The sequence below is a fragment of the Ochotona princeps genome, chromosome 27, assembly GCF_030435755.1.
Source record: "Ochotona princeps isolate mOchPri1 chromosome 27, mOchPri1.hap1, whole genome shotgun sequence".
Classification (NCBI taxonomy): Eukaryota; Metazoa; Chordata; class Mammalia; order Lagomorpha; family Ochotonidae; genus Ochotona; species Ochotona princeps.
Genome location: NC_080858.1, coordinates 25,996,090 through 26,057,037, shown reverse-complemented (window position 1 = coordinate 26,057,037; position 60,948 = coordinate 25,996,090). Strand labels below are relative to the sequence as shown.

Sequence of the window (60,948 nt, the reverse complement as noted above, 5' to 3'; positions counted from 1 at the left end):
AGGTGTCCCTCCATCACTGGCACCTTGCTGACCATCTGTCCGCAGACTAGCCCTGGGCAGCTGGGCCTGCACACGTGAATCTGTCCAGAGAATCGCTTCTGTGTGCCTGTCTCTTGCTGCCTTTGCCAGCTTAGAAGATGAGGTCTCCGGCTCAGGTGAGGGTGGACCGCTCCAGTTTGGATGGGATTTCAGTCTCCTGCTTTGTGATGTTGTACAAAGCAGACTTGTCACAGCCACAGTTCTTCCTCATCCTCTTAGCTGAATGGGATGACTGAACCTGCCGGGTGTTCTCATGTGATCCCTTAGGGTGGGGGTGAGCAGACCCCAGCATGGCCGGGTAACCGTAGTGCTTGGAGCAGTGCATGCATTGGGCACCTCACATTGTGATGGCTGTACCAGTGCTGCTCCGTGGTAGCAGTTACCATCCCACCCAGAAGCCCACCACTGAGAGGTGCTAGGAAGGAGAGGATGATGTCACATCTTAGAATCAGGTTAATACACACCGTTGTCTACTGATATTATTGTTCTGTGTTTTCCCATGGCGGCCTTGTTTCCTGATGGCTTTATTCTAGTTAATGTTTAGCCCTTCCTCCTTCGATATTCTCATCTCACTGCCGTCTTGTGCTCTGTGATTCCTTCTCAGTGCTTCTGTTCTCAGAATGTTTCTTACGTTTCTGTCTTGACACAATTGGGGTAACAAGTTCCCTCTTTGTGTCCCCTGTCTGTGCTCTGTTGACATCTGTTGACAGACGCCAGCCATGGCCATGGGGTCTGTCTTCCAACGTGTACCTTCAGAGGTTGACCAGTGAGGGGCACACTCAGTGGCATGCCTTTCCTGCTGCTGTTTGCATCTGACCCTGCTCGTCTTTCCTTTCTCATGTGAATGCTTCGTGTGTTCATACTGCCAGCTGCTTTTTGCATGCCCTACGTTTCTCCCATTGGAGTCTCACCTCCTAGATGCCTGTTGTGTGGCCTCTGATCTCACAAGGACCAAGGGTTGAGATCCTGTTTCTTACCCAAGGTCAGCTGAAATGCCAGTTTTATAATTGTTACCCATCAGTTTGTACCATTTCACCAGCTCTGTATCCTCCTGCAGGCCTGTGAGGCCTCACAATATTCCTGCCTTTACATACAAAGGGTTTTTGAACAGCTCAGGAAAGATCTGTTTTACCAAAAAAAAAAAAAAAAACAAAAAAACCCCAAAAAAACTATGCAAGAGTTCCAAATTTTTTTGGAACCAAAAAATAAATATCCCATTTTTGCATGAATGTTTTCAGGTTCCACCTTGTACCCTTGATCTATAGGGATCAACACTCTAGCTGGACAACTTTGGTATTTCTTCAACTCAGAGTCCTGTAAGCACCTTAGCAATGTAAGGATTTTGTGCCTCTTAAAAAAAAAATTCTTAAAAAGAAAAGATGTTTGAAAGGCAGAGTTACAGAGAAAGAGGAAGAAACACAGATCTTGCACTCAGTGGTTTGTTTGCTACTGGCTGAAATGGCCAGAGTTGTCCAGGCCCGAACCAGGAGCCTGGAATTCCAGCTTGTCTTCTGCACGTGTGGTAGATGAGGACGCCCTAAGGTCTCCTTCCGCTGCTCTCCTGGGCATGTCATCAGGGAGCTGGAATAGAAGTCGAGAATCTGAAACTCGGTTGAACTGCTATAGTAGGACTCAAATGGTACTCATTAGGTAGGTTCTGTTTGGGAAAATGTATTGCTTGGGGAATGGGCGAGGCTCACCGCTGTGATCCAGACTGTGCCAGTTCAATCCTGAGTCAAAAAAATCCAACCTCACTCTGAAAAAAGCACCAGTTGGCTTGTGTTGGCATTCATGGCAGTTGGTGAGATGTCTGCCCTCCTTGGGCTTCTGTCACCATGTTGGGAGAGGAGATGGCTGTTGCTCTGACAGATCAGCAAGAGGAAAGCTTCTGCATTTGTTGGCTTTGTGTGTCACAGGAGCCTTCAGAAGGCAGTACAGGCCTAAGATCGTGGGCGGCCTGTGTGCTTTTGGTGAGGTTTGCTGAAGAGGTGGGCCGTTGTGGAGAAGCAGGCCAGGCCGAGGGGCAGGATGCAACGGTGGTAAGCCTGGCGTATTAGCCGGCCTCCGGCTTGCATTCCTCTACGCATTGTCTCCAAGAACGAGCCTGTGCTGCTCTTGGACCACGTCCTGGACACCTCCTAGCCGATGTGGGGGACTCTTCAGAGAAGGGTCAAGGAGCTGTTGGATGAGCTGCTTTGGGGAGGTACAGGCAAGGGGGTGGGGAAAGAGAGCCCACCTTACTTCTCTTCACTCAGACACCAGGATACATGCATCCCAGCTGTTGGTAGAGGTATTTGTGGCAACCCGGTTCATTACATCTTGCACCAGGAATGCGGTTCTGTATTCTGTCCACCTGTGTCTACAAGGAAGTAACTTACTACCTTATTTCTACTGTTTATGTTGGGGTGCCTCCCAGGTGCTGAAAACAATGGCTGCAATAAATGTCTCAAAACTGGAGCGGGAAATAAATGGCATCATAAGTACTTGCATGTTTTTAGTTCACACCAACTCAGTGAATGCCTACATTGGAGGAGATAGGCGGGTTTAGCAAACACCTGTATGGGATGTGTGGTGATTGGAAATATCAGAGGAGGACCAGTTATTTCCCTTAAGGTGCTTTCTCTATCCTGCAGTGTTGGTATTTCACTGTGATAGTTTAGTTTCTGAACATGAACTGTTCATCATGCTCATGTTGTATGTAAATGATGGAGTATTATGGCAAAGTCTCAACCCAAACACATCCTGAATATGGTTGTTTTCCTTAGTGTGTTGGAGTGTTTGTAGTGCAGTTCATGGGTGGAAATAGTCCGGGTTAAGGACCCCTTCCTCTTGCGCCGGGACGGCCCCCTTGTCAAAGCACCAGGATTACCCAATTAGAGAGGAGATTGATGCCAGGGCCCGGAGCACTGCTTCTTCCTTCAGCACACCAGATGGTACTAAAAATGCAAAATATTTCCTGCAACAGCTGGATCTTTGACAGCAAAATGAATACCAGCTGAAGCAGCACTGCTGTGTGAAGGGCACGCCAGCAAGGCCCTGCAGCCTGAGCCTGGGAGCAGGGCTGGAGCGTGGACACGCGTGCACCATGTGAGCCTGGTGCCAGGTCCAGCATTGGAACTCCTCTGGGCAGAGGCCCCTGCACCCTGCGTGGTGCCCGGTTGCTCCTCTGTGCACTGCCCACCCTCCCCCATCCCAGAGTGGCCATGACGAGTAACACGTCCCCACCACTCGGTTTCCCAAAGAGCGTCCCATTCTTGTTTTCACCTCTGTTCTTATTCGCTTGAGGAAATTAATCTCTTAAGGAGGATTTGAGTAGAAATTAATCTTGAAAGTTCTTAAAGATGAAATGCTATCTTTCTGCCTTAGAGGATTTATTTTGTGGAAAAGTTGAAGGTTTCTTCAGATGGAATTTGAAATATGCATCTTGAATGTGGTGGTTTGGTGCAGCCTGTGCCTTTCAAAGTCCGAGTCAGAAAGCAGAGACGGCCGAGAGCGTCTTCTGCACTGATGACTAAGGGAAAGTGCAGGAAGGTGGAGTGACAGTAACAAGGATTGCCAAGGTGAGCATGGAAAGGGTAGCGACTTTACACGCTTCAGAAGCAGGAATCCCAGTGGCTGCCGTTAAGCTTTTCAAGAGATGTTTTGTTTCAATAAAGGCCAATTGTTCAGTCACTTTAAATAGGAATTTGCCCTGGAGTTTGAACATAGATGCCTCCTCTCAGGTTCAGGCATATTTCTGCAGTGGAAAAGATTTGTTTAAACAAATCCATGTCCAACAAAACTGACAGATTTGCTGAGAGATTGATGGAAAGCCTGTATTAGGAAAATACACTCTGGATAGGAATCAGAGAAATCAGACATATTGTGATAATGAGTTGGATGAATAAAACCTGCATGCAAGAGTGGTAGTAGCTGAATAACAGAAACTGCGTAGTCCAGGAAGAAATGCAAAGACAGAAAAGGACGTTGAAACTGGCTGTCAAGAATGGAGACGGGCTTGTGGTCAAGTGCTGCGGGTGCCGTGAGTGAGGGCATGCCAGAGCGCACCAGTGAGCTTCCTCAGGGCTCTGTGTGCCAGCTCCAGGGCAGGTGCACAGGTCTGGGGGTAGCTCAAGATGAGAAGAACACAGCACGTGGCTGCTGGAGCGGATGACGGCACCTGCATATGCTGTGGAGTTCTGGGCCTGGGCTGCCAGCTTGTAGGTCGCCTGGACCAGCTCCGGTGCACAGGCTGCTGGGCGCGCTTTCCCATTGTGTACTGGTTACCGTGCACTGCAGCCCTGACACAACGAACACCATCTCTCTCTCTGGACATCAGAAGTCCAAAACATGTCTCGCAAGGTTAGGTCAGGTGTGGACCTTTCTGGAAGGTGCCGGGAAGTTCTGACAAAAGGACTCACTTCCAGCCCTTTCCGGCCTCTAGAGGATGCTCCCTCAGGACGTCTTCCAAGCCAGTCACAAGTTTGGTCATCCTTGTCACTTCATGTCCTCTTTGCATGTAAGGGCCGTGCTATTTGTGTTGGTCTTGTTTGTAGGTACTGCTGGGTGATGATCTATGTGCAGGTGTGTTGGCCCTTTGAGGTAAGCTAACCTGTGCAGAGCTTCATGAGTTAGGGTGCACATATTCCTGGGATTCATCATTCTTCCTGCCACAAGTGTTGAAATCGACATTGTGAAGCCAGAGTCCTTCCAGATCAGGTTAAGCAGAACCAAACCTGGGCCAGCGTAAGACAGGTGCACAGTAGCCACGCTGTGTGCCTGAGTCGATGCAGACATACTTCCTGAAACACCAGAGGAGCTCAGGTCATGGGAGGTTTTAGAGTGGAGTCTAATGAACACGACTACACGGTCCACCAGGCCCAGGGCAACTCTAAGTCAAGGCTGTGGTTACTCCCTGCACTTCTGAATGGGTGTTTGGGGGACAGATACTCTCAGCACTGTCCCCTTGCTTCTGTGTGCAGTAAGAACTTTTATAAAAGCAAGAGCCAAGCCGAGGTCCTCTGAGCACCCTGCCTCGCACAGAGGGGAATCCAAGCTAATACGGAGACTGTGACGGAGTTAGGCAGCTTCCAGCTGCGTCCAGAAGCCAGGGCGACGTGAGGATGTCACTCTGCGTTCACCTCTGCACTGAGATGCCACAAGATTAACCAGGCCATTGTTCTGCAGCAAATGTGTGTCCTTTTGGCAGATGGCACCGTGTTACGATGGTCTAACCTGAGGCTGCAGCAGGTCTTCCTGAGTGCTCGCGCTCGCGTGGCTCTTACTGAGTCCCTCTTCAGGATCCTGGTCTGTTCTGCCATGATGTCCTGTCACTGTGAGCTGCTGGTGCTGCCAGGATTTCATGAGGAGTGTAAATGCCTCAGCAAGATTACACACACACGCGTGTTCCACGGAGTGGGAGAAAACATTCTCCTCAGTTTCTTTGGGTTTTAGGTCAAGAGCAGATCGTGAATATTTCAGGGTCTGAGGGTGAACAGTGAAATGAGAGACGATGTGGACTGCTCTGGCCCCAGTGAGAGCCTCAGGCAGCGCTCGTTGGCTGTTCAAGACAAGAGCCAGGCTGGACCTGACAGCAGGCTAGAGTTCATCAACTCGCGTCTCTGTGGCCACAGCATAGAAAGATGTCTGTGGAAATTGGGAAGCTGCAGCTGTGCCTTGCACGACTTGTCAGTGAATCATAGCAATTGGTCAGTGAATTTCTTTGCATTTAGGAATTCTGGCTTATTATCCTGAGGGAGCCATAGTGCTTCGGCCTGTGACCTCGAAGGCTTTCAGTGTGATGCAGTCTAGAAAGCGTGAATATTCTGGTAGGTTCTTGTAGAAATAAGTGTGAATTCTGCTGCTCAAGTAGTTATTTCAGTGATTCTTAGGGGTTTCTGGTTTTGTTTGTTTGTTTAGTAGACTGAGCAGCTGGAACATGTGGTATGAAGGAGGGAAGGGTGACAATGAGGGGCCCTAAGCTTTCAGAACATAGCTTTAAATCCTTTGGCAATGGTGTGCTTTTGAAAATCTTTGACGTTAGATTTAAGTGACCCAGGGCACTATGCAGGGGCCAGGGTGAGTGAGGTGCTGTGGCGTCTCCAGGCACAAGTCAGACCCTCCCAGCAGTTTTGGAGGGGTGGCAGGTAGAGAGAGGAATGGCTTCTATAGAAACAAGAGAGCTGGCTGAAGTGTTTGCGTCTGCCTCCTGCTTTCCCGTCTCTGCCGCGGTGCCAGCCTTTCCTGAGTACCATCTATGGTGTCCTGGGTACATGTCACATGTGAGTTGATGGATGAAATGCAGAGAGGAAAGTTTTACAGATTGATTCCATCCTAGTGTGATGGCAGCTGGAAAGTGCCACCCTGGTAGGCAGTAAGGAGGAAGCGCCAGGGGGCTAGCTCCTCCTCCTTGACACTTCACTGGCTGTTTAAACCAGGGATCCATAAAAACCTTCTCTGAGTAGTGAATTTTTTTGGGGGGGGCACAGACCAGACTCCTGGAAGGGTCTTAGGATTGCATGAGAATGCCCACAGAGAAGTCCCATACCCATTCCAGCAAGTTCAGTGAATGTCCTTGGGCCATTATTTCCCGGTCATTGCCGGACACAAGCAGAGGTGTCCGTGGCAGAGGGAGAGCCGGGTGGCAGCTGCAGCCAGGCTCCAGATGGAAGACGTGGTGTTCTCTGCACCGCTGTGGGACAGGAGTCCTCTCCATGTCACCAAGCGTCTCCCCTTCACGGTCCCTGGGGCAGAGGGCTCCGATGCAAGGATCCCAGCCTTAAGGATACATTTACAGGAATTCCACCAAGAGCCTTGTCCTTTCCCTTTAGGCTCCATTGTCATTGCCAAATTCCTGATCTTAAGTACCAACCACATGGGTTACCTGGCAGCTGGTCAACCCCCTGGAATGCTTGCTTCACACCGCAATGTGAAATTCTAAGATCCAAAATGCTTTAAAATCACAAAAGTTTTGAGTGCTGCCATGACGCCATTTACAGGAAATTCAAGAAATTGCACATATACATATAGCTATCAGGGAAAACAATTCCTGAAATCCAAAACACTCTGATCCCAAGGCCTTGTAATAAGGGACAGCTAGGCCATGTATTCCAGAATGTTCTTACTGAAATGCACGTGTTCTGGATCTGTTTGCCACTCCTGGCTCTTTTGCTTTTTGCAACATCTCTTCAAGTAGGTTCCCTAATGCCTGATATGCTGTCATATGCCACATGCTGTCATATGCCACAGCATGTCTTTCCATTTTGCGTTTAGGCACACCAGGCCTGTAGCCACTGCCTGTTACTTCACAATTCCATAGACTCCATTTCCCATGAGCAGCTGGTCTTTAGGAATGTTGGATGCTTTATAAAAAGATTCACATCTCCCTACCCAGTCTGGGAACAAGGCCTTGTGGGCTTTGGTTGCTGTCCTCCAGGAACTGGTAAATAGGACACTCCCTCTTCTGTAGACCTGTAAGAGTTGGACAAGAAAGGTAGAATGCACTGACAGCGTGAACTCATGTGCTAATCCCAATGGGCTTGGTTCTGTTGCTTTGTATTTCACATACAGCAGTTAGGTTGGGTTGCAGGTGAAAGCTGCCAGCCTCACGGACTGGGGTGTTTTTGCACCGCTGAGTGAGCAGAACTGGATTTTTCTTGGGGTCACTCCCACTCCTGTGGAGAGAAGTTGATTGCTGCTGTTGGGCTGGGTGGGAGGGCTCTCAGAAGAACCCAGGTGGTTTGAGGGGGATAAGTACTCTTTGTGCTGTGTCTGCTGCTCAAAGTTTAATACTACCAGGTATTATACTACCAGTTAGGGCCCCACTAACTGAGGTGTCAAAGTTAAGGGAACCTGGAGCACAAGGTCCAAGAACACTATATATAACATGAGCAGCAAATTGTGAAAATGGTGACTGCTGTCCTGTGTGTGGGAACACATGGATATATACACACACAGTTGGATCTGTGTGTTTATGCACTTACGTGTGTGGGGATACATGGATATACATACACAGTTGGATCTGTGTGTTTGCACTTACGTGTGTGGGGACACACGGATATACACACAGTTGGATCTGTGTTTATGCACTTACATGTGTGTGCACATAGGTTTAAAGACAGTGTTTCAGTGGGTATGTATGTTGGGTGTCAGTGCACAGTGCATGTGTAACTCTGCTGGCTCTTACCTATGCTGTAATGTGTGGTACATCTGAGGGTGAGTATTCACTTGTAAGCCATTAAATTCAACATCTTGATTGAACTAGTACTAGATGTCACTCTTAGTTCTATGTATGTCCACAATGAGAGATTGAGATGCTCTGTTGGGGTGTGACTTTTGGGGCATGTATGAGCAATGCTATCATTTTGTTGCAAGGAAGTGATTTTAAAATATAAAGAAAGGTTTGTCACAATTCTGTGTTAGAATGGACAGAAGTGGATATTTCTTCACTTTTATTTAATAGAGAAAAATTTATCATCCTTCCTATAGGATGATAAAAACTTATGGGCTAAAAAAAATTATGACTCTGTAAGGTATAGCACAGGGCCAGTGGAGAATCTCCTTGATGGCCATGGTGGCAAAGGCTGTGATGGTCTAGAGGTGAGAGGTGAGGGGTTTCTGGAGCCACCAGGGGTTGTTCAGGGCCAGCAGCAGTGCCACCCAAGGGCTAAAGTTGCTGCGGTGTGCAGCCCCACAGTCCTGTCCCGTTCGTCTGCTCTGTGCGGAGAGGTGACTGCACCTCTAAGTACTCACTTCACTTGGGTTTTTCTGTGGTTCTCTGACCTGCTGTAGGATTCTGGTCTGTTCCAGAATCTTACTAATGCATTAATTTTTTTTTCCCTGCTAAAACAAGTCTCAGTTTCTGACAGCTGTCCTAGGATCTGTGGGCTATAACCATTCTTGATTTAAAAGGTGACTACCTAGTATTCCTGTCCTAGGAATAAGATCACAAGAAAGTATTTGGGTTGTCCAGTTTTCTAGTATACATTTTATTTGCTGCTGTATTGATGCTCAGTGTGACTTTTCATTTGGTTTCCATTTTGCCCCACACCACAAAGTTCTTCAAGGAAGGGGGTTTATAGAGTTCAAATTAGCCTCTCTGTGATGCAAACATAAAATGCACAACTTGAATCAAATAATCTAGTGTATCAGAAAAAAACCCCAAAATCCATTTGAAGTCATAGTAGTTACTGAACTACATTTGCAAATATTTATCTTTAATCATTCTGGGAATCTTGGCTTCTAAAGAGATTAAAAATGATCAAAAATAAATTCTATGGGTTAGCAATTTTTCAAAAACACTTTACTTCAGTCAGCAGTCTGAGATTAAGCAAAACAAGCCACTCCGTTGTGAGGATGTCAGGGTTTTCCTTTGGCGAGTAGTTAGTGATAACCCAGAGGTCCCCCTGGTGCCTGCTGTGATGCTGCTGGTTCTGGGCCACGTTGCCATGGTGGCCAAGGCCATGCTTAATTTGTCATCTCTGCAGATATGTCCACAGAACCAACCCTTGCCCTTGATGATGGTCACCTTGGTGGGGACCTTGGGGTTGACCACGATGCACTCTGGGTCATTGCCATGGCTCTGGGCTCTCTCAAGCTTTATGGGTTTGTAGCAGTGGCCGTGGTGGGGACCTTGGGACTGACCGTGCTGCGCCCTTGGTCATTGCCATGGCTCTGGGCTCTCTCAAGCTTTATGGGTTTGTAGCAGTGGCCGTGGTGGGGACCTTGGGACTGACCATGATGCACCCTTGGTCATTGCCATGGCTCTGGGCTCTCTCAAGCTTTATGGGTTTGTGGCCGTGGTGGGGACCTTGGGACTGACCGTGATGCACCCTTGGTCATTGCCATGGCTCTGGGCTCTCTCAAGCTTTATGGGTTTGTGGCCGTGGCACAGGAAAGGCTGAGCACTTTGAAGATGTGGATCAGCTGCCCCCAGAGAACAGCACTTGGGCAGCTGCTCGGCACCCTTCCAGACCACAGTCCTCTTTACGGGAACCCCAAAGGCCAAGGTGGGGATGAAGACGTTCCTGTTTGCCATGCTGCATAGGGTGTGCCTGGGAGGTTTGGGAGCAAGTGAAACCAGACTGTATGCGCACTCACACTTACACACACCCTTCTGTCTCGAAACAGCCCAGTGGTGAAAGAATGCGCTCTCTTCCTGTCATTTGCAGCCGCACTGATTTAGAAGATGTGTTTCTCAAGCAGCCTCGGCAGGCAGAGCTCTGTGGGTTCCATGGCAGTGTGGTTGCTGGGTGAGCAGACGGGGTCCATGTGTGGCTCCAGCGGGAGAACTTCGCTCTGCTGCAGCAGCGGAGCTGCCAGGGGACTTCTAGCCAACCATCTTGCTTGCTTGCAGTCCTGATTGTACTCTGCTCTCTTTGCTGTTTTAACCAAGTGGCTAGTCGGTTGTCTTGACCTGTTCAGTTTTTCAATGGAGCAAGTGAAGAGTCACACAGAAAGGAGAGCACTGAGCCTCACAACAAACTCCTCATGTCAATGCGTAACTCCTTACTCACTGTTCCGTAACTGTGTGCAGACAGCTCTGTTGTGAAATAGACTTGGTGTGTATGTGCCTCAGATCAACTAGAGACTGAAAATAGTGTGCAGATTTGGTATGTTAATGAATACCGAGAAGAAATTACGTCATCGGCTAAGGAAGGGGTGAAGGCTGTACCAGTACTATGGATATATATATCCGTAATATATATAATACATGTAATCTGTATTTGAGGAAACAAAAAAGTCTCATTTTCATTTGAGGATGGTAAAGTTATGTATGATATATGTTGAATGAGGATATATATATACACACACATACATATATATGTAGTAATATTTGGCTCATTTTTTAAGGAAAATCGTGTTGAAGAGCTGAGGCTATAGTTTAGTTCTATAAACTCACCTGTATGTGAGTATACACGTGAGTAGAGGGCCCGGAAGGGAAGCATGAGAGATAATCAGGACACTGCACTTAGATGGACGTTTGCATTTAAGGTCTCACAGCCGGCATGTGTTTTATTTTCAAGAGAAGGGGAAGGATGGCAAGGGCCTGGAGGCTACAGCACTGTGGAACCCCACGGCGGCCTTTGATTCAAGTGCACGTTTTCCTGCAGCTCTCCCCTCGATCAGCCTTGGTTCTCTTTTCTGTGACCTGAGGGAAGTCAGTGCGACAGGGATGCAGTGTTTGGGGCTGTGTGCCTGGAGAGTGATGGGGGAAGACGCCTGAGTCTGATGCTTTCTGAGGTCCCTCTGAGCTTAACAGGGTAACCTAGGAAACCTTGGCCTACCTAGTTCTGTGGTGTAGGAGACGAAAGATTGGTTGTTTTAAATTAACATCTTATTCTTTAAAAGTTTGGGAAATTCATTGTTTTATTTCATTTTTTTTCTTATTTTAAAGATGTAGTTTCACTTGAAAGACAGTAATAGAAAGAGATCTTCCATCCACTGTTCACTTCCCAAATGGCCACAATGAGCAGAGCTGAGCTGTGGAGCCTGGAGCTTCTTTCAGGTCTCCGCCATGGGTGCAGAAGCCCAAGGCTCTGGGCTGTCCTCCACTGCTCGCCCAGGCCGTAGGCACAGCTGGTGCATTCCAAATGGAGCGGCCAGGGTTCTGGCTGGAGACCTGCCCATAAAGCTGCGGCCCACAAGGACGGTGTGTTCAGGATCGGGGAGCACACCAGCTTTCCGGAACATAGTGTGAGGACAGCCCCATTGTAGACTTGATTGCTGTCCACAGCGGAATAGAAATTCCCCGTTAAATTCGTAGCCAGAAGGCAGCCTTCAGACAAGTTTTCGAACCTGAGTTAATACTTTCTGTGTGGTCTGACTGCTCTGAACCAGATGAACTTGGCACTCACATCGGTCTGATTTGAAGCCAGTATGAAAGAGCAAAGCTGAATGCTACTTGGAAGAGTACAGTGTGCAGAGTTCAAGAAAGTTAGAAAATAACAAATAATTACACTCCCAAACCACTTAGCACTGCAAGGAGAGTAGCACTGAGAGAAAAAGATGATCAAAAAAGCAAAGCTTATTTAATTTTAAAATAGGAAATGCTGAAATTATGAGGTGCATATTCACTTGCAATGCCAAAAGATGAGATGTTTGCAAGCATGAGAAAGAATAAAAACATGAGAACAACAAAACACTAGAAATTTAGAAAAAAACATAGTAAAATAAAATTAAATGTGCATGTCTGAATAGTTAAATCTAGGAAAGTAAAAGCTGCTATTTTTGAAGGAGCTTTTTGTAAGACAAAGTAACAGTGGTGATTCTGAAATGGTGAGGGTTACGGGGGGGAGATGCTACGACATCAAGCCCTAGCATCGTCAGCTGAGTCCCCGGAGATGGGCGAAGACCGTGGCCGCCTTCTCCATTTCCTTACTGCTCCTCGTATGGGGTGAAGGATTTTCCTCTGCCTTTACACAGAGAGGGTCACTGAAGCTTAGATGATAAAAATGGAAGTAATTTTACACCTGGAGAAACTGTAGTCCAACTGAAGCAAAGAAAAAAGTTATTAAAATTGATTATACTGAGACTGCTTTTTAATGGCGATTTCAGAAGCCAGAAGTTTCCCGCGAGGCCAGCTCTATAGGAGGCACCTCAAGCCTCAGAAAAGGGACTCAAACAGAATTTTGGAGTGAAAGGGAAAAGGGTTCTGTAGCTACTGGTAATGGTGTTTAATTTCCGGGGAGTACAGCAGGGTAGAAAGAATATGCAAAAGTAGTGGCAGAGCCAGACATGCATGAACTGTATGAAAATCAATCCTATATCCCGCTCTTAAGATTGCTTTGCCAAAGCTTGACTGCTGTGCTGGAGCTTAAGGATCAATATCACATGGATCTCATTTTCTCCCTTTAGCGCAGTTTAGAAATCAATAATCATGGAAACAAAAAGAACATTCTGTACATGTGGGGAATTTTGAAAGATTATGTATGAGAATTAAAAACCAAGAGAAAATAAGAATTTTATGTATCAAGACTTAGTAAAACTATTGACAAGGTAAGTTTGCCACTTTAAACGCTAAGCCAGTGAATGGAAAAAGACATAAGGATACATGTCTTGTGTCCATTTCTACAGACTGCAAAAGCTGGGAAGAACACCCATCTATGGTGTCTACTCACGGGACTGCTGAGAGCTGTAGGGTGATTCTCTGTGCTGAGGAGGGAAACTGCAGGAGGGGCATGCATGAACTTTCCATTCCTAACGGTTCCGTTTCTGAAACCAAGCCATCGTATCATTATCGTTTAAACTGCACACATGTTTCTATGGTTTATGCATTTTACAACAGATTTTATTGACAGAACTCCACAGCAGAAAATCATGATTGAAAACAAGTTCTAAAAATGACATATACATGCTTCTCTCCCTCTCTCCTTTGCTTTCTATCATTCTGTCTGTGTCTGTCTCATGCACACACACACACACACACACACACACACACACCTATCCCAAACACATCAGAGTGAACTGAGAATCAGGGACAAAGCAAAGCAAACAAAATGGAGTCAAGCTGGGAGAGATGAAGAGACCACTGGCTGTGTCCCCAAGAGGAAGGTGTGCATCATGCAGCCCTCCGTCTCATGGTTCAGGAAGCCAGAAGCATGCAGAAAGTTAAAAAGCAAATAGTGGCCGTGAGGATTTCAAGTTCTCTTTCTGCCTGGCCCCACTTCCTGGTTTGGGTTTGCTGTCAACACTGCCTGGCACTCTTCCTTCTTGTGGGAGAGTGTGTGTGTGAGAGAGAGTATGTGAGAGTGTGAGTGTGTGTGTGTGTGTGTGTGTGTGTGTGCCATCCTCCTGGTAGGACAGGAATTGCTGTTGCTTGTCATTGAGTTCCTTGAGGAGCATCTGCCCTGTAGCAGACTTGGTTGGTTCGTATTGAGTGAAAAGAAAATACCTTAAGTATTCGATTCTGGGGCCATTGGGTTGGTTGCCGCCTGTAGCACTGGCATCCCCTTTAGGCACTGCTTAGAGTCCTGGATTCTCCACTTGCACACCTGTTCCCTGGGGATGCGCTTGGGAAAGCAGCAGAGGAGGATGGGTAACTGCACCCTCATGAGAGAGCAAGATGAACTTCCTGGCTTCAAGCTGACAGTGTTGGCTCTTGCTGTCATTTGGGGAGTGAACCATCTGATGAAAGATCTCTGTCCCCCTTTCCTGTCTCTCCTGCTTGGTAACTCTACCTTTCAAATAAATAATTGCCTCTTTTTAAAAATTTGGGTTAGTAAGCTCCTGGAGTGGCCACTCTAGAGGGAGAGGTGGAGGACGTTGAACCCAACCGCAGGGTGAGGCCATGAGGCTGGCAGGTGGAGGGAGCTGGCCGTGGGGGTGCAGATGCTCAGGGCTCCCAGCTGATGCGGGAGCAGGAAGCAAAGTTTCAGGAAGAGCCAGTTGTGTCTTGAAGACGGTGGTGGTGGATTGCAAATGCGATCGTTGTGGCCCTTCCGTGACGTCTGTAAACTGAGTGGGAATCAGTGCAGCATAGCTCCGTCCTGCAGCCGGCAAAGGACAGGGCTGTCTCCTGGGACCGGGAGCCTGGAGCCGCCTGGGCTACCCTCCTCTAGGGCAGCTCAGGGTGCTGTGTGTCCAGTCCCCAGCCAGGAGCAGGACAGTCACGGGAATGCTGGAAGAGCTATTGTTGTCTTGGGTGTCACATTTGAATGAGTTTGAAATGTAATACTTTATCATTGTGGTCATTTTATATGCTTTATATAAAGCATATATATGTATTTAAAGGCTAATTCAGGAGAGAAGGATTTCATTCCGATAAGCGTAGCACAGAGCAGTTACGAAAGTGACCCCGGAGATGAGAGGGAGGTGCCAGCCTGGCCTGGACAGCGGGCAGCACTGGTAGAAGGAAGCGTGCTGGCAGTGCAGGTGGCACAGTGGCCAAGAAGAAGAGTACAAGGCCCTCCCAGAGTGTCGCGTGCTGCTTGTGCCATGGAGTTCCTGCTGAGCTCAGCCGCGCTGGGAACCCTGGGTGTTCAGCACTGCTGCATGCTCTCACGGAGCGCAGTGCGTCAGGAATCACTGCAGGCGAGAAAGATCTCTCTGGGGAAAAACTTGAAATACATTTGAGACGGGTACAGCGGTCATAAGTTTTATTAGGTCCTTTTTGCAGTGTTATTTTCTTTTTTCAAAGATTTATTTTTTTTTATTGGAAAGTCAGGTTTACAGAGACAGAAAGATCTTCCCTCCATGGGTTCACTTGCCAAGCGGCTGCACTGGCCGGAGCTGATCCGAAGCCAGGAGCCAGGAACTTCTTCCGGGTCTCCCATGTGGATGCAGGGTCCCAAGGCTTTAGGCCATCTTCCACGGCTATCCCAGGCCATAAGCAGGGAGCTGGATGGGAAGTGGAGCAGCTGGGATAAGAACTGGCACCCATATGGGATCCCGACACAGGCAAGGCAAGGTTTAGCCACTAGGCTACCGTGCTGGGCCCTACAGTGTTTATTTCAAAAGCTTTTCCCTCACCCATTTATCTGTTCATTGGAAAGGCAGAGCTTTAGAGAGGGAGGGAGGAAAGGAAGAAGGGAGGAAAGACGGAGATATTGCATCTGCAAATGGCCACACAGCAGCTAGAACAAGCTGAATGAAGCCTCGAGCCGGGATCTGTGTCCAGTCTGCCACAGGAGTGACAGGGCCTGCTGGCCTGGGCAACAGGCCTGGTGCCTCTCTGGGGACATAGGAAGCTGAGTTGGAAACAGAGTAGCCAAGACACCTAGACTCCAGGATGGGATGCTGGCATTGTAACAGGCAGCGCGGTCTCGGCTGTACCACAACAGTAGGCCCAAAATGAAATATTCATGTTCTAGACTTTCTCTCCCTCACTGGTACAGAGTACCATGGACTATCACACATGCTGTCTTGCTGACACAGGACTGATTGCATTTGGACGATTTTCTTGAATCTTGCTGATTGTTTGAATTGTGTGTTATCAGTGAAGTTGTGTATTAAAATGAAATTTAGTTGCGCCATCCTCATGTACCTCCATTTTGGTTTGATTTTCATGAAATTTGCTTTGTGGTCTTGAGAAGGCATGGAGGTGTGAGATTGAGTGAAAAAAAAAAAAGCAGACACAGTTAATCCAGATGCAGTCAGAGTTCTGAGTGCAGCCTGTGGCATGCAGCCCAGGAAAGCAGCATTCAGGCACAGTCCCCAGCCCACTGTCGGTGGTAACTGGTAGACCGCGTAGCTCCTGAATAGCTACCGCTCTGAGAACCAGAACACAGGACCAGACTAATAACTGATAAATATGCTTTTCGCATTTTCCCTTCATCCTCAACCTAGAACCAGCTGGAGAAAGCCTGAGCAGGTGTGCATAACTCCTGGTGTCTGATGAATCCACCTGCAACTTCCCCAAGCCAACACCCTGCAGGAAGGCTTTACCCTCTCATCCACCAAGAAGGATCGGCTTTCTTCTTCCTGCCCTTGACCCAGCCACAAGTGACAGTGGCCAACTCCTTTACTGCAGCCTTTGTCTCTTCTCCTTGGTCGGTCTTTTAGATGCAAGCATGTTTTGCCGTAATCTCCTTTCCAACCAGTCCATTTCAGCACCGACTTCATCTCTGAAGGGCTATAGGTATTCCAGTTTCTCCTGTGGACTTTTCTCCCTTCCATTCTAGTTGAGCACTTCCTGATCTTGGGATCTTAGTTCCAGCTAAGTCCTATCAACCCAGAGAGGCCACATTCTCCTAGCCTGAAGAACCCCTGTTTAAAGATATTTAAATAGCTTGAATCAAATTATTGTTCATCCCTTCCTTGGCAGTTGCCAGGAGCCTCCCCCTTTCTGCACAGCCCAGCATCTCAGTGGAAATCTCTGACTGCCTTGGGCGCGAGGAGTGTCCCGTCTCTTCCTGTGAGTCAGCTTCTGGCTGCAGGGGTAACAGGTGCGTCCTGGAGGCTGAGCAGGTCCTCTGGGACCATGGGCTTGTCTACACTTCTGCAGATTTTGCATCTTCTTCCATTCTGGATCCTGAGTCTCTCAAAAGCTTATGTACTGGGCCCAGTGCAGTAGCCTAGCAGCTAAAGTCCTCGCCTTGAATGTGCTGAGGTCCCATATGGGCGCCGGTTCTAATCCCGGCAGCCCCACTTCCCACCCAGCTCCCTGCTTGTGGCCTGGGAAAGCAGTTGAGGATGGCCTAAAGCCTTGGGACCCTGTACCCACGTGGAAGACCTGGAGGAAGTTCCTGGCTCCTGGCTTTGGATCGGCTTAGCTCTGGCCATCGAGGCTCTTGGGGAGTGAATTAGCAGATGGAAGATCTTCCTCTCTGTCTCTCCTCTCTGTATATCTGACTTTGCAATAAAAATGAATAGATCTTTTTAAAAAGCTTATGTATTTATGTGTAGGGGGCTAAGACAGCAGTGTTGTTGCACCTGCTCCCCGCGACAAGCCTGTGCGCACTGAGCAGGGTCTTCCCCTGCTAGGTGAGAAAGGTGAGCCTGAGACCAGTGAGGGGCCTTGCAGTCATGTTTCCCATGAGCAGCAGAGGCCGACTTTAGATTCAGACATGGCATACTTGAAGCCCTACACCTAAAACTCCATGCTGTTTTAAGCACTCTAGGGCTGGGTGTTGGGATGAGAGCGTGACACTTGTGTGCCTGTGGTCAGTCCCTGGCCCTGGCTTGGCTGCTTGCTGGGCAGCCTGTGGCGGCAGTGCAGCTGGCCAGGTCACCGAGTGCCCGCTCGCCCTGTGGGCAGATCCGGGTGAAGCCACAGGGCCTCCGTGACTGGCACTTGGGGGTGCCCAGTAGAAAGGAGCGCTTGCTCGCTTGTTATCCATTTCTTTCCCTGCCCTTCCCAATAAATTATTTTCAAAGGTGAAATAAACAGATGTTTATCTTAATTCTGTTAACTGAAGCCTTGGTGTTTCCTAGTTTTCTCTTTGCTCTGTGAACTTGTGCTGCCATGGTCAGCTGGCATCTTACGGAAGAACTGCATGTAATGTCATGAACTAAAATTCTCAGTCCTGTGTCGTTCGTCATACATAAATCAAGAATTCTGGTTAAATAGAATTATTTTAAAAGTTGTACTCCTTGTTGAAACAAAATAGCATCCCTTAAAAGTTTTATTCTTAAAAGTTGTTTAAAATGTATGTACTTCAAATGCAGTTAAATGCTTTTTATATGTTTTGGATTTTTTTAGTTTAGAAAGGAACAGCTGCTGGTCAATTGGTCATTCTCAGATTTATTGGCACAACTTCTGTGTAGGAACGAGTTTCTAGATGGTCCTAAGTTGAAGCCAAGAGGTGGTTTCACATCACGGAATCTCAAAGCCCATTGTTGACATTAATATGATTAAATAAAGATCAGAAATGCTCGAACTGTCTTCAGTATGCTATTTGCAAAATATAAAATACCTGTTAAATGGAACCTAGAGTTTATAAATTGATTTATGTCAACACATGAACCTAACACTACCATTTACTGCTGTGTGTTTTTTATTAAACACGTTATGAAATTGAAATGACAGTTAAAACAGTTTATTCTTTCATGCTGAGTGGAAATATGGAGCTGTCGCTGGTATTTAAGAAGGTAATATAAGCATTTTGCATTTGCTTTCTAAGCATAATACAGCAGCCAGAACTCAGCCAGGATTTCCTGCTGAAAACAGCCCCTAGCGTGGAAGCACATTGAAAGTCATGGAGGTCTTGCATTTTCCCTTGAGCCTGGCGTATCCGACGCACTTTGCCTCTGTCTCCTCATCACTGCCTTTCTTAGCAGGAAGAAGTTTGTATTTTGTTTCATCTGTGCAGTTTCTTGACATCTAGTGGGGCAGTGAGGACAGTGTGTGCGATGCTTCAAGGAAAACAGACTGAAGACAGACAGTAACTGTGCTTGCCACCCCGAGATGAGAACCTTGGCCGTGTGTGTGTACCTAGGCCTGGCTCCCTGCTTCCTGTGTGTGTGTGTGTGTGTGTGTGTGTGTGTGTGTGTGGATGGGTGTGTGGATGGGTGGATGTGTGTGTGGATATGTGTGTGGGTGTGTGTGTGGATGTGTGTGGGTGTGTGTGGGTGTGTGTGGGTGGGTGGATGGGTGGATTGCTGTACATTGTATGTATAAAGAACTTATAAGATATTGTTCTCAGATCTTAGGAAAATAATCTCCCTTCCTATATCTTACAGACAATACAGAAAAGGTTTTAAATGGTGCGATTGTGCTTTCTAAGCTTACACTGTCTGTGTCCCTGTTTGCTGATTCAGCTGATATGTCTGTTACATATGGTTGATGATGTGTTTGCAAAATAAATTTCTCTGCAATTGCTTGACATCAGCATCTAGGTGATAACATAAGTTGTTGCTTCTGAAGTCAGTAATTTAGCAGCCATCTGGAAAGCCTTGGTGGGAGGGTTTGGGGAGGGGTGGGGAGAACCCAAGTATCTATGTAATTGTGTCACATAATACAATGTAATTACTGAAGTTAAACAATAAATAATTTAAAAAAAAAAAGACAGCAATTCTAGTTTAATTTTTACTGACATGGGACAGATATTAACATTTTTAAAATCCTCCAAATGGATTTGATTGGTGCACTCAGAGTTGCAATACCCTGACCTATTAATTTATTTTATTTATTTCTACAAAGATACATGTAATTGAAAGGCAGAATGGGAGAGACAGGCTAGGGAAGGGAAGAAGGAAAAGAGAGGAGAGGAGGGAGACAGAGTCCAGTCTGTGTCGACATGCCTGCAACAAGGACTGGGGCAGGCTGAGGCTGGGAGCCAGGAGCTCTGTCTGCGTCTCCCACCCGAGGGGCTGGAGCCCACGCACCTGGAATGGCCTTAGTTGCCTCCTGGGTGCCTTAGCGGGAGGCTGGCCTCAGAGCATGGAGTAGCCGTGTAGTCTGCAATGGAACAACACCTGCCATTAATTGATTGGCTTCTCGAGCTGTGTTTCTAGTCATGCCACAAAAGGAAAACGATATAATAAAGAAAATGGGTAACGACAAAACTGAAGGACTCTGATATTTAGGGCAGAAACAGAGATGATGGTAATCCTGAGAAAGGCTGGAAACCAAACTCCCGAGGACGAACAGCCGCATGCGTGTCCTGGCACTGCAGGAGTGACTGGTGTTAGCGCTACCCCCCCAAACCCAAAGGTCAGTGAGTCACTCAAGGAGGTCTTTATGTCCGTGGGGGAGGTAGCCATGGGGCAAGGAGAAAGCAGAAGCAGAAAGAGACATAGACAAAGAGCAGAGGAGAGAGGGCAAAGGGAAGAGACCTCTTTCTAGCCTCCAGGTGGGTATTGGCAGGTGCGGTTGTAGGTGGACCCCAGGGATAAATGCCTCGGGGTTGGTGGAGCTGCTCGCTTTAAGCCTGAAGGTCACTAAGCTTACTTAGGCAGTGGGCCTTCAGGGGGCCGAGAGCTAGGGGATTTAAGGCAGCACTGGGTAAGCAGGCATTGGGGGGCACTGAGTCCAGGCTGGGGGGTCAGTCCTGGGGTCTCTGCTGGAGTCACTGCTTAAAGATTGGTGCTGTCAGTTAGCTGTGGTAGGAAGATATTTGATAACTGATAACTGATTGGTCTGACAGAAGAGTGCTGCTGTAGTGAGAATAGCTTCTATTTTATCACTGTTGTTTATTTGAAAGGAAATGGTCGGAAAGGGGAGACTGAGAGGTCTTCATCTGTTGGCTCACTCCCCAAATGGCCGTGGTGGCCAGGGCTGGGCCAGGCACAAGGCATTGCTGTCCCAGGGTGTCGCTGGCTGCTGTCAACATGTCAGCTTCATTTCAGAGCACAATCAGGTCAAATGGCCAGGCATACTTAGCATTGATTTTAATCTGTGGTTGTGAAGGAGTGAGCTCGGATCTTTGGGTATAGGTGGTGGTTGGCCTTGGAGAATGAGAAGGCCTCCTTCCTTTGCGCTGTGTCGGATGGGGCTGCATTGCAAATGTGTGCTGCACGCTAGCGTGTGAAGACATCGTGTCCATGTAGTTCCTTATGGAGGCTCTGCACTGCTAGCCAGCTCTGACTGTGTGATCAAAAATGAAAGTACAAAGTTTAGACTATAACATTCAGGTGTGAAGCCATTCAGAAGGGGTGCTGGGAAAGCATTTGGTGCAGCAGTTAACACGCTGCCTGAGGCGCCTGCGTGCCGTGTCTGAGAGCCTGTGTTCAGGTCCGAGCTCTGCAGCTCCCTCCGGCTTCCGGCTAACGCACCCTGAGAGCAGCGGTCATGGCCGAGGTACTGGCATCCCTGCCGTTCATGTGGAAGTGCTTGATTGAGTTCCAGGATTCTTGCTGAAGCCTAACCCAGTTTTGGTCATCGAGCGTGTTTAGGGATGGAATCAGTAGATGGAAGGCCTGTCTCTCTCTCTCTCCTTCTGTCTGCCTTTCAAATACAATGAAAACAAAAAGATTTAAGAAATTAAAATTTTTAGAAAAAGCAAAACCCTCTGAAGAGTGCCCGTTACAATTCCTACAGAAATTGATACCTTTTTCTCTCAAACCCGAGTTGTTCCTCAATCATCTCCTGGATTACTGACACTACAAAGAAGATATAGCCAAAAGTGAGGGATTTTTGAAATTTACTTATTTGAGAGGAAAAGAGAGAGAATGAGCAAGAGTAGACAAAAAGCTTTCACTGCTGACCCACTGCCCAGTGCCTGTAGGGCCAGGTTGGACCGGGGCCAGTGCCAGAAGCCAGAAGCTTGATCCAGGTGGAAGGTTCTCCCTGTTACTTCCAGGGTCCGCCTTTTCAGGAAACTGGAGTTGGGAGCGAGAGCCAAGAATTTAACTCAGACTCTGACATGGTGTACACCTGTCTCAGTCACCGGGATAAATGCCTTGTCCTAAAGCAACAAATAGTAACTCACATTTTGGGGCTCTTACAGAGTTAATGACTTTTGGTTCTAGCCTGTGCAGTATGGTAAACATGAACTGTTACGTCTTACCACTGGTATTTTTCCTTATGGTGTTACATCTGTGTTGAGTCCAAGCTTTCCAGATGGCATTGAGAAATCAGTTGTTCACTGTGCCAAGGCAATGACACAGGCATTGCACAAAATGACACACTCATGACTTCAACACAACCTGCGGAGAAACCCTTTTGTCAGGTGTTCAGGTAATGAGTTAAAAATCTCTGGGCGTACCGGTTGGGGTTCCTCTCTGAGGATTTTTAATTGTGCCACCATGAGGGCAGCTCCAGAGTCTTGGCCACCGGCCTCCAAGCTTGGGAGTGCCTGATGTCAAAGTGGCCTCTGCTGTCACCAGCCCCCACACTGCTCATCTTCCGTCACGTGACAGATCGTCGCTCGATCGTTTCTTGCTGGTTGAATGATCTGTGGAGCACCTACCAGGAAGTCGTGCACACCGCAATTTTAAACTTGATTCTTCATTCACAAATGACCCCATCTTTGAACAGTGGCAGTGTTATTATCGAAGCTGATTTTCACGCTAGCTGGGCAATGCTCAAGTATCAAGGCATTGATTAATAATTTAGTCTGGTGAAATGGAAAAGATTCTGACATGAAAGGCATTGTGACTCATGAGCATTAGAGAACCTGAAACAGGAATATTGACTAAACCTTGATTTTTTTCCTTTGGTTATTCCAAAGTAATTAAACCATTTTTTACATAATGAGAATGCATTTTTTGTATTTCATGTTGAAGATATAAATTTTGTTATTACTATTACAGCATTCATCATCAATTATATACTCTGCAATAACAACTTTATATTCGTATCAGTACATCAGCAAGTGGTATATCAAATAACACCTTTTTTGGCTGTACATTTATATTTACTTAAAGAGTTTAAGGAATTCTTCTGAGATTTCTGGTACAGTAGTGCTATAAATTTATGCTTCACAATCCACTTTCCAACCCTAACATGTTACAGCGAAAAGTAAAATGCTAAAGCCCAAACCAGACAGATCCAGTTGTACTTTAAGTGTTCTGGGAATAGAAAACAAGACAGCAACCTGGAACTGAAGCCAGGAGTTGCAGAATCCCATGAAACTAGGTTCTGGCAGGGTCATGTGAGTCAAAAAATGGCTGATTCAGATTATGCATTCAAAAGCTGCTGGAGTTTTTCCTTTCCGTCTCTTTCCGGCGTCCAAGATGTCGAAGCGAGGACGTGGCGGGTCCTCCGGCGCCAAGTTCCGCATTTCCCTGGGTCTCCCCGTGGGTGCCGTCATCAACTGTGCGGACAATACAGGAGCCAAAAACCTCTACATCATCTCCGTGAAGGGGATCAAGGGACGGCTGAACAGACTCCCTGCCGCTGGCGTCGGGGACATGGTGATGGCCACAGTCAAGAAGGGCAAGCCAGAGCTGCGGAAGAAGGTACATCCAGCAGTGGTAATTCGACAACGAAAGTCATATAGGAGAAAAGATGGTGTGTTTCTTTATTTTGAAGATAATGCAGGAGTCATAGTAAACAATAAAGGCGAGATGAAAGGTTCTGCCATCACTGGACCAGTTGCAAAGGAGTGTGCAGACTTGTGGCCCAGGATTGCATCCAACGCAGGCAGCATTGCCTAGTTATTCGATGTATTTGTATAAAAAAGATAACCAATTAAAAATTGTTTGCACCCAGAAAAAAAAAAAAAAAAAAAAAAGGCTGCTGGAAACAGCAGGAGTAGCTATTGCAGAGGGACTAGGCCAAGCTACCTGCTGATCTAGTAATCAACTCTGTAATGACCCCTGGTTACCTGTGGCATAGAGAGCCCTCAGGGGCAGGCAGACACAGGCTGCAGGGGCTGGCAGCTGACTGCCACCCATTAGACGGTTCAAGGTTAGACATAGCAGCACCTGCAGAAACACCAGGGAAAGGAATCCACAAAAGTAGTAAGACAGAACCAAGTTACTCCACAAAACGTGAACATATGGCAGCTTCAGATGACTTGAAATATGTTTCCAATTCTTACTCAGGTCCAGAGAAATAATTAATAGGTACAGGCAAGTGGTCACCAGTTAAGGTCAAATGGATATAGAAAAAAATGACCAGTTAAGCATCCTTTGAAATCACAGTCATTGAAATGAAGATCTAAAAAACAGGATAATTTTAGACTGGGCCTGATTGCAGGACCTTGTGAGCAGGGTGGGATGAATGAAACCCACACCCTGCTGTGTCGTAATGGAGTTACGGAGCGGTACACACAGAAGTCTGCTAAAAGCTGTCAGGATAGGCAAGTGGGCCTAGACTAATGCAGATTTCTCATCAGCCAAAATAGATAGCAAAAGGTAGCTTGAAATCAAGGTCTTAATCTCAAGAGGCTGCAACGCAAGTGCTGGGTACATGTACAAACCGAGTGAATCGGGCACCAGCAGTGCTGAAAGCAGAGCTGGAGAGCCAGGAAGCGACCCTCTGGTCAGATCTGGCTCCACGCTGTCATTTTCAACATGGCTGACCAAAGGAATTCCAGAAACCTGCTCCAGAGCGGCACTTCCAAAACCCACTTTTGTGAATCCCAGGAGTCAGTTCAAAATGTAGAAAGTAGCATGTGATAACCTGGTAGACCCCCTTCTCCATCTTGTGACTGTTAGGTTAAGAGGCAGTTGAGAGAAAGCCTTTCAGTTCAGGTGAAGGGTGTCATTAGTGGAGAATGCTGTGCCTCTCCCTGGCGGGAGATGGCCCAGGACCAATTCCACCTGACAGGGTGACCACACGAGGGAGATGGCCGCCCGCCACACCCAGCACTGGGCTTTATCCATCTTGGGCGTGAGGGACGGGAGGGGCAGCAGCTCCTCGGCTTGTGCACGCGTGTGACGTGTAGTGCAGGGCAGTCATCCCCACGGGTGTTGACCTCTGTCCAGAGACAAGGTCAAGGTGATTCGGCATTCCAGACATTCCTGGATGGGAGTGTAGGCTGGACTTCTGCTAGGTGCCAGAGTCACTTCCTGTCTGCCCAATCTAATAATCACTATTTTATGTTATCTCCCTTTTCCTCCTTTTAAAAAATATTTATTTTTATTTGAAAGATTTACAAAGAAAAGAAGATACAAAGATCTTCCATCTGCTGGTTCTCGCCCCAAACAGCTGCAGCGCCTGGAATGAGCCAAGCCAAAGCTAGGAGCTTCCTCGGGGTCTTCCACTTGGTGCAGGGGCCCAGGAACTTGAGCCATCTTTTACTGCTTTCCCAGGTCATAAATAGGGATTTAGATTGAAAATGGAGCAGCTGGAGCACCAACCAGTGCCCTTATGGGATGCTGGCACTGCAGAGAATTAGCCTGTTAGGCCACCACATGGCCTCTGTTAACTTCTTTTCCAAGTTGAGGAAACAGGTTCTTGGAAATTAAATCACCCGAGTGTTTGGACATGAATTGTTTGCAGGCTCTGTGCTAATAAAGTATAAATTTCTCATCTCTTATTTACCTAATATTAATGGGTTTATTTGTTTCATTTTGTTGTATGGAAGTGGAGTCATTACTTTAAATGGAAGTTTTTATTTCTCATCATTGGAACTGTGTCCGGCATTTCCAATACCTGGTCCTAAGGATGTTCTTGAGTTGCAAGTCTTTCTTGCAGTGGGAATGGCCCCACTTACTAACTGCTGTGGCCAGCAGCTTCCACAGTCTCTGTTACCTGGCCAGTGCTGTGTGGTTTCAAACCTGCTGCAGTTGTACTCAACGCATGTGTATGAAAAGGGAACTTGTAGCTCTGTCCATGCTGGCCAAGGACTAAGTCATTACCCGGAGAGCATGACCCCTACTGTGCACCATGGTTCTGATATCAAATGGTTATTGTTAATTTCCTGACTGTCGCACAGGTTGTTCCACCTGTTGTTTTGTGGATATATCCCAACACATATCGGGAATGGTAAGGTTACTGTTGATTTCATGAGAACAGCCATACAAGTATTTCCAACTGTTATTGTGTTTGTGGATACAAAGTGACATATTTGTAAGTGGAAGGAACTACAGCAGAGTTGTATGGTCTCCTTTGATGTTACAATTCCACTTTTTAAAAATTGGCAGAATCAGAAATAATAATGGGTCCCTCTTAATAATGGGTCCACACGAAAGTTCTTTCTGATGATCCGGAATTGACTGGGTGGAAAGCCAGTTGGTTAGGGGTCTGCTTTTTTTTTTTTTTTTAAAGATTTTATTGTTATTGGAAAGCCGGATATACAGAGAGGAGGAGAGACAGAGGAGAAGATCTTCCATCCGATGTTTCACTCCCCAAGTGAGCTGCAATGGGCCGGTGCGCGCCAATCAGATGCCGGGAACCAGGAACCTCGAACCTGTTCCAGGTCTCCCACGCGGGTGCAGGGTCCCAAAGCTTTGGGCCGTCCTCGACTGCTTTCCCAGGCCACAAGCAGGGAGCTGGATGGGAAGTGGAGCGGCCGGGATTAGAACCGGCGGCCATATGGGACCTCAGCACATTCAAGACGAGGACTTTAGCCGCTAGGCCACGCCGCCGGGCCCAGGGATCTGCTTTTTAATGGAGGAATTTGTGTGGGTCCTCAGCAGGCTGTAAACTGTGTCAGTAGTCATCGAGTTATTGGGGATGGATGATTTTTGTAGGAAAATGCATAAATGCTTAAAACATAAAGAGAAGATGAATTTGTACAGAGAAAGGAGAAAAAGATTGGAGATTAGAGATGGGTTTATATGTGTTCTTCTGTAAATTTGGGGCTTTTGAGAACCTGGCTTCAGGAAGGCCCATACCAGCGCCACATGGGATCCTGGCCGATGCAAGGGTAGGATTTTAGCCATGAGGCCCTTGCACCGGGCCCAGAAACTGAAGTTTTGCTATTGGTAGCTATGTTCTTGGAGGGTGATTTTCTCTCCCAGTGGAAGTGAGTGCAGTTCCTTGTGAATTACACTGATTTCCTGGAATCAGCCGTATAGAAAAGATGTGAGCTGGCAAATGGAGAAAAAAGAAATACTCGCTTCCCAACTGACTTCACCGTTGGGCGCTTCTCTTCTGGGTGTTCCTTGGAAGCACTTGTGATTTTACAAAATGATCTTTAAAACTAATTGTTAAACTGTCTGCAAAGAGAACATGCTACTGGGTTCCCCTTCAGTTGGTTTCACAGAAAACAAAATCAGTTGAATCCTGCAGAAGGAACTGGGTCGGATTTCTTCTTGTGTTTTTAATTCTTTAAGGTATAGTGATGAATTGTTTAATATTTTTTCTATGTTAGCATTGATTGCTATAAACTCTTCACTACTGCTTTCTTGGTATCTATAGGTTTTGATATATTTTGCTTCAGTTTTCATTTTTAAAGATATTTTTAAAATTTCTTCTAAATTTATTCCTTGATCACTGGTTATTCAGTAAGTTATTTAATTTTCAGATATGTATGTTTCCCAAGATGCTTGGTTTGCTTACTGACTTCTATTTTTTGCGTGTATTTTGTTGGGACTTGGTTTTCTGACACACTGTGTTGTCTGTGATGGATGACATTCCGTGTGCTCTCGGGAGGGAGGTGTGTCCCTTACCTGTTTGGTGAGGTGCCTTGTAGATACATTTATGAACGAGTCAACCTGAGGTTCAATTTTTAAAGATTTATTCATTTGTGATTTTGTGGTTAGGTGATTCTGTCCAGCTCTGTGCTCTAATTCTTCTTCCATTAGTTTTGTTTAGTCTGTAATAATAGGTTGTTTGCTTTGTGGTAACCATGAGGTTTACAAAGAATATATTATAACTAAAATGTGCTAGTTTGAAATGATAACAACTTCACAGTGCTTTTAAGATAGAAAAAAAATTATAAAGAGAGTAGAAATATGAAACTACTCTTAGGCTCCACTCATTTCTCCCCACATTCTACATCTTTTATTTTTCTGTAATGCCTCTTTCTTCACATATTCCTGTGGCTGTTATTGCATGCAACGGGTGTGCTTTTAGTCTCAGTAAACACACACACAGTTTGCACACAGGGCTGAAGAACTCCCACCAGCGTGTCCCCAGAGGCCTGGGAGTGACAAAGCGCTCCTGCTGGCGTCCGTCTGGGAGTTCCTTGTCTTTGGACCCCTGGGCCGGCAGTCTCCCTGCAGCGCAGCACTGCAACCTGCTCCTTTTGCTGTCTGTGCTTTCTGCTGATCCGCTCTGGGGGCCCTTAGGAGTCGCTGTTTCTTGGTGTCTGTCTGTGCTGTGCTTTTCTCCTGTTTGAGAATCATCTCTTCCTGTTTAACCTTGCACTTGATTGTATCTGTAGATGGGAGGTTGCCTCTTTAACCTTGCACTTGATTGTATCTGTAGATGGGAGGTTGCCTCTTTAACCTTGCACTTGATTGTATCTGTAGATGGGAGGTTGCCTCTTTAACCTTGCACTTGATTGTATCTGTAGATGGGAGGTTGCTCTCGGAATGCACTTTTGGCCCCTTGGTGTTCTCGGGCCGCTCTGGCATCTCGGTTACTCTGGTATTTGCTGTTGTCAGGCTGTCCTGGGGTTCCTGTAGTTGTCTTCATCCTTTTGATTGTGCGCCATCTCAAGGGGGGGAACAGCACACCCCGTGACAGGCTCCAAGAACAGTCTCTCCCACCAGGGCACAGGGCTCTGTCTTCAGACCCTGACCTGGGACAGAGGCCTTTGCTTCGGGCAGGTGCTCGGTCAGCCTCTGAGCGCCACGGTGAGGTCTTAGTTCCCCTTTTTGCTTACTGAGGGCTGGAGGGTTGGTCCTTTGCCTGCCTGCGGTAGGGGAGGCAGGGCTGCAGGCATTCCTTCAGCCCAGTTAGTTAAGAATGCTTCCAACACTCAGCCTGCAGGTGTGAGCCCCGGCCAGGGGTTGAGGGCTGTGTCACGCACGGGCTTTGATCGTGGCGGGACAGGACCTCGATTTCCACGGGGTTTGGGCATCATTGCCTCTCTGTCTGCCAGGCGGGAACAAGGTGTCTGAGCCTGCAGGACTTGGAACCGGGAAGAGCTGACCTCTTTTCCTTTAGCGTGTGTTCATATTGTTCTGCTGAAAGAGTGCTCGCAATGTCTCACCTAGCTTAAAAAGCATGTGCTGGTGGCTTGGTGCGTGCACAGCTGTTCACATTGCTGGCTGGGCGGAGACCTCATCCGGCGCATTCCTCGGCGAGCATTTAGCAGATGGCCTTATCCAAGGATAGTTGTGCCTGAGGATTTCCTAAGGTGTGTGAGGTCTTGAGCATATTTGTTTTATTACTCTTCATCAGAAACATAGATTACTGAATAAATGCAAGTTCAGTTTTATTCCTTAAACTTGCTGAAGTTTTGCTTCTTTTACTTGGAAAATCAGAGTTACAGAGAGAGTGTGAGACCTCCACAAAGTAAGGGTGAAGATTTCTCTTTATTGTATCATGAAACTGGGCAAAGAAGAAGCTTGGCCGTGGCTCCTCAGGAGCGGCTGAGGGGGAGCGTGGGACGTGGATGGAATGCGGAGGAACTCTGGTCCCACGCGGGGCTGAGACTCTGCCGCCGGCTTTCCACTGTGTGTGAGCTGGACCCGTGTGCATGCAGCCATTCAAAAGTGCTGTGGAGGTTTGCTAACATGGTTAAAATGGGGCTTCAACAAGGAAGGACCACTTTAGCTTAGCTATGCAAACTCACACCTGGACCCTTGGGTTGAGTCTGTGGGAGCCTGCCTGTTACTCCCCCTGCCTGGTGGAGCAGGGTTGATCGTGTAACAGCCTAGGGCAGCCCACAGGGGACAAGGGGACAAAGGGACAAAGGGAGAGCCTCCAGGAATTAGTTGGATGAGCTTGGGCTTGTGAAACTGGTTTCTCCTTGTAACTTTTTTTAAATTTCATTTTATGACACAGTTCCATAGGCTCTGGGACTCCCCCAACCCCTCCTCAAGACCTCCCCCCATATTGATTTTCTCCATATTATTACAGCAGTACAGCTCATAATCAGCCATAATTCCATCTCCTTGTAACTTCTAATTGAGTTCAGGGTTGCACCAGATGAAGCTCAGTCACAGTGCGGCCACCTCTGCCTTGGTTCTCAGTGCCACCTCGTGCCACCTGAATCCCAGGTGCCCGGGCTGCAGAGTGAGCTGTGACAACTCGGGGAGGTCCCAGGAGCAGTTATAGGCTGCTGGGAGAGCAGGCAGCTCTGTCAGGAAGGTGACCTGTCTGGCTTCCTCTCACAAAGCAAGGCCTGTTTTCCTCTTGGTCGTTCCAATGCTGTTTGCTCCGTTCATGGCACCTGCACCCGACCCTCGTACTGTCATTTTATTTGGAGCTCTTCATTTTCTCATCAATTATCATGTTAATGTGACATAAATACATGAAGAACGAATTCAGTGCAGTTTATAGATAACAGTGTGAAGAATGTAATGTTTCTCTTGCCCTGCCTTTCTCTGTTGTGTGTGTTGTACAAACTAACAAAATCGGAGAAAACACAGCATTTTTCTTTTTGGGCCTGGCTTATGATGGTTAGCATAATTCTCTCTAGTTGTATCCAGTGTGTTGTAAATTCAGGGTTTTCTTCATTTCCGTGGATAATATTCCATTGTGTGCACAAACCACTTTGTCTTCATCAGTCGCCTTTGATGGACTCCTGGACCAATTCCACACGTTGAACTGTACATTGAGCAACCATAAACATGGGAGCGTAGGTAACTCTCCTATGCCACTTGCTTTTCCTTTGGATATGTTACCTTGAGTGGGATGCCGGGGTCATATGGTGGATCTGATTTAGGTTTCTGACTGTTTTCTGTAGTGGTTGCATCAGTAGTTTTCATGTTTGGATGATGGTGTTTCTAACTGGCATGAAGTTAAACCTCACAGTGGTTTTTATTTCCATTTGCTTGCTGATTGGTGATCCTGAGCAAATTTCCCTGTGTGTTGGCGGTTTGTATTTCCTCCTTGGAAAAACTGCCTGCTGCCACCCTTTGCCTGTTGCTTACCTGGACTGTCTGATTTCCTATTATTAAATTTTTAAACTCCTTGTATATTCTGGATATTAATCTTCCATATTCAGAGTCCCTTTCTGTCGGTTCCCTCTGCTTTTGGAGTGTAGCATTGCTTTGCGGAAGCTTCTTCGAGATAATTCCATTTGTCTGTTCTTGTTGCTGCCTGTTATTCTGGAGTCTTACCCATGAAAGCTTGGCCTTGATTAATGTCTAACAGTCTTTCTCCGTGCTTTCTCTGGTAATGTAATGATTTCAGGACTTAGGTTTAGCTTCTTGATTCATTGTGAGTTGACTTTTGTATAGTGCATAAGGTAGAATTCTGTTTCAACGTTGTGCATATGGAAATCCAATTTTCCCAACATCTTTTGAGATTGTGCTTTCCCCAGGAAATGATTGTGGGTCATTTACCAAAGATTAGTGGGTTGTAGAAATGTGGATTCATTTCTGGAGTTCCTGTTCAGTTCTGTTGGCCTGCATGATTTTGTGCCAGCACCAGAATGTTTTTACTGTAACTGCCCTGTACTGTGTCTTGGAATCTGGTGTTGTGATGCTTTATTTAGGCTTTGCTTTTATTGTGGAAGGTTGTTATGGCTGTTTGGATTCTTTTGTGTGTGTGCATATGTATTTTAGGACTGTTTTTCCTAGATCTGAGAAGAATATTGTTGGTATTTTGATGGGAATCACATTGAATTCACTGATTTCTTTAAAGTATGGGCATTTTAATGTTTTTCTTTTTGTGTGTGTCTTCTGTATCTTTATTGATTTGTATTTCCCATTATAGAGTTCTTTCACATTGTTGGTAAAACTTATCCCAAGGTACTTGAATTTTTTGTACTGTTGTGAGTGGGGTTAGTATTGCAGGTTCTTTCTCAACCACAGTGTTTGTGTGTATGAGATCTGGTGGTTGGTTTTTTGTGTGTTGATCCTATGTACTGAAATCTTTAATTTCCTTTATAAAGGATTGCATCATCTGCAAATGACAAAGGAATCATTTGACTTTGTTCCCTTCTGATGTGTGTCCTTCTGATTTTGTTTGCTTGCATAATGTATCTGGATAAAACTTAGAGAACTATGTTTAGGGCTGTGGTGAAAGTGGGCGTTCTCTGCTTCTTAGTGAGAGTGTTTCCGGCTTGGCTTCATTTGGTGCTGACGGGGTTTTGTTGTTCATTGACGGGGTTTTGTTGTTCATTGACGGGGTTTTGTTGTTCATTTCCCTGAACGTGCGCCTTCTATGCCGTTTCTAAAGCTTCTTTGTACACGAAGATGTGTTTCACCACTTCATTAGCATCTAATGAGACAACCATAAGGTTTCTACCCTTCATTTTGATGAGATGTTTTATGTCTATTGGTGTGTATATGTTGAACCATCCCTAGGATAAATCCCACTTGATCTGAATAAATTGTCTTTTGTTGTGTTGTTGGATTTACCCACCTACCTACCTACCTATCTTCCTTCCTTCCTTTCCTTCTTCTCCTTCTGCTGCTGCTGCTTCTCTTTTTCTTTCTCCCTTACCTTCCCACCCCCTACCCCTTTCTTCCCACCCCCTACCCCTTTCTTCCCACCCCCTACCCCTTCCTTACCACCCCCTACCCGTTCCTTCCCACCCCCTACCCCTTCCTTACCACCCCCTACCCCTTTCTTCCCACCCCCTACCCCTTCCTTACCACCCCTACCCGTTCCTTCCCACCCCCTACCTCTTCCTTCCCACCCCTACCCGTTCCTGCCCACCCCCTACCCCTTCATTCCCACCCCCTACCCCTTCCTTACCACCCCCTACCCCTTCCTTCCCACCCCTACCCGTTCCTTCCCACCCCTACCCGTTCCTTCCCACCCCCTACCCGTTCCTTACCACCCCCTACCTCTTCCTTCCCACCCCTACCCGTTCCTTCCCACCCCCTACCCCTTCCTTACCACCCCTACCCGTTCCTTCCCACCCCCTACCCCTTCCTTCCCACCCCTACCCGTTCCTTCCCACCCCCTACCCCTTCCTTCAGTCCTACCTTGTTTCCCTCACACTAATCTCTAAACACTCTGGTTACCCCCTGCTTGAGCAAACCCAGCCTCAGAAGGCACAGGGCAGCTCTGGGGGCGGGCGGCCGTGTCTGTCCATCGCCGTAAACCAGGATGGAAGTGATTGCCACCTAAGGAATGAAAGGCCTCTCTTTTGAACTCAGTTTTTACTTTTGCACTGTCACGCACAGAGCTTGTGGCCATGGCACCAAGTGGCGTGTTGCAGCGCTGTCACACCAGGAGCACTGCTTCCCTGCGTCTCTCTCCAGTGCACGAGACAGAGGATTTGGAAAGCATGCTCGTTTTTCTTTCTTCAGGAGTATGCTGACTTATGGAACTTTGCTATTTTATGTGTCTGCTTTGTTCTGTTTGGCACCAGACAAGAAAAAAAACCACTTAGACTTTTATCAGTGAGGAAAAGCCATTTCTCCAAATACGGTGCCACAGGGGCACATAAATAATGTCGCCTGGCTCCATCGAGCTGCGCCATGCCTTTGCCCTTGGAGTCTGAGTAAATGCTTCCAGAATTCTCTCCATGGGATGGTGGACTCCATGTGGTGCTTGTTGTATAGCTTTCCATATTAGTGTGTTGCTGTAGGCTTCCCGAAGCTCAGGCACAGTCCTCTAACACGTGCATTGAATCTCTGATGCATTTATGGTTACCTCCCCATTAGAGACGCTGATAGGTAATGTCTCATGCCTCACACTGCTTTCTCCTGGAGCACTTGACTGAGTGCGGAGTTGTAGAAATCAACTAAGGACTGAGTCAGCACAGCACTGCTCATCCACTGACTCCAGTTCTTGGCTGTCCAGTAGTAGTACACATCTGTTACCCAGAGTTCCTAGCACAGTGTATGTGAATGGCTTCGTCTGTGCAAATGACTGCTTGGCCTCGAAGGATAGGGCCCAGTGAGCTGGGAGAAAGCTCTGGAGAGTTAGAGCAGAGTGCCTACCCACATGGGACAGGAAGGGGACCACGCTTGGCTCTCAGGCGCTCATGCTTCCTGCCCAGCTCTTTCAAAGCGGAGTCTCTCTGATCTTTCTGCTGCTCCCTGACCTCTGCCTGAAATAGCATCTCATTGTCTCCATTGAGGTTGTTGTGTTCTGTCTGCCTAACATTGCAGGTGACAGCTGGGTTGTGCTGCTGGGCAATGGGACCTGGGGGGATTTTCTGGGGGCAGGGATGGCCAAAGAAAATGAGAATTTTGTTGAAGGAATGAATGTTCACAGAACAAATGAGGCTTCAGTCTACGTGGGTGGGATGGTTCCCACAGGATGTGGCATTAGAGGACACAGAGCAGAAATGACCTTGCACCATGGTCATCTGAAGTGTTAAAGCAGTGACTTGGGTCCCAGGTGAGGACAACGAGGTATATTGTGACTACCAGTTTTTCTCCAGGGGAAGAAAGCAGAGGTATTCCAGAGGATAATTTTTGTATTAAATCATTTATCTACTAAGCATCGCACATACAGATCCTGGGGTTGAGATGGTATTGACAGATCCTTGCCCATAAGGATTTTGCAGTCTGCTGAGAAGCCTATTGAATACAACCATGGCATTGATTTCAATAAACCTAATGAATGCAGTTGAAGTACAACTGAGAAGTGATTGAGATGCCGGAATGGGGCCTTGATGGGCTGCCTGAGCAGGCTGACTCTAATCAGGCAACTGTTGACTTTGTGGACACTGGACACTGATTCCAGTCTGGAAAATACTCCTCTCACCCAAATATAAGGGCCTCCAGAACTCATCTGTTCCCTCCTCAGTTGAGGTACTCTTCACTGTAGCTGGCAGAATTGACCAGTCTCTTAAGCAGATTCAGTGAACTCTCAGCTCTGGAATTGCACGTTTTCAGTACTGAAGCTTATTTCGTTGTTACACATTTCAGCTTTCTGCTGAAATGATCAGTCTTTCCCTACATGTTTCTACCAAGTCTATCCTTCTTCCCTCATTTGCTACAGTTAAGGCAAGGCTGCTGGGTGTTCACTCCAACATCTGGTCATCTGTGGTTTGGTTCTACTGAACTGTTTTTCCTATTGAATCACATTTTCCTGCCTTTCATCAGCCACCACCGGAGGCTGAAGTGCGTAACACCTAGTTGTAAAAAGCACTTTCCGACTTCTGAGGGCTTCCTAAGAAGAGGGGTTGAGGCAGTGTGATCCTGACTTGGGCGGGGATGGATGGTGGCTTTGGTGAGACTCAACCTAGCTTACAGCGGAAAGGTTTTAAGGTGCTGCGTGCAGGCCTGGAGCTCCATGCACTGGAATGCTCTGAGAGTATTCTCTTCATGGTCTGCACTTGAGCCACTGGCATTCCGACTCTAGCTTCGGTTGCACGTTGTAATTGAGCAGGCAGCATTGCTATTTCCAGGAAACGTCCCCTCTACCCTCCCCTGCTTGACTGTTCACATCACCGTCTGCACCGTTCTGTGGCCTGCTGTGCTCTCCCGGGGAGACTTGGTATCTTTGGGTGCAGTGACCTCTGCCGTGTGCGCCCCTCAGAAGCCCCGGGGTGAGGATTTTAGCCCCAACCCCACTGGCACTGTCTGATGAACTGCTGGAAAGCAGTGGGCAAGAGCTCTGTGTGTCTGGCGGATGCTGTGGGGAGGAGGATGCTGTGGGGAGGAGGATGCTGTGGGGAGGAGGATGCTGTGGAGGCATCCCGCGGCTGGGGGCTAACCTTTCTCCCTGACACGTGTGTGACCGTGTGAAATGTTCCTTGATAGTTTTCCCAATTTTGTCCCAAATCTGTGCCAGGTTTTCCTTTCCGAACCATTCCTTTCTCGGCTCCCTGAGCAATTTCACAAGGTCCTGGCACCGTGCAGGCTTGGCACGGTGGAAATGACAGCCACTTGTGACTTCAAACACCTTAGTTCAGTGAACACGGGCGTCTTGGCCTCGGAGTTGATTCGGGCAGAAGGGTGGGTGAGAACCTGCAGCGAGTTCTGGGGAAGCCTTTATGGTGTTGATGTGAGCCTGTGTGCTGTGGCAGCTGTTAGGATAAGTAAGCCAGCCCCCAGATGCCGCTGCTTTGTCCCTTGCAGGGATGTCCTGTGGAGTGTGCAGAGATGCACACTGACATGGGAAAACTGGGAATGCCTGAGGTTAGTTTCACCGAATACCTAGGCCAAGGCAGGCTGCTGGTGCGTTCACCAAGGCCGAGCCGGTAGTGTGGATACAAATACCTAGGCCAAGGCAGGCTGCTGGTGCGTTCACCAAGGCTGAGCCGGTAGTGTGGATACAAATACCTAGGCCAAGGCAGGCTGCTGGTGCGTTCACCAAGGCCGAGCCGGTAGTGTGGATACAAATACCTAGGCCAAGGCAGGCTGCTGGTGCGTTCACCAAGGCTGAGCCGGTAGTGTGGATACAAATACCTAGGCCAAGGCAGGCTGCTGGTGCGTTCACCAAGGCCGAGCCGGTAGTGTGGATACAAATACCTAGGCCAAGGCAGGCTGCTGGTGCGTTCACCAAGGCTGAGCCGGTAGTGTGGATACAAATACCTAGGCCCAAGGCAGGCTGCTGGCGTGTTCACCAAGGCTGAGCCAGTAGTATGGATACAAATTCGTCCTGTTGTCCAGACACAAGGACCAGGGTAGCATAGCATCCTGTCCGTGCTGCTGTGGCAAGAGGGGCCTGGTGACCTTGAAGGTCAGAATAGATGTTGGGCAGCGAACTGACAAGCTCTTTATCTTCTTCATCTGTAAGATGAGTACAATTGTACTATCTTCTTCACCGAGTTGTAGCGGTCTTCCATAAAGACAATTCCAGTATCCACCTGCAGTGTTCCTTCCGGGCTGTACTGCTGACTTGACCCAAGTTAGAAAGTGTTGCAGCTGGCTTTGCAAACCAGCTCGGTCTGACTGTTCAGTCCCAAATTGTATTTCACAATTTTACACGGGAGAAAAGGTGCCTCAGGGAGGTGCATGACGTATGGAGTCACAGGAAGGAAGTGCCAAAGCTGGAGCTGAACTCCAGGGCTTTTAACCTCTGTGACACGGTGCCTCCCAGTGCGGCCCCCACAGGCCTGGGGAAGTGCTAAGAGGGAGACTCCAGGAAGAATTAGCTTGAGAGCAGCGTGTTCCTCTCTCCCCTTGGCTCTGTGGGCTGGCTCAGTGCTAGCCCAGTGACATTACATCCGGCAGAGCATAGCGACACTGTCCAGAACCCAACCCCCTGGCAGGAGACACAAACTAGCAAACCAGCAGTGAATGAAAATAGAAATCGGACTGCCGAGAAGAGCTCACTGTAATTTACTGACTTGGTTTTTAAACTGGAACTTGATGTCAGCGGAGTGATTTAAATGCTTACATTGACATTTACTGGCTGCAGAAATTCGGCTCCAGTGCAGCTAGCTCTCAAGCAGACAGGTAACGTCCAGGCATAAATTTCCAAACTACTTCATTATGAAGTTCTGCTTCCTTTGGGCGCCAGTAAACACTGCTGAGAAGCCCTGTTTGAGTTTTACTTCCTATGTTCTCCCTTCATTCCCCTGCACCAGGGCGTGTCTACAAGCATGGAGAAGCCAGGACAGAGCAGTGAAACAGCAGCATGTGACTCCCCAGGTTGCTCCTAGAGACTGCTCCAGCAACAGCAGCCAGCACTCACAGCGCCTGCTGCCTGCAGGGCGGATGACCGTGAGGCTGTGGTCACCACCTTGAGATAAGGAAACTGAGGCAGAGAGATAGGCGCAGGTCAGGGCTGTCAAAAGGGGGAAGCCCTTTGCTCTCCACCACCAACCTCTCCACGATGCCCTCGGGTGGTGCTGGGAGGCATTCTTCCACTGTATTCTTCCATCTGGGCTGTATTTTCAGGGTTCCTGTTCCATTGCCGGAATTGTCAGAGCATCTCACTGCCCCTTGCTCACACCCTCCCTCTTCTCTCTTCCACGTCTGTCTGTCCTAGTTACACTTGATGTAGGCCATGGGATCTCCCTGTGTGCTGCCACCTGTCTCGTGGCCCTCGCAGATCTGGGCTGGTGTCGGGCCCATGTTCTGAAACGTGCGCTACTGTGACCTGTTCACCTGTTCCTGTGTGAAGTTTGCTTCGGACATATAGTCAGTCATGAAAAATGGACGAACACAGCTGTACCAACTAGAAGAACTTATGTGTAGACCCGGAGAAAACTAAAGGGTACTGAACTCTGGCATCCCAAAGCTTCAGGCCTTGGTAATTGTGCAGGTACATCGCACGAACCTCTGAAGGAAGATGCAGTTATGCGCAGTAGAAGTTATTCTAGAAAAAAAAGTACTCATTTCCCTTTATCCTACTAGGAAAATCTGATGCAGTGTAAAAAAGAGAAAATTTACACATTGATTTCATTAATGAACATAGATGGAAAAATTCTTAAAATTGAGTATTTCAGTGTATTTTAAAATGAGCATTACTCAAATAGGAATCCAAGGCTCCATACAGGAAAATCTCACTGTAACTCAGCATATTAATAACCCACAAGTGAGAGAAATTGTGTGATTATCCCAGCCAATAGAAAATAATACAGTTCGGGCCCGGCAGCGTGGCCTAGCGGCTAAAGTCCTCACCTTGAAAGCCCCGGGATCCCATATGGGTGCTGGTTCTAATCCCGGCAGCTCCACTTCCCATCCAGCTCCCTGCTTGTGGCCTGGGAAAGCAGTCGAGGACGGCCCAAAGCTTTGGGACCCTGCACCCGCGTGGGAGACCTGGAGGAGGTTCCTGGTTCCCGGCATCGGATCGGCGCGCATTGGCCCGTTGTGGCTCAGTTGGGGAGTGAATCATTGGACGGAAGATCTTCCTCTCTGTCTCTACTCCTCTCTGTGTATATCTGGCTGTAATAAAAAAAAAAATGAATAAATCTTTAAAAAAAAAAGAAAATAATACAGTTCAACAACTAAAGAAAATTAAATTTTTAAGAAGCTAAGAATAGAAAATGACTTCCTTAACTTGATTAGATGCAAAATATATACTGCGAACATTATATGTAATGATGTAACATTAAATTTGTTCCATTTAAGAGTTAGAAGAAAAAACAGTGCCCACTGTCAGTATTGAGACTAAATCACAGGGTGGGTCCAGGCCAGAGCTGCAGGAAATGGCAAGCTATGTGATAACTTTCCCTGAAAATCCAAATATCTCAAGTATTAGAGCTGCAGGAACGCTCAGGGAGTTTTCTGTATTATAAAAGTCAGTAGAATTTGTGTCTACATCAAGGCATGTGATGTGTCAGAATCTTGGCAGTGCTGTTACCTTTCCTGCTGTGGGAAGACTGTCCCTGCTTCCAGAATGATGCTGGCCATGGCCAGTGGCTGGCTAGTGGACTGAGCAGTAAGCAGTGCTCTGAGCAGGATGAAGAGATGCTGGAGCAGGCATGCGCCCGCTGGAGCCCTGGAGTCAAGTCCAGCCATGGCCAAGACCTGAGAGAAAATACACAAGCTTACTGTTGAAAACCACTGCACTTTCACACAGCGCGTTGTGGTTGCTGCAGCCCACTAATAGAACCAGTGATGAATAATTCGAAATGTAACCAAAAAAACCAATTAAATGTTCATACACTAAGTCCTTTAGCTTGAGATTATTTGCTGCTTAGCATTAGTGGAGTGGAATAGTGGAAACAGGCAATTAAGATAGCCAGCATTCTTGATTGAAAAACAGTAGAAAACAAGGTTTACATCGTAATAGCAAGTAAGAACTGTATTCCTCGAGGTAAGATACAGACAGATATGAGGCCAAAGCATATGAAGAATCTGGGAATGGACAAGTAAACAGTGCTTGTAACAGTGCCACACTTACTAGTAGTTACACTACTACTGATAATAACTCTATGTTCCTGCTCTGAAGAGTCAGGGAGCTGTCCTAGGTGGTAGCACTTCCTGAGTGAATGTGAACACTAAGTTCAGAGGTGTGTGAAGTCCACAGTGGCTCTCTGTTGAGGTTCAAAGCCTGTTGTGCACAGGGGGCACTGTATCCAGGCACAGGACACAGCAGGTGCAAACCACTGGGTCCTGCTCCTTACTCCCTTGGGTGGCCTGAGCCATGATCCTTGATGCCACTCTCCCAACCAAATCAGCTGTCAAACCAAATAAACCAGCTCCACCCAGAAACCCTGATGCTCCCCTGGCCTGTGTAAGGCTCGGTGAGAACATCTTCCCCGGCCGTAATCAAGGAAATGCCAGTTGATACCTTAATTGCTACTCTGTGGCAGCCAAAGCAGACACCTGCTGACAGACTGGCTCAGAATGGCTTCCCATGATGAGCTCACTCCCAGGCCAGCCTCAGACCAGACAACTAGCTGGGCTGCCTCCCAGGCAGCTGCCTGTCCCACTCCTCCTGTCTCTGCAGCCGCAGCTCTCTCAGGACACCTCACTGCAGGCTGTGGATGATGCCTGGATAATGTACTTATGAAAGGTGTGGGAGATCTCAACCTTGGCAAACGAAAGATGTTTGTAAATCCATCCTTAAGTGAACACACATTGTACACAGGCAGGGCAGCTTAGCAGGGATATCCTGCAAAGTGTCTGTACTAAATGCACAATCAGAATAAGGCCCATTGGCTTTCCTGGATGAGAACTGGTTGTGCCAACCTGCAGCTGGGGTTGAATGCCAGGGCTTGCTCCGACCCCAGCCTAGAGTGCATGGTGGCTTTCCGTGGTTTCAGAGTCCATTTGGGCCAGTTCCACCAACACGTGTCCAGCTTTCCAGTGGCTTGTGTGTGTGTGTGCCCTCTGCTGCTTTCAGTTTGGCCTTTGTTCCGTGTTAACGAGTTCTTTTGGCTTTAGCTGTCTCGGGGCCCCGAGATAACCATGGTTTCTAAGCTGAGGAAGATGGTTATGAAGAAACAGCCTCAGTGTGCAGGGACAGGCGTGTTCATGCCACGTGGCTTCTTGACGCCTGCACAAGGGACCCTGTGGAGCTGCCCTCCCAGTGTGAGTGGCCGCGGGGTCAGCTCCTGCTTTCTGTTCAACCCAGATCTCTCTCAAGAGGAAGACACGGCACACTTCAGCTTGTGGTGGAAGTGTGGTGTGGCTCTGCTTAGCATGTGGGTCCTGAGCCGGTAGCACCCAACTCGTGTCCTTCCTCTTATTGAGGACTGTTGTTGAGCTTCCTGGACGGCTAAGGGCAGGCTCTGTGTACCCTTTCTTCAAGAAATGTTAGCAAGTCCTTGTTTTTGAAGAAGACACTATTTAAGTCTGAACTTGTATGCATCCCATTACAGTTGCCCGGAGTTGGATGTTCTGTACGGAGCTGCTGGGGTGGACGTGTGGAAGCAGGGATGCTGCTTGTGTCCCCCAGAGCCCAGGCGTCCTTGACACGCAGAGCCGGGGAGGCCGTGCACCCGTTTCAACCTCAGCATGTCAGCGTTTCGTTCTTTGACAACAGACATACTTTCCGTTCTGGCTTTTCCGTGTTGCTTGCACGTGGTGCCTGACGGTGACCTGTTTTTCTCTAATGCAAGCCCGGTGCAGGAGGTGGGCAGACCAGGCAGGTCTGTGTGCTCTGGAGGGGGGCAGGGCCGGATGCCAGCTCCCCCAGTGGGCATCATTCCCTTCAGGTGCGGCAGAAGAAACCATGGTGGAATGTTCGTTTCTCAACTGTTTGTTAAAATTACATACCAAGTCAAATTTAATTAGTCATGTTCATCCGGCAGATGGTACAGCATTCTAATAAAGTCTAAATTCTTTGCTTAATTGAGTAATGCATTTCATATGATCTGTTTTGCAAATTTCAGAGCTGATTCTCTTCAGACAGGCCTGCACATTGTTTGGATGCAAGCCCAAACAGGTTAAAATGGATTTAATACTTTCTCCCCTAAGAACATTATGCAAATGAAAGCAAGTCAGTCCCTAGTGACTTGTTTTAATGTCTGTTTCTACATAACGTCACATCTGCATCTGGGGGATGAGTGGGAGTCAACTGGATTACGTAGGAACAAGTTTCTAAAACTTTTGAAATCAGGAAGTTAGTTTATTGTAGAGCATTAGAACTGAGTACAACTGTCAAAGACTTCATGGTAAGATATTATTTCATAGCCACAAACTGTGCCGCAAATTGGCAAAATGAAATTTATTTCCCGTTAGGACAAAATAAGTGTGTAGGAAATTTAGTGCTGTGAAGAGACACTAGATTGCTACAGTGCTCTCTCTCTGCTCTGAAATGTGTTTTTGGGATTTTAAACTTAGTGTAGATGTGGACAGTATCAAGTTCCAGGCCTGAATGTGTGCAAGTCTGTACCTTTGAGACTAACTCCCCTGGAAAAGTGCCTGCAGTGAGTGTGGCTGTGCACTTCCGGTGTCTGGTAAGTGGCAGGGCACTGGCTGGCGCATGAGGCTGTTTTGGTAGTCATCTTCTCTCTCACTGATCATTAAAAGTCAAATTTGCAAGGTGATACTTTAAAACTTTCTTACACCCACATGTAACGCTAATTTGGTTCAGGACAAATCCATCTTATGATTTCATGTGAGCTCCAAGTCGTAGCAGTTACAGGTGCAAAAACAGTATAAACCCATGTTTTCTACCACATTTCTCACACCACAATTTTTCTGTCCTTGGCATTTGCTTCCTACCTCATGTATCTCCTAATCCATGATGTGCTTATTGGAAATGTCATTAAGTTTTCTAAAATTAATTATGTCTTCACAATTGAGCCTGGTAGCCTTTATTTGTACAAATCACTTGTACAGTAGGAAAGCACAAACTTCAGAAATACCCTTCAATTCAGATTAAGTGTCTAAAAATGTAAAACTGAAAACCACAAATTCACCCCAGGGGAACCCAGGTTCTGTTTTGTGAGAAGTGCTTTCTGGCAGGTTAGGGGAGACTCTGCCCGTCCGCAGTGCCCTCCTGCCGTCGGGGTTGCTGGGTGGTGGCTAGCCTGGATTCGGGCGCGATGTGACAGTGTGGCGCAGGCTGAGCAGTCAGAAGTCGGGCTGGGTCAGGAAGGCCAGTGCATGTGCACACTGTCCCGTGAGGGAAGCAGGGAACTTCAAAAGTGTTGAAGAGTGGAGTTAAAAGGTTGGAAAACATGTGAAATCTGGGTGTGGTTTGGTAAAGCGCATGTTCATGAACTTCAGGAAGATGAAGACAGACTGCCCTCCCCAGCCTGTCATGTCACGTGACCGTCCCAGCCAGCAAGGAGCTGTGCTGTTCACCTGTCTTCTCTGATGCGTTAGGCCACTTTGCTTGTAAACTGTTACGGAATTCTCAGTGCTAATTTATTCCTTACGTAAAGAGCCTAATTTGCATCAGGATTATTTGTTATGCTCCAAAGACAGATGATTGTTCTCACCTTTTCCCTCTAAATTCTTTTTTAAAATGCCCTTTTCTCTGGTTTGCAAGTTAAAATCCATAAAACATTAGAACTTACAGATGGCTGGCTGTGATCCGCCAACACGCACTGGTCAGTGTTTCCTGACGGTGGATGTAGACAGGCAGCTGGGAGACCGCAGGCGACACTCAGGTACACACCCCTTTGAAGGTGTTGATCATGATTGTACAAAATTACTTTGCAGAATCCATTTCAATTCTCTGAAAAAGATTGATCTGTGAAGCACTTTACTCTGCAAACAGCTGAGTTCTGTGGCCTTCATGCTGCTTGCTGTCGTTGCCTTGCCTTGCTCGCGGCGTGAAGCCATTTCTAGTGGAACCCAGTTCTCTCTGGTGTTTGAGAGAATGCCTGACAAGTGGTTCTGGGCCCTCACGGGCCTGTTTGCAAACGTTTCGGGGCATTAGATTGTAGCATGCAAAATGTGAGTGCCGGAGTAGGTGTGAGTTTAATCTCGGCCCCAGAGCTCCCCGCGGTTGGAGGGCAGCATGCTTAGCGTCTCTGGGCTGCAGTTTGCCTCCGCACAAATGAATAAATGATAACAAGGCAAGGTGTTGTGATAAAAAAATGTATTCACTTGCATTAAACAAACACGTAACATGTAAGTTCTCAAAAAAAGTGTGTTTCAATTATATGCTACTTATTACACTTTCATGAAACGCGGTGTGCCTGCATGGAATGTTGACAGGTGGAAGACACAGGTGCGCTTTCTTCCCATACAGAACCATAGAGCACAGGAATCTCGCCAGCTTTGTTTTGCTCCCAAACATTGACACTGCCGGACAGTGGTCATAACCCCTCATTTCTCTGTCACCAGAGATTTGCCGGCTTTCAAGTGTGTGCCTTGCCTTTCTCGGGCCAGGGATCCATGGCTGCAGAGGCAGGCACGGGTTCTCATGGATGTCCAGGTTGTGTTGTAGTTTGCAGGGACTTCTGCAGATTCCTCTCCAAAGGAGGTACGGTGGACACCTTTCCATTATTGAACAAAACTTGCCCAGTTCAAGTGAGGTACATAGCTTTCCTTACCAAACTAGGGCTAGGGGGCCCGGCGCTATAGCCTAGGGGCTAAAGTCCTTGCCTTGCATCTACCAGGATCCCATATGGGCACCGGTTTGTGTTCCGGCTATTGCATATCCCATCCAGCTCCCTGCCTGTGGCCTGGGAAAGCAATAAAGGACGGCCCAAAGCCTTGGGACCCTGCACCCACATGGGAGACCTGGAAGAAGCTCCTGGCTTCAGATCAGCTCAGTTCTGGCCACTGTGGCCACTCGGGGAGTGAACCAGCAGACGGAAGATCTTTCTGTTTCTCCCTCTGTATATCTGCCTTTCCACTAAACATGAGTAAATCTTTAATAAATAAATAAATTAACTATGGCTGGACTGGAAAGCAAGGTGTCCTAACTCCTGCCCAAGTTGTTATTTTTGTATTTTTTAAAGATTTATTTATCTTTATTGCAAAGTCAGACATACAGAGAGGAGGAGAGACAGAGAGGAAGATCTTCCATCTGCTAGTTCACTCCCCAAGAGGCCTCGATGGCCAGAGCTGAGCCGATCAAGAGTCAGGTGCCTCCTCTTCTGGGTCTCCCACGCTGGTGCAGGGTCCCAAGGCTTTGGGCCGTCCTCGACTGCTTTCCCAGGCCACAGACAGAGAGCTGGAGGGGAAGTGGAGGCTGCCGGGATTAGAACCAGCGCCCATATGGGACCTCAGCGTGTGCAAGGCGAGGACTTTAGCCACTAGGGTACCGCACCAGGCCTGAAGTAGTGTTGGATTTTTATCAAACCCTTCTTTGCATTTGTTGAAGTGATCGTATGGTTATTTTTCAATGTGTTGACCTGTTGTATCACATTTATTGATTTGCAAATATTAAATCATCCCTGCATGCCTGGGGCGAATCCCACCTGGTCCGGGTGAATGATCTGCCGGATGTGCTGTTGGATCCTGTGACTGGTATTTTGTTGAGGAGCTTTGCATCTGTGCTCATTGAGGATGTTGTCTGTAGTTTCTCTGTTTCTGTTGTGTGTCTATCTGGCTTTGGTATTAAGTGATATTGGCTTCATAAAATTTGGAAGGATCTCCTCCCATTCTGTTTTTTGGAATAGGTTATAGAGAATTGGGCTAAGTTCCTAAAATATTTGTTAGAATTCAGCGGTGAAGCCATCTGGTCCAGGGCTTTTCTTGGTTGGGAGGGATTTCGTTATTAATTCCATCTCAGTGCTTGTGAAAAGTCTATTTAGATGAGTAACTGCCTCATAATTCAATTTTGATGGATTGTATGTGTCTAAAAATCTATCCATTTCTTCTAGGTCTCCTAATTTGTTGTCTTATCGTTGCTTGAAATAGTTCTTCATAATTCTATGTGTGTCCGACGTATCTGTTACAGTTCCTTTCTCGCCTCTCATCCTGTTGATGCTTATCTTCTCCCTCCAGTGAGTTTCAGGCGCTTGTACTAGACTTCCACCACGGTCTCTGTAGCCCCAGCTCCTGACTCACCACCCTCCACCTCCTGTGATCCCATGCTGTGACTGAACTGTTGCCTGTACAACCTTTCTCCCACTTCCTGGGAATTGCTTGAACTGGATTAGGGAAACACCAGATGTCCCAAATATTTGAGTTGTTGTTGGTGCTGATCTTATTGGAACCTGCTGGCCATTAAGTCTGAGGGCCACTCTGACCTATGTTGGGTGGAAGCTGCAAGGTGCTGTGTCGATGTTGTCTTTCCCGTGGGACCAGTGAAATGCGCTGAGCCTGAAGTGGATTTGCTCCCAGTTCAGTGCATGCACAGCTCACTGCTTTCCCCCTGACTCCCGTGCTTTGTCACACTACACAAAATGGCACCTGATGTAGCACTGGTGGAGTTCTGGGTCTACTGGCCGTTAGGTCTGGGGGCCACCCACACCTATTTTGAGTGGAACCTGCAGGAAACAAAATTGGCACTGCTTTCCGTGTGGGATCAGTGCAATGCACTGAGCTGGAGAGGAACCTGCTCCCAGCCTAGCACACACATAGCTTGCCACCTCCAGGCCCACAGCCTTTGCCCCACTACACAAAATGGCACCCAGTGCAGCACTGGTGGGGGTCTGGGCTGTGATATCCACCCCTTGGAGTCTGCTGCTCTGTTTTTGCTCATGGTAGAATCAAACAAATCAGCAAGATGGTGGTTCTTTGCCTCTGTTCACTTCCTGAGCTCCTGGTGGACTGCCTTTCCCACCTAGTTGCTGCTGGAGTTCTGCTACTGGTCAGGCTTGAATCGCTGCTTGCCAATCACTGCTGGGTTAGCTGGTCACTGCAACATTGCTCTGTTGTCTCCGTTGCTTCCCCGTGTCCAAGGTCTGCCGTGGCTTGTCCTCTGGAATCTGCCCTCTGTGCTTCACCTTGGCTGCTGATTCTCTGTCAGTTTAAGCCTGTCCACACCCTGTTTCACCATCTTGCCTTTCCCTAAGTGAACTCTTGAGGAATGTCCGTCTCTGGATGCTTCCCCATGATGCTGGTGATGTCCGAAGACGAGACAAAGGCATCAGTATTTTTTTAAGCCCCTCCTTGGTTTTTAGCCCACAGGAAGAAAACTGTGTGTAGAGAAGGAACCCCCCCCCCCGTTGGTGATCTGTGTGTGAACTGGGCTGAGCCACTGTCATTTTCTCACCAGTGTCTGGTTCTACACAACCATCTACTGCAAGAAGAAAGGTTAGAGTACTAATCTCTTGAAATGCACTTTGGAAAATGTTGTGCTCCTCTTATATTGCCAAACTTCATGAGGCGTCCAAGATTGGCAAATCCTTCTGAAATAATTGAAACTGCATTCTTTTCTCTCTCTTGAATAAGGGGCTTGGAACGCACCCATATAGCTGACAGTCGGCTGCAAGACTAACAAAAAATTCCAGCACTCCATGCGAAGAGAAATTCTTAAAGGACACACGTCTCTCTGTAGACATGGTATTTTTAGTTGCCTTTTGGCACCCATGGATATGGCACCAGGATGCAGTTATTTCCGCTTTGCATCCTACATGCTGGTGGAATTCGCCCAGATGTGTTCTTGCTTCATCTTCCAACGCAGGCGGGATCTCTGTGGGATGGAGGACAGGGTGCCTGTGAGCTGCGAGCACAGGGATGCAAATGGTATTGCTTTTGCACAGGAGACCTGCTCTGGTGTTTCGGCACCAGCTGAGGCTGAACCACAGGGAAGGCTCCAGAAACTCCCAGGAGATCTGGAGCAGCCCAAGCTTGTTGCGTAAACTGCAGAGAGGAGGTTGTATGCAACTTGTGATAAGATGAAAACAAGTAAAAAGATGGCCGAGGTGCTCACCCCACAGACACCAGCAGCTCACCAGGGTGAGAGGTCAAGGCATGAAAAATGAGGTTCTGTCTGCCTAGCCCTCCAGACGGCTGCACTCGGGGTCTGGCCTGCAGATGGGCGCGGGCTGTGAGCTCTCTCATGCCAATCTGATACAGACATTGACTGTAAGCATTTGAAAACTTCACAGCACTTTGGAGAAGTAATTTTATGACTGTTAAATCTAATAATGAAAAATAAGGCTTGTATTTTGGATGCCTTTTTCCATCACATTTTATTCATGTAATTCCTTTTCATTATATTTTACAAAAAGCATCAGCGGACTGAGAATAAAGAAACAAAGTGAATCCATCACCAGGTACCTTTGCTCTAGCCTTTCTCAGTAAGAACGTAGCGAAAACAAGTCCTTCCTGACAGTTTTGAAATGAAGGACAAAATGTTGGAGTGAGAGACAGATTAAATTATGTGGTTGTAATCCATCATGCTGTTCTTGAACTTTAAAACACTTTTTCCTGATTAGTTGCTCTGTGACATGTGAACACTAGTGTCTACACCACAGATGGGTAGGAAGACTGACACAAGTCAACCTGCGTTGCCATCAGCCACACACCTGGCCTTGTCCCCCTTCGCACGGTCACTGCCTGCCTTTCCTTGTTCTGCACTTGAAACCCAAACCCCCGGCCCCTGCAAATGGGTTGTACTTGATTTTATGCTCTGCGCTTCTTGAAGAGATTTTGAATTCTAAGTCTTATTCAAAGTTCACCAAATTTCAGGGGGAAATATAGTTAGTTTTCTGATTTAAGTGACCATAGAGTGAAAATATATCAAGTGCTCAAACGACGGCTATTCCCAATAGTGACAGAAGAGAAATTTCTTCCTTTAAAATCTGTGGAGATTGGGCTTGGCAGCGTGGCCTAGTGGCTAAGGTCCTCGCCTTGATCCCATATGGCCGCTGGTTCTGATCCCGGCAGCTCCACTTCCTCTCTGTCTCTCCTCCTCTCAGTATATCTGACTTGGTAATAAAAATAAAATAAATCTTAAAAAAAAAAAAATCTGTGGAGACAATACAATGTTGGCTGATGACCAGTTTGCGAAGTGGCTTGTGTAGGGGACTAGGTAACTGTCAACCCAGTCTTAGACCCTCCTGCTCCGGGAGGGTTCGTGGCAGTTGTTGCCCAACGGGAACTCTGATGCACTACAGACCATGGGAAAAGGACATTCTCTGACTTCTGAGGTCAGCGCAGTTTCCTTGGAACCCTGGCTCTGGAACATCCCGTGAGAGAACTCTGTCTCAGACCCCGCTTGCAGGGTTGGGAGAGCCTGGGAACCCTGGAGCTTGCAGGAGCTTGCAGGAGCTTGCAGGAGCTTGTAGGAGCTTGTAGGAGCTTGCAGGAGCTTGCAGGAGCTTGCAGGAGCTTGTGCCCCCACTGAGCCGGTTTGCAGGTCATCCTGGCCTGGGTGCTGCACATGATCCCTGCTCTTGATGTCCAGCCGCTCCATACCAGCAGCCCCTCTCCCAGGAAGTGTAAAGCTGAATCAAGCCCTCCTTTTCCAGAGTTCCTCAGCATGGAAACAAGATAGGTGCTTTGTGTCTTCAGCTTTGCAGCAATAACTCACCCGAGTGGTGACAGTGTTGGTACAGTTCCTGATGCTGAACCTCCCAGTGAAGCAGCAGAGACAACAGAGCAGTGTTGCAGGGACCAGATAACCCAGCAGTGATTGACACTGGCTGTCCCGCTGGCAGGTTAGGCACGGAGTCCCAGAGCATGGAGAGCAGGTGCTTTCCATGACTGGTGGCCTGTGTCAATCCGATGGTCCCAGCAGGGCTCCATGTGCGTGGGATCCAACTCTCAGGACAGACAGCAAAGCCTGGGAATGCCTGTGTCACCATTTTACAGCAGCCCCATGCTCGGGCACCAGAAACCATCTCCAAATCCCCTGAATTGTCTAACACTGATGCACAACGCGCATGTGCTGCCTCACCTCCCACCTCTGTCTCCCACCTCCACCCTCCCCATCTCACCTGCACCCTCCCCATCTCTCCTCCACCCTCCCCATCTCACCTCCCACCTCCCCATCTCACCTCCACCCTCCCCACCTCTGTCTCCCACCTCCCCATCTCACCTCTCACCTCCTCGCCTCCACCCTCCCCATCTCACCTCCACCCTCCCCATCACACCTGCACCCGCCACGCCTCACGCACCTCCACTTCCCATCTCCTCTCCCTTCTCCCCATCTCACCCCTCTCCTCCCACTTCCCTGACTCACCTCCCCATCTCACCCCCAAACCGTCTGCTCTTTCAAATCTCATCTCGGAGGTGTCCTCTTTGTCACCCCCACCACCGCATCCCGGGCAGGGTCACTTTCCCACATGTCTGCCCTAGAACAGAAAGGAACATTTATAACATTCCAGGATTCATGCATCTGCCATGCTGCCTCCCCACTGGCCTGAGGGCATCTGAGGGTGAGAACTTTCTTCTTGACAATTCTTTAAAGGTTTGTCTATCTTTATTGGAAAGGCAGATTTACAAAGCAAAGGAGAGACAGAGGTCTTCCATGCACTGGTTCACTGCGCAAATGGCCACAATGACTGGAATTGAGCCAATCTGAATTGAGCCAAGACCGAGGAACTTCTAGATCTTGCACACGGGTGCAGGGCCCCAGTGGCTTGAGCTGTCCTCTGCTGTTCTCCCAGGCCAGAAGCAGGAAGCTGGATTGGAAGTGGAGCAGCGAGGACTAGTACTGGTGTTAATGTGGGATGCCAGTGCCACAGACAGGATTAGCCTGTTCAGCCACTGTACCCACCCCCTTGACTCACCCTTGTTAGCAGTCAACCTAGTATGAACTGGTGCTGAGAGATGCCTTCTCTGTTATTCAGTTGTAAAACAGTTAAGGCAACTGGTATTCCCTGGTGTCTGCCCCTGGGTTACATACAAGTCAGCAGTACCCTAGGGTGCTGCACCAAGAATTAGGAATCTTTCTGAACCAGTAAGCTTGGATTCACCTACTGCAAAGCCCATTTAGTTAGTAACTTTTCCATTAAAACTTTGGAAAAGTTACTCCTTCCCAAATGACTCCTTTGAATAAAAAGGTGTGGAGATCTTTTGGCTGTAAATCACCGAGTAAATCGCATAGGATATCATATTTTGACATTGCAGCTCTTGGAAAGAGGCATGCTGTTTCCCCTCAACAGTTCTTAGTCACCAGAGATCAGATAGAACAGACTGAGCTGGCGCCATGTTCGGATAGCATGCAAGTATTTTGTTTTGCCTAAGTGTGCCTGAGGAGAGGGATGAAAAGCTAGAATCTTGTGTGACTTTTAACTGTAATGTGATCAGCAGGTCTTTATTTCTTTCCAAGTGTTCTCATCTTTAGATAGTAGTTGGACTGAACTTGTCCCCCTCGCTTGCAGTTTTTAGGGGTACTTGGAGTAAATGTCAGTTGCGGTCCTCCGCGCGTTAGGAAACAGTGACAAAGGAAGCTGCTCGAAGGGCAGCTCTCGCTTGCCATGAGCAGCTGCCTCAGTGTGACCGCCAGCTCCTCCAGGCAGCACAGGGTACGCACAGTCGGTCATTTCCCAGCTCAATGCTGATTTCTCATGCAGCTTAATGACAGTTAAAAACTGTGTTTTGCAGATGTGTTTATCTTATGTGGAAGTCACAGTTAGTTCTTCAGTCTGCTGGTTCACTCCCCAGGTGGCTGCCATGGCCAGAGCCAAGCTAAGCCAAACCCACAGGTCTTTCCAAGTCTCCCATGTGGTTGGTAAGGTCAGGTGCTCGGGCTGTTCTCCACTGCTTTCCCAGGCCATAGGCAGGGAGCTGGATGGGAAGTGGAGCAGCCAGGACACGAACCAGCTCTCATATGGATGCCAGCCCCTCTAGCAGATTTACCCACTATGCCATGAAACTGGCCCCTGAACAATAATTTTGTTGTTTAATTACAAAATACTCTATCTGTAAAAATTATTTGGATATCTTGGGATGTGATGAAATAGATAATTTTTTCTGCTAAAATTAATGAATGTGTGTTTTTATAGAAAGGCTTTTCACATAGTGGCAGGATTTTTATGAACAACTTAAGGTTGCAAAAAGAAGGGCAGGTGCACTACTGGAGGGAAGAAAGAGTGTCTTCAACGGGAGGAGGCAGCGGGAGTGACGCAGTGAGCACCGGTTGAGTTCTGGATTCCATGTGTTGGCCTAAAATGGAACAGTGAGCATCAGAAATAACTTCCAGGGCACAGCTGTCCACAGCTCACCTCCCGCCACATCAAAAGCTGTCCACAGCTCACCTCCCGCCACATCAAAAGCAGGCTGAGTGCGAGCTAGCAGCAGGTGCTTCTGACGTCCATCCTGGGGGACGTCCGCTCTGCCCATTCTGTCCTGAGGCCACAAAAGCGAGCGGCTCCTGCTGGGCTCCAAACGGCTGCTTTGTGACAGGGGAGCGAAACACTTTGTTTTTTCAATACTGCGATGAAAGAGGTCTCTGTCAGAGCTTTTTATTTGGAGAACTTAAAAATATCTCTTCTGGAACAGTGAGGACCTGCAGCTGCTTGGAGGCCTTGTTTCTAAGATTCTAAATCTTCAACCAGTTATTACTGAGGTCAGAGGGAGAAAGAACATTGTTTTGATGTTCTTGCTGATTTGGGGGTTGACTCAAAATAACTCCACATGCTGTAATTGAAAGAGCATTCAAATGGGAAGAAACCAGCTGTTAGTTCTCTGTAATGCCACCCATTGGGTAAGTTATATACTCTCTGGGATTCCGGCTCCTCATCCCTAAATGAGTAGGAGGTTTAGAACAATCCAGATACATCTTGCAAAGCACTCAAGTCCTTCCCCAAGAGCTACGTTCTCCGGGTTCTGCGCTGGCAGCCCCGGCACAGGCACCTTTCTAGTAAATCCAAGACCAAAGGACACTCATCCCTGGAGCTCCTGAAAACTTCGGCCTTTGAAATCAGTGCTGCAGACTTCGGCTTCTTATGCTGAGTCAATGCTTTTAGATCTTGAAACACTTCTTGAAGGAGGGCAAGTGTCAGTTGTGATTTAAAATTTAAAAAAATATATATGTATATGTGTTTTTAAATAGGAAAACCAGTGTGTTTGAACTCAGGTGTACCTGTGTGTTATGAGCAGGCTTCCTAACCCCCTGTGCTGTAGAGCTGGGCCTGACGCTTCCAGGAGGAGTCATGTCATGTCGGGCCTTGGCTCTGCGTGAGGTGACCATGCCAGCCCAAGCCGCCTTCTTGGCTCCAGGTCTTTTGTTACTACATGAAGCTGAACTCAAAACCTTTGTCGTTGTTACTACTAGAGCATACTTTCAGAAAAGAAAAGGAGAACTTAGAGTTACACACTGTGAGCCCTTGGGCACTGTGGCAGGTGACAGGCATTTAGGACCGCGAGGGGACTTGCCAGAGGGGAATGTCTATCTTCCTCCTCATTCCTCTGAGCCTTGTCCAAGGGGTCCCAGAGCCGTGCTCAGTGGCAGCCAGGGTGCGTGGGCAGTGGTCCCGAAGCCAACCCCTGACTGAGTGGGAGCAGGGTCACTCCGCTGGAACTTACAAAGCTACAAAAATTTCACCTTCTAGAAGACAGTTTCTCTTTAAGAATTGGGGCACGTTTTGCTAATCACCTAGTTGATACTAGGAGGAAAAGAGGATTTTCTAAAATTAGAGACAATAGAAAAATTATTTTCCTTTTAGATTTCAGATAATGATTGGATAGTGACACGAAAGGGATGAGAGTCAGCTAGGACATAAAGCCAGACAGTGTGAGTTGTCGTAAGTAGCTGGGGTTGACAGAACCGAGATAGCAGCCAGCTTCAAGATGAAGTGGATGGGCACCAGAGGGCGTCAGCATTGAGGGTCCTCTTGGGCACTGAGGTCATTTTGAAATGGAACCTAGAATTGTCGCATGTGTTAGGGATGCAGGAGGGAAACAGTGAAGATGCCGTTAATGGAGAACATTGTGCAATGCCTGATGCGTCTGACATTTCCCGGCTCCCCTGGTCCCATTGATTCTGTGCTATAGTTTGCAGGAGTTTGGTCAGCTGTGCCAGGGGGCTGGGGGCATTGTACCCCCCGGCCAGGGCACACCCGAGAAGCAATGCAGTCACTCTCCTGGCCTGCCAGCACCCCATGTCCTCAGTTTGTGATTGTTTACACCATCTAGCAAAGGGCAGGGATTTGGAGCAGTGTGAGTCAGCTCTGAGGTTACATAAAAACAGGCAAAAGGAAGACGGCCCAGAAACGCTTTGATTAAGGCAGGTATGAAAGTCTCTTTTCCCACCCCTCGAACCTGACTGGAGGGACAGCACAGGACCAGCATGAGCTGGGCAGAGGATGCAGCGGAACACCCCTGGTGGAGGAGCCGGGCGGCTGCGCACTGCCAGCCTGCTGTGCGGTTCTGGCTTGGTTTCTCTTTGGCTCTCCTGTTCAGTGAACTGCAGGTGAGCAGAGGGGGTGGAAGAGGTGGGGAGACAGCAACCACTCCCCAACATCAAGAAGCATCTTCAATGCTGAATTCCAAAAGGGCTGAGATGCTCCCACGGGCAGGAAACTTCTGGCTGAATGTGCATTTATTTGCTCACCTGTGAGGAGTTATTTGTGACTTTATTACGGTGAGCACTGAGACGAGATAAAGGGAACAGATCAACAGTGGGAATTGTACTTGAACAAATTTCAACATAAAAAGATATAGAGTCCTCATTGCTTTGAAGTCTGGGAAACAAAAAAAAAAAAAACACAAAAATTGAGGTTTCCAATGACTTCAGTGAAAAAAGAGATGACCCTGAATTGTGAAGAGATCGTTAAACGTGAAGCAGGTTTCCAGCTCTGTCTGGGCCATAAAAGCCAGTTGAGTCTAATTGCAGCCCAGAGCACAGCCCTTCAGCTGAGCGGCTCACAGGAGCGCTGGAGCACTGTCAGCAGAGCCCCCACGCCACCGGCTCCTGGCGGCTCACCCAGTGATTTAGAGCCTGCGCCTTCTCTTTTATTACTTGGCAGCTTTGGGATATCCGATTGAGGTCATGAATAATCCCCTTGGAAAACAAAACTCCTCCTCCAGCCGGGTAATTGGACGATCCAGGGACGAGCCATCCGACATCAAAGGCGTGGAGCCTCCGAAGTCACATAGCTGGCAGTGTTCTCCCCAGATGAAAAGCATGTTTAGCATGAAGAGGTCACGATAATAAATAAAGGGATAATCACTTGGAAGTTTTGGTGCAAACTGCAGGGAAAGGCGACTGTTGGGCTTCTGCAAGGTGAATCCGTGCACTCTGCCCAGTACCGAGTTGGTGAGTTGGTGCCTGGCTGCCCGCTCCCACACTCCGTCTGACTAGGAATGACTCGTCATTCTAGCGGGGTCCCTGACGCCAAGGCATCCTCAGTGATTGAGGATGCTGCTGCTGATTGGATCACACATCGGGGACACAGTGGAAGGGCCAGGTGGCAGTCATTCCGTGAAAGCTACCCCCAGAAAGTATCCAGCAGTCATTCGACAAATAACAAAATAGTCACCTGTGTGCGTGGCTTTGGGTTTCCGGTTGACTTGTGTTAGCCACGGTGACCAGCTAATGCTGTCAGAAGCTTCAAAGGCAGGAGACCTAATCCAGTCTTCAGAGACTTGGCTGTTCATCTAGCCTCCCCGCCCACATCCTTAAAGGGTTGCCCTTGTGAGAGGTATGTCTGTCTGAGTTCAGTGTGAGGCAGCGTAGGACCTAGAAGGGCCTGCCCTAACCCCGGGGCTCTTGTGTATCGCCGTGAGGAGTGCTTCTCCATTGAGCTTTGCGGAGTCTTGCGCAGCACAGGGCTTCTCCTGGCAAGGGCCCGTACAGCTGTGCCCTGTGTTGGCACAGGGCTTCTCCCGGCAAGGGCCCGTACGGCTGTGCCCTGTGTTGGCACAGGGCTTCTCCCGGCAAGGGCCCGTACGGCTGTGCCCTGTGTTGGCACAGGGCTTCTCCCGTCAAGGGCCCGTACGGCTGTGCCCTGTGTTGGCACAGGGCTTCTCCCGGCAAGGGCCCGTACAACTGTGCCCTGTGTTGGCACAGGGCTTCTCCCGGCAAGGGCCCGTACAGCTGTGCCCTGTGTTAGCACAGGGCTTCTCCCGGCAAGGGCCCGTACAGCTGTGCGCTGTGTTGGCTGAGCCAAGGCTTGAGCTGAGCTGCAGTAGGATGGACATTCTCCCAGTAAGATGAGAAAACAAACAAGTGAAATCCCTGGTGAGCTGCCCAGCGCACAGCCCCTTCCAGCTCAGGTGGGTGAGCGTGTGGGTGGGGCAGGGGCACCCCCAGTCCCGTCTGAGCCTTTCTCACGGAGCATGTGCAGGAGCCCAGCAGAGTGTTGCTGCAAGACGTACAGGCAGCAAACACATGAAGCTCAGTACTCCCCAGGTAAGCCTGAGAATTTCTGGGTGTAGGCACAGGACTGTATCTTGGGACTTCTTCCTTGAATTTTAACGGAAACAGTTACAGAATGTGCTGTCTTCAGCATTACTTAATAGAACACATAAAGCCTAAGTTTAAACTTTCTGGTAAATTCTCAAGAAGCTATAAAGAAAGCTTAGAATGCTGACACTGACCTCATTGATTGCTAAGATTACTACTTTGTACTCTAAACTTGTCGAGCACACCGCGATGGCTGCACACATTCCTGGGGACATCTGGCTGAACAGGTGCCAATGTGAACAGAAAAGTGGATACCCCTTCATCTTCGCTTTGAGTTTGTTAGGGCTCTGTTATCAACATGTTCTTTGTCTACTGTGTTTAGACTCTCTGTAGGAAATGTCAGGGAAATGCTGGCCGCGTACAGTAAGCTGCGGTGTGTCCCTTGCTCTCCCTTTCGGGCTGCCCCACTGGCCCCACTGGCTGGGTGGCTGAGACGGAGCTGAGATTCCTTGTTGGCGTCCTGGGTGCTGGGAGTCCTGTTCCAGGACAGTGGCAGTCCGGGGCCTGCTGCAGCGCTAACCCTAACCTTTCTTGCTGTAACTTCGCTTACAGGAAGATGGGAGAATTCTCTGCCATTCCTCAGGCTCCTCCTCCTGATCTTCACACTGGGGGGTGAGGTTTGTTAGAGTGTGGCACTTCCTCAGCAGCCTACAACAGTGTGAAGAGTTGGCATGACTTCAATGTTTATAGACCTCACTGGAGTGTCCTCTGGACAAGGGCTTTTCTTGATACAAGGCATTGTAGAATTACTAACTCAGTCTCTTTATTGCTGTAGATCTGTTGAGAATTTTCTTTTCAGTAGGACTCAATAGTTTGTGCCTTTCTGGAGATTTGTCCCTTTCATCTAAGCTAGCCAATTTTTTTTTGGCTTAAAATTGGAGTTTTTTTGATTCATTATCTAAGTGAGAACAGAAAGGTAACTGTCTTTTTCATCTCTGGCTCTGCACCCCAGTGTCTACAGCAGCGCAGGTGAGAGCAGCCCAGCGCCGGGCCCAGGAGTCCTGTCTCCTGCTTCCCGCATGAACAAGCAGGTGGCAGCCTAATTCTGTGAGGCTAATAATGAAGCTTTCTCTTTCACTTTTTATTTTAGTAATTTGAGTCTTCTGATTTGTTTTGTTGTTGTTTTTGATCAGGCGATCGGGTCGGACTTGGTTGTCTGTCATCTGCTGAGCTGCTGCTTCCATCCAGCCATGGTTACTCTCCCCTCTGCTGACTTTCCAGAGTCTTAACGTGGAAGTTCAGGTGATTGACTGAAATCTTTCTCCTTTCTCCTTCACTGCTAATGTCCCTCTCAGCACCACAATAACCCTGTCCTGCAAGTTTAGCACCTTGTATTTTCCTTTCAACTGGCTTCTTTTGTGATTTCCTTTTTGAACTTTTGGTTATTTAGTTGGGACTGTGTTGCTTACTGCAATGATGACTGTCTCAGGTTTCTTTCTGTTACTGGCTTCTGACATCACATTGTGCTTGGAGCGATACTTGGTATGAATCCAAGCCTTCCAGATTGATGGAGTGCATTTTCTGGCTGAGTAAATGATTCGGAGAAATTCCCATCTGTTTGAGAGGAACGTGCAGGCCGCTGGCACCGGGTGACCCGTCGGGTGACTGGGTTGGTCCGTGCCTTTGCTCAAGTCTTTGATGTCCTTGTTTTGCTCCCTCGTTGCTCCAACCACTACTCACAGTGGTGATGTGGCATCAAGTTATTTTGTTTGCCATTCTTCAGTTTAATCAAATTGTTCATAAATTTTGAAACACAATTGGTTGATTTTTTTCACTTACAAAATGAATTGTTATCTCCAATAGCACTTTAAAATATATTTTATTTTTATTTATTTATTTTAAAAGATTTTATTTATTTTTTATTGGGAAGCCAAATTTAGAGAGAAGGAGAGACACAGAAAGATCTTGCATCCGCTGATTCATTCCCCAAGTGGCTGCAGCGACAGAGCTGAGCCGATCCAAAGCCAGAAGCCAGGAGCTTTTTCTGAGTCTCCCACATGAGTGGGGTCCCAAGGCTTATACTGCTTTTCCAGGCAGAGCAGTGGACAGCATACCACTGCGTCTATGTTATACCCAGCTATGGTCCCTTTATACTCATCCTGGTTCCACTGCGTCTATGCTATGCCCAGCTATGATCCCTTTATACGCATCCTGGTTCCACTGCGTCTATGCTATGCCCAGCTATGATCCCTTTATATGCATCCTGGTTCAGGATCCTCGGGCTCCTGAGGATGTAATGTGTCATAAAATTTGGCAGGGGGCGGGGAATGCTTCTCCATACTTCAACGACAACTGGCACTATCCCACATTTCTCTGAATCCTTCTTGGGTGCACTTTTATTTCTCTCTCACTTCTTAGACTGCGAGACCTCTACAGTTCTTCCATCAGTCAGTGCTTGCTTCTCCGGACAGTTCAAGTCTCAGCCTCGGCCATTGCTATCTCTTGATTATGCTGTTTGATGGGATTTGACCACCATAGTCATACGTTGTATTACTGCTTTGAAACCTTGGCTGCCCTCCTGTGTTGGACTCGCTCAACTAGAGGCTATGCGCGCACTTTTTGGCCTGTCTTATGACTCACATTTGCTCATTTTTCTGCCCATACGATAATTTTTTGTTGAAAATTCACAACTCTGGATCCGGATGCTCCCACCAGCCTTGGCTTGTCTGATTGCTTGATCTCTTTGCTGGAGTAGTCCAGTGAGTTCTTTCTCCATCTCTTCTTCCCTCCTCAGTGTGAGAGCAGTACATTTCTTTGTGGCGACTTTGGGGTTATACTTGTCATTTATTGGAATCTTTTGCCTTTTGTTCGAAAATATTCTTTAGAGCCCATTAACAGATGCAGCCTGCTAGTAGAGTCTGTAAGTTGATGTAATATTTGCTAGCTCTGAAATGGAAAAGAGCCAACTCTAAGAGGGTGATGACTTCACAGACAGATGGGGACATCACCTGAGTGGCAGAAGTGACCCCATTGTGGTCCTGCGGAGGCCGCTGCAAATGGTGGCTGCTTCCAGCAGGCCATCCCGAAGCCTGCGTGGCGTGCCCCTGCTCCTGCAGGAAAGCGTGTGATGCAGTATTCTAGTGTCTCATCCAGAGTAGTTATATCCCTGAACTGAGCCCCGGGAACTTGTTCTATCAGTGACGGAAAATGTGGCCAATGGAGGAGAGGAGAAGGTGGCAGTTTTAGCATGGTTTGTCGGAAAGGGTGAAGAGACAGGAAATCCTGCACTTGCCAGTGACAGGCTCATGTTGTGGTCTGAATGACCCTCCCTTGGCCTTGAGAGGACAAGGTGCCCGCTGAGGCTCATCTGAGGATGGTGATGCGGAAAGCGGTCTGGGGTACAGAATGGCAGAGTGGGGGCAGTTTGCAGGAAGGGAAGGAGAGAGAAGGAAAGCCCGGGGGAGCTGCTGACTCCACGGGCTCTCAACATTCGAAGGCAGAAGCACAGCAGGAGAAGGACTGTTTCACTGTGCAGGGCCTTTCTGCAGTTGAGATTCAAACCTCACTCCTGGGGAAAGGACGAAGGCGAGAGGGTGGGGCCTGATGCCCGCTCCCACCCCGCCAGCCCTCAGCCGGGCAGGGAGGGCAGCCACACTGCAGCTGTGAGACTTGTGGCTGCCGGGCTCTCCACGCAGGAATGTGGGGAATGTCTGAATGCAGGAGACGGAGGGAAAGCTTGCTGGGGAGACGGAAAGCCAGGGGCAGACGGGGGCTGCTTCCTTCCCCAGCTGTCGCACTGCACAGGGCAGTGGGAGAAAGAGGACCCCGGAACAGGCAGTTTCAAACACGGACTTTTGTCTCATCTACAAACTGTCACCCAAATACTTTCATGGAAGAATTGCTTAAGATTGGATATGTACCAAGCCACATGCAAAGGAGCTAGAGCAGTTTTCGTCTTTTTTAGCAAAAATAAAGCATGGCAGTGCCGAATAACATGACCTGTGAATACAGTTGACCTCCGTCCCGCTCTGCAAACACCGGCCTCACTTGGCTGCCAGCACATCCCTTCTGCAGGAGACAGTCTCCACGGATGCGTTGACTCATTTCAGCTTGTAGCGCACATCCTCGCTGGAGACCAACAGTTTCCGTTGCGTTTCACAGTTGCGCTTTCTGGTCCAGGCAGGGACAAAGTGCTGACAACCCGATTGTGCCCATTTAGACGCCCAACCTGGAAGGAAAAATGCTGAGGGCGTGTCTAGCACAGCGGAGCAGAGCCGGCCGTACGCTGGAGCACAGAGGAGCTAGAACAGCTAGAGCAGCGCAGACAAGGCTTGCTCTTGACTTCATCCAGAAGTCTCTGGAGTGACTGGTAGGATTTTTCTCCCTAGCAATCCCAAATTCCAAATGAAGGCCTCTTGGGGCAAAATAAAGGGGATGTTAAGAAAACTTTTGTCAGACATTGTTTGAAACTGTCTAGTCATCGAAACACAAGCATCGCCACACAGAGGGCACAGTCCGCCTGTGCTGTTGTGGGTGAATCCGAGCTCTTCCTCGTTCATTTACGCACAGCCCTGGAGTGCCGTGCCAGGCTGGGGGCTGGGGGCAGAGGCCAAGAGACGGCATGTATAGACATGGGTGAGTGATTGCATGTCTCTGACATACAGTTCCTCATCTGACGCATCCCACTTGATGAGGCTGCTGTGTGGACCACTCAATGCACAGCCCCTGGCGTGCACCAGCTCTCCTGTCAAAGGCAGACTGGTAGGCTGGTTTGTGTGTTGATCCGTTTGTGTTGTCCAGAAATATTCTGCTAAGATATGAACCAAAATAAAAAAGGCTGAGGTGACCTGTGGCATTCAGTGTGGGTTGCTTTGCTTCGGCTGCCTTCTGAGCCTGGCGCCTCAGTGCTCCGGGGTGAACCCGGCCGTCAGGACCTCCTCGGCCCATCTCCTCCCTTGCATGACACACCAGCAGCTCCTGGAACAGGCATGACAGCCAGGAGCTTAGCCACCTCGGAATGTCTTCCTAGCCAAAACCTGGCACTGATGGCAGCTGGTGTGGCAGGCACTGGGCACTGTGATCATGAAGCCACGTGGCTTCCAGCTCCAGCGTCTTGGCAACGTGTACTTGAGAGGAGTGCACTTGTACCCGCTCAAGGACTGTCCCTGCCAGACATGTGGCAGAACTGAGTT

General features: G+C 48.0%; 1 protein-coding gene across 1 annotated transcript; it reads left to right on the top strand.

The window, feature by feature from the left end:
- Positions 1-23,047: 23,047 nt before the first annotated feature.
- On the top strand, positions 23,048-23,561 carry LOC131478117 (large ribosomal subunit protein uL14). Its single transcript, XM_058655815.1, has one exon. It carries the CDS (start codon positions 23,074-23,076, stop codon positions 23,494-23,496), a length of 423 nt encoding a protein of 140 aa, XP_058511798.1. The 5' UTR covers positions 23,048-23,073; the 3' UTR covers positions 23,497-23,561.
- Positions 23,562-60,948: the final 37,387 nt, after the last annotated feature.

Coding starts and splice junctions, on each gene's coding strand:
- LOC131478117 (XM_058655815.1), top strand. CDS start 23,074: ATGTCGAAGCGAGGACGTGGCGGGTCCTCCGGCGCCAAGTTCCGCATT.